This window comes from Orcinus orca, chromosome 3 (assembly GCF_937001465.1).
Source record: "Orcinus orca chromosome 3, mOrcOrc1.1, whole genome shotgun sequence".
Classification (NCBI taxonomy): domain Eukaryota; kingdom Metazoa; phylum Chordata; class Mammalia; order Artiodactyla; family Delphinidae; genus Orcinus; species Orcinus orca.
Window position 1 is genome coordinate 14,570,583 of NC_064561.1, and position 72,089 is coordinate 14,642,671.

The 72,089-nt window shown below is 42.0% G+C and overlaps 2 pseudogenes; both read left to right on the forward strand.

Annotated features, from left to right (window-relative positions):
• Window positions 1-22,149: 22,149 nt before the first annotated feature.
• LOC125964128 (uncharacterized) lies at window positions 22,150-22,255 on the forward strand (annotated as a pseudogene).
• A 48,249-nt stretch (window positions 22,256-70,504) lies between these two features.
• LOC125964102 (UDP-N-acetylglucosamine--peptide N-acetylglucosaminyltransferase 110 kDa subunit-like) overlaps window positions 70,505-72,089 on the forward strand; it is a 3,151-nt pseudogene continuing 1,566 nt past the window's right edge.

The following is a 72,089-nucleotide window of genomic DNA, read 5'->3' on the forward strand; positions in this document are numbered from 1 at the left end:
GTTCCCATCCCCTCTGTATCAGTTCTCAGCTAGTTGACTGAAGACTAGCACCCTGACAATGAGGCAGCTCTAAACTGTGAACGACAAAAATATTTATTGTGTCTCCGAGGGGCACTTGTGTTTGGTATTTAATTTTTTAAATAATTTTTTAAATTAATTTTTAAATTTATTTATTTATTTATTTTTGGCTGCGTTGGGTCTTCGTTGCTGTGCGCAGGCTTTCTCTAGTTGCGGCGAGCGGGGGCTACTCCTCGTTGCGGTGTGCGGGGTTCTCACAGTGGTGGCTTCTCTTGTTGAGGAGCACGGGCTCTAGGTGCATGCACTTCAGTAGTTGTGGCACACGGGCTTCAGTAGCTGTGGCTCGCAGGCTCTAGTTTGCAGGCTCAGTAGTTGTGGTGCACGGGCTTAGTTGTTCCGCGACATGTGGGATCTTCCCGGACCAGGGCTCGAACCCGTGTCCCCTGCATTGGCAGGCGGATTCTTAACCACTGCGCCACCAGGAAAGTCCATGTTTGTTTTTTATTTGTAGTGAAACGCACATAAAATTGTATCATCGTATCACTTATGAGTGTAGAGTTTAGAAACGTTCAGGACATTCACGTTGTACGGCAGCCAATCTCCAGAACTCTTTTCTTCTGGAAAAACTGGAACTCTCTGCCCTCCAGCAACCGCTACCCCCAGCCCCTGGCACCCATCATTCGACATTCTGTCTGTATGAACTTGACCACTCTAGGTGCCTCATACAAGTGGAATTGACAGCATTTGTCTTTCTGTGACTGGTAGGTTAGCATCATGTCCTCAAGATTCATCCATGTTGTAGCCTGTGTCAGAACTTCCTCTTTAAGGCTGAATAATATTCTGTTGTGTATACACCCCGTTTTGCTTATCTATTCATCTGTCAGTGGGCAGTTGGGTTGCTTCCACATTTTAGTTATTGTGAACAATGCTGCTATGAACATAGGTATACAAAGTATCTTGGAAAACCTGCTTTCAGTTATGTTGGGTATATACCCAGAAGTGGAACTGGACCATATGGTAATCCTACTTTTAATTTTGAGGAACCACCATGATATTTTGCACAATGGCTGTACCATTTTACATTCTCACCAGTAGTGCACAGGGCTCCAATTTCCTACATCCTCATTAACCCTTGTTATTTTTTGTTTTCACAGTAGCCACCCTAATGTGTGTAAGGTGGTGTCTCACTGTAGTCTTGACTTGCATTTTCCTAATGATCGCTGATGCTGAGCGTCTTTTGAGGTGTTTATGGGCCATTTATGTATCTTCTTAGCAGAAATGTCTAATCGAGTCCTTTGCCCATTTTTTAGCCAGGTTGTTTGCTTTGTGGTTGAGTTTTAGGAGTTCTCTGTACACTCTAGATATTCATCCCTTATCAGATATGTGATTTCCAAACATCTCCTCTCATTCTGCGATTGCCCTTTTCCTCTGTTGATAGGGTCTGGATGCACAGAGTTTTAAAAATTTTCATGAAGTCCAATTTCTCTATTTTCCTTTTGTTGCCTGTGCCTTCGGTGTCATATTCAAGAAATCATTGCCAAAATCTAATGCCATTAAACTTTGGGGCACTTGTGCTTTTTAAAAGGGCCTTTTAATGACAAGTTCCCCAGTTTGGGGAGTTCAGAGCCCTGAAACCTAACTATAAGTGTTCCCAATGCAGAAAGTACATAAGAACCAGAGTGCTTAATCAACATTTCTGTTGGCAAGCGAGGTCCCAAGGAACGTGTGGAAGCACAGCAGAAGTAACATGGAGGACTTTTAGGAATGTTCTCTGCCACCTTAGTTTCCTCCCTCTTTCTCCATATATCTCTCCCATTTTTCCTTCTTTCCTTCCTTTCAGATAACATGTCTGGGGCAGGATATGGTGAGGAAAATGCTTTTACCTCACTCCCCTATAACAACACTGACCACTCCATGAGCCTTGGAGAAACAATTTGCCTAATTTGGAGAGAAAAACTCCATTCAAGCCCTGCTGGGATGCAAGTTCAAATCTGCGTGACCACAAAACCCACGTTCATGGACCCACTTGCCTCTATTGCTTTTTTAAGCTATAGGAATGCTGGATGAGGAATGTTGTCTGTTATTAACTAGCAAAACACGATCCCCCTTTGAGCCTCATGTCATTATCTATAAGATGAAAATGGACAAGCACAGCACATTTCCAGTGTTACTTTTGAAATTTTCAGTGCTATCTTACATGAAAATAACATGAAGAAAGAGAAGCAAACCTGCCTGATTCCCCCTTATGCCTTGACTTCTTGGCCTGCAGAGAGGCCTCCAACACCCTCCTTGGACGATCCAGGGTTCAGCCCAGCACTGAGCTAGACGACCATGGGCTCCCCTTCCATGAGTGAGTCTTTGCATGTCTGTTTTGGGTTTTTTTCCCTAGACTCCCATTTCTTAAACGTTTAAGAGGAGAGCCAGTCACAGATCTCCATTTCACCCGAGGGCTGGCGTGTCACGAGGTCACCAATATTTGTTTTATGTACTGCTAAGAGATTAAGGGACAGTATAATTTCAGAGAAAATTTAGGTTCCCTGGAAGTCAGGAACCCCAGCATCCTGCCCTTAAACACTCGAATGACCTTGAGCAATGACAGGTCTCCAGACCTTCATTTCTCATCTTCAAATGAGAAGACAAATTGGACAACATCACTGTTTCCTAAAGTGTTGTGTGTACACCGCTGTTGAAAGTAAGCAATAGGTAGAAAAAAGTTAGGTGCTTTTATCTTATGTGTATATCTATAAACACTTAAATAGCCTCTCAGCTCTACAGTATATTAGCTATTATTGCTACAGCAAGGCTGAAGTCGGTGACACACACACAAGCAAGGCCCAATGCTAGCACATGCGGTGAAGGTATCGCACCTTCAGGAATTGTCTTTTCCACCCAAACTGTCCAGAAAGATTGACACCGATGAAATGGATCGCTATTGTGGATCCTCAGATACCAAATTCCCGTGAGCTTTGCTGAGAAGACCTCAGCAGTGCATCAAAGCATCCCTTTGATGCAATGTGAATAAGGTTTAAAACAGTTATTAATGTGGTTAGTAACTGACTGCACTTTGGGAAATCCCACACTTGATTTCTTGGTTTCTTCCACGTCTAGCTGTCTTTGACGTGTGACGTGCTTAGACGAAAGTCAGTGTGCTCTCTTCAGGTCAGTCTTAATCTATAACCTGTGTTATACATGTGCCTCATTAAGGACAAATTGCTAGTTCCAGATGGGGAATTTGGAGCAGGCTCTTTTTTCTCTAAATGAATGGGGCTCTACTCTAAGAACACAGACTTCACATATATGGGTATAAACACATACATACACCAAAGTCAAGTCACTTTCTATCCCTCTATTCACTGTTTAGGCCCTGAAGGTATTGTTTACAGCCCGACACTTGGCTTGCAGGGAAGACTCTCATCCACCTGAGATCTTAGACACAGTGCCTCCAATCCCCTCCTCTCTTTCTGTTAAATTTCTGCAAAGGCAGGAAGTACCAGAGTGATGCAGAGGTTGGCTGGAAGTTTGAGAAGAGACCCCAAAGATGTAAGGCTTAGGATGACCCTGAAGAACAGATGGGGTTTGGACAGTCGGCATGGAAGCTAGAGAAAATTCCAACTGGGCAAGGAAGGAGTGGGCACTATAAATGGGGGACAGGGAAAAGACTGGAACACAGGGTTTGGACTGGGAAGCAAAGAAAATGGTATAAGGCAGGTTCGAGGGGTGGGTTAGAGAGAGCATGATGCCCTGCTAAATCTTTTAAGCTCCACTCTGTGCCACTCACATGCTACAAAAGCATTTATTTCAGTGTGAGGTAAGATGTAAGTGCTACTTTAAGAATTTAACTGAACCAAAATGACCTGGGGACCAGGATGCTAGTCTACTGTTATAGGTACTGTTCTCCTGGGGAAAAAAACCAACATAAAATAGTGCATTTAGTCTGCTTGGGCTGCCATAATAGAATACTAGAGACTGGAGGCTTAAACAACAGAAATTTCCTTTCTCGCAGTTCTGGAATTCTGCAGTCTAAAATCAAGATGCCAGCAGAGTTGCTTTCTTCTGAGGCCTCTCTTCCTGGCTTGCAGACAGCTGCCTTCTCACTGAGTCCTCACATGGTCTTACCTGTGTGTGTGCATGGACAGAGAGAGGCCGCTGATGTCTCTATCTTCTTATAAGGACACTAGTCCAGTTTGATTAGGGCTTCACCATTATGACTTTATTTAACCTTAATTACCTCCTTAAAGACCCTATTTCCTAATACAGTCACATTAGAGGTGAGGGCTTTAACTCAGGAATTGGTGGGGGCGGGGCGTTTCTGCCCTATGTGAGAGGGCTGGGAATGGCACAGAGCCCATCCCGCTGAAGCCTGTGCCTGTGCTGTCCTTCCCACCTTTTCCAGTGGTAAGATATAGGCAGAGAGGGAAGAGCGTTCTAGAACAGGCTTCATGACTTGCTTCAGTTCAAACCTATTCAAACCCAAGGACAAGCATTCACTCTTGTGGACAAGCACAGCTTACCACATTTTCAGGGGTTGGGGGAGGGTTTAAAGCCCAAATAAAGTGTTCATTTCTCATTGGCCGGGGGCACAAGCCGCCGACACAGGGTGGGCAGGTAGCTCCCTCAGCATCCAAACTCCCTCTGTGGGGAAATAAAACCCCCGGGGTCATTTGGAGGAAAGGTGCAGTTTCAATACACCCATACAAAGGGAGTAGAGTCATAAGATTTATTACTTTCAAAAATAGATAACTAATGAGAACATACTGTATAGCACAGGGGACTCTACTCAATGCTCTGTGGTGACCTAAATGAGAAAGAAATCTAAAAAAGAGGGGATATATGTGTATGTGTAACTGATTCACTTTGCTGTACAGCAGAGACCAACACAACATTGTAAAGCAGCTATGCTCCAACAAAAATTAATTTAAAAAATTTAAAAAATGATTTATTACTTACAGATCCCAGAAGCAAGGGGACACAGTGAGCCGGGGGAAGGGCAGTCTTCCACCCCAGGTCACAAGCCAGCAGGAGCTAGAGCGGGGTAGCAAGCACCTAGTCCTTACAAGGTGATTGGAGCAGAGGCTACTAACTTTTCACAGGCTTAACTCTAAGTGGTTATTTTTTTTTAACATCTTTATTGGAGTATAATTACTTTACAATGGTGTGTTACTTTCTGCTTTATAACAAAGTGAATCAGTTACACATATACATATGTTCCCATATCTCTTCTCTCTTGCGTCTCCCTCCCACCCTCCCTATCCCACCCCTCTAGGTGGTCACAAAGCCCCGAGCTGATCTCCCTGTGCTATGCGGCTGCTTCCCACTAGCTATCTATTTTATGTTTGGTAGTGTATATACGTCCATGCCACTCTCTCACTTTGTCACAGCTTACCCTTCCCCCTTCCCATATCCTCAAGTCCATTCTCTAGTAGGTTTGTGTCTTTATTCCCGTCTTACCCCTACGTTCTTCATGACCTTCTTTTTTATTTTTCCTTAGATTCCATATATATGTGTTAGCATACGGTATTTGTTTTTCTCTTTCTGACTTACTTCACTCTGTATGACAGACTCTAGGTCCATCCACCTCACTACAAATAACTCAATTTCGTTTCTTTTTATGGCTGAGTAATATTCCATTGTATATATGTGCCACATCTTCTTTATCCATTCATCTGTTGATGGACACTTTGGTTGCTTCCATGTCCTGGCTATTGCAAATAGAGCTGTGATGAACATTGTGGTACATGACTCTTTTTGAATTATGGTTTTCTCAGGGTATATGCCCAGTAGTGGGATTGCTGGGTCGTATGGTAGTTCTATCTGTAGTTTTTTAAGGAACCTCCATACTGTTCTCCATAGTGGCTGTATCAGTTTACATTAAAAAAATTTTTTTAAAAACCCGCTTAGCTTTACATTTAAAAAAATTTTTATTTATTTATGTTTTTGGCCACACAGTGTGGCATGCAGAACTTCCCTGACCAGGGATCGAACCCATGCCCACTGCAGTGGAAGCTCAGAGTCTTAACCACTGGACCACCAGGGAAGCCCTCTCAGTGGTTATATTAAAAGGTTCCACCGGGGAAGGCAAAGCAGGAACCTGTGGGGATACCCTAAACCTATCTAAAAGTCCAGACTCTGAACTTTTGGTGTTGGTAGTGTCACCATACTGTAAAATGCCTAGGCAGCCACTCAGAAAAACAAAATTGGTTTCCTCAAAGTTGTTTTTCTCATCACACCTTTCTAGTTTTGACCCTCTTGCATTATTATCCTAGCTAGGACAGGAGGTGACATGATGCAGCTGCAGGAAGGGCTTGGGGGAAAAAAGCTCAGTGAGGGCAGCCTGGAGTGGAGTAAGATAGGTCCTGGGTGAAATCCCAGCTTCACCACTAGCTGTGTGACCTTGGGCAAGTGACCTCACTTCTCTGAGCTTCCATTAAAAAAAATTTCCATTATCAAAAATTTTAAACAGAAAAATAGAAAGAGAATACAATGAACACTTATTCATCTGCCCAGATTCAACAAGTCTAAACTCTGCCATATTTGCTTCAACTAAGCCACTTTAAAGTAAATTACAGACGCTAAGGACCATTGTCCCTAAGTACTTTAGCATTTGTGTCCAACAAAACAGAACATTTTCCCCCATAACCACAAAACTATTATGCCTCAAAAAAACAGTTCCCTGGGACTTCTCTGGTGGTCCGGTGGTAAAGAATCCACCTTCCAATGCCGGGGACTTGGGTTCGATCCCTGGTCAGGGAACGAAGATCCCACATGCTGCAGGGCAACTAAACCCGCGTGCCACAACTACTGAGCTCCCACGCCTCAACTAGAGAGCCCGTGTGCCACAAACTACAGAGCCCACACACCCTGGAACCCACGTGCCACAACTTGAGAGAAGCCCGAGCCCTCACGCTGCAACAAAAGATCCCGCATTGCCACAACTAAGACCTGACGCAGCCAAGAAAATAAATAAATAAAATAAATAAATATTAAAAAAAAAATTCCTTTATATATATATATATATATATATATTTTAATATTCTGGCCATATTGAAATTTCCCCAATTGTTCCCAAATTATATTTTACAGATGGTCCATTCACACCAAGATCCAATCAGAGACCTTGCATTGCGTTTGGTCATTATGGATCTTAAATCACTGAGTTTCCATTCTGCTCATCTGTAAAATGGGAAAAGAATAGTACATACCTCACAGGGTACACAAATTAGACATAATACATGTTAAGGGGTTAGGCTAGTGCATCCAAAGAAGTACATTATTATTATTAGCTTCCTTACTGGACTTGCTCTGCTCAAGGCAGCAGTGCATTGGGATGGAGTGTCTTGAGATGTCAGTAGCATGGGCTAGAGATAATGAGGCAACAGGTCCCAGCATCCTCAGGGATGTAGACCCACAAGCTGCATTTTGCCCAGCCCTGGCCTGGGGATGGAGGGAACCAGTCTCACCTTGGCCACCTTCAGCACCCCCGATTCCTGGTCCAGCCCATGCTCCCCCTGGAAGCTCTGCTCCCTCAGGAACTGCTCCACGGTCTGCACAGTCTCCAGCACCTCTTTTTTCCACTTCTGGCTGGGATGCAGGCAGTGAGCCACGAAGGAGTTCAGCCTGGAAGCTGGGGTGACAAAGAGCTCCGGGGGCACTGCCATCTCTGTCTTGAGAGTACCACTGGTGGCTAGATATATACCCACACACCTACCCAGCTCCTGGCACACACACTCTTCTTTAAGGGGACTCCTCCTCAGCTGACCTCCAGCACCCTGTGGAACAAAGGACCAGAGTGGAGAGGAAACAAGGGGTGTCTGGCTGACCAGGGGATCCTCTTCCTGGAGGCCGTTCACTGCAGCTGGGGTACCGAGGGACACTGGGTGAAACCACCTTAACAGGCAGGGCTTTTAGTCACCCTTTCTGCTGTAGGTTTCGTTTCTCACCTCTTAGTTTCCCTTTTACAACTTGGAAACTGAAACTGGCTTGAGGATGGCCCTGGGAAAGGCAACTCCCCCAGGAGATGGGAGTTGGATGGTATCCACCAATCCCATCCCCACAACTTTGTCACCCGAAACAGGCTCAGTAAGAGCAGGCACTCGCTGGAGGTCGGGTTGAACAGTGGGAATTCTAGGGTTCCGCAGAACAAACTCTGGAATTCCAGTCTGCCCTTTGCCAGACTATTAACCTCTCTGACCCTCACAGAAATAATCCTTAAAATGGGTTTAAGAAGAATACCTACCCCATAGGTTGTGTGGATTAAGCGAGAGAACATTTAGCAGAGAAAACATTAAGGAAATGCAAGTATTGTTATTCGTTCACTGCACATCTATTGAGTGCTGGCTGGGTGCCAGACATTGTGCTAAGAAGACAATGTAAGACGTGGTTCCTGCCCCAGGGGCTCCCAGAGCAGTGGGGGAGACAGAGGAGACACAGAGAGTCCAGTGTCCTGTGTACTAGGAGAAAAGAGGGCACAGAAACCTAGTGGAAATTCAGGCAGAAGAGTTTCTTTGGGGTCACCTGTGGTGTCAGTGAACACCTGCTTGAGATGAGTCTTAAAAGACTGGGAATGCGGCCACGAGACAGAGGGCACAAGACAGGATAAGGCTGAGAAGTGTGAATCATCCTGGTATGTGCCAGGACTCGGCTGTCAGATCCACGTTGGCATGGAGGGCAGGGAGGGGAGAGGGGAGAGCTGTGCCTGGACAGGTGGGCAGGGATTGAAACTCGGAATGCCATTCATTCATTCATTCAACAAACATTTGTTGAGTGCCCGCTATGTGCCAGGCAGGTGTCCTGGGGATACAGCAGTGAATAGGCAAAATTCTCGGACTGCAGAGAGCTAACACTCTAATGGTGGAGACAGATAATAAACAGGATAAATAAGTAACATTATAATAATTAAGACGGTGATAAGTGCTAATCAGGAAAATAAAGCAGGGAAAGAGGTTAAAAGGTACTGACTACGTGTGTGTGGGGGGGTGAGAAGTGGCAATGTTCAGGGGTTCAGTCTCAAGAAAGGTGGCTAGGGAAGGTCTGAAAAGGAGACATTTGAGCAAAGACATGAAGGAGGCGAAGAGTGAGCGGTATGTATGTCAGAGGGAAGAATGAGAGAAAGTGGGACTTCCCTAGTGGTCCAGTGGGTAAGACTCCACTCTCCCAATGCAGGGGGCCCAGGTTTGATCCCCGATCAGGGAACTAAATTCCACATGCATGCCGCAGCTAAGAGTCTGTATGCGGCAACTAAGAAGTCCACACGCCCCAACGAAAGATCCCGTGTGCCGCGACTGAGACCCGGCTGAGCCAAAAATTAAAAAAATAATAAAATAAATGAAAAAAATTAAAAAAGAATGGGAGAAGGAACAGCAAGTGCAAAGGCCCTGTGGCGGCAGTATGCCTGGTGGGATTGAGGAATAGCAGTGTGACTGGAATGGAATGATCAAGGGGGAGAGTGGGAGGGGATGAGGTTTGAGTACAAGGGTAGGGGGCAAATTGTGTAGGATCTTGAAGACTACTAAGACTTTGGCTTTTACTCTGATTGAAATGGGGAGCCACTGGGGAGTTCCAAGCAGAAGAGGGACATGGATGGACTTTCATTTTAACGGTATCACACTGGCTGTTCGTGGGAAGATTGGATTAAAAGCAGAGGGTGGGGAGTGGAGGTGAGAGCAGAAGCAGGAATTCAGTTAAGAAGCTACTACAACAGTCCAGGCAAGAGATATGGCGCCTTGGATCAGAATGGTAGCAGTGAAAGGTAGGGAGAAGTGGTATGATTCAATTTTCTTATTATGGAAAATTTCAAACCATGAACAAAAGTAGAATAATACAATGAACCTCCACGCACCATCCCCCATCTTCAACAATTATCAACCTGTAGACAGTTTTTTAAATGTTTATTCAGGTCTTCTGCCCATTTTTATTTTTATTGGCCACCCGGCACGCGGGATCTTAGTTCCCCAACCAGGGATTGAACCCATGCCCCCTGCAGTAGAAGCACAGAGTCCTAACCACTGGACCACCAGGGAAGTCCCAACCTACAGACAATCTTGTTTCAATGATATCTCCATCCACATCTCCCCTCCTGTATTATTTGGAAGTGAATCCCAGACCTCATATCATTTCACTGGCTATATTTTGAGTATAAACAGGTCTTGCTAAAGGATAGAGTGTGATGTGAGAGAAAAATTAGAGTCAAGGACCACTCTAAGGCTTTTGGCCTTAGCACTGGAAGGATAGAATTGTCCTTAACTGAGAAGGGAAAGACTGGGCCAGGGCACAGTGTAGGCATGAAGGTCGGGAGCTCGGCTTTGGAAGCAAACTTGAGTGTCTAGTGAGATCCGAGTTGGCTAGGGAGTTGCATATTTGAGTCTGGATTTCAGGGACAAAGTCTGGGGTTGAGATACAAATGACCAGCATAGATATATTTAAAGCCATGAGGCTGGGTGGGTTCACCAAGGGAGTGAGTATAGAGCAAGGCAAGAAAAGGACCAGTGACTGGGCCCTGAAACACTTAATAGTATTCAGTGATTGGGGAGAGGCAAGCATCCGGCAAACAAGAATGCGAAGGAGTAGCCAGGGAGCTGGAAGAAAAATCCGGAGTGTGTTTTGATAGCCAAGTGGAAACATTGTTCTAGGAAAGAGAAAGTGATCCACTGGGTCACATATCAGGTGAATCTGCGCTGACTTTGTCCTGAGGGCAGTGGCAAATCAGAGGAGCGACCAGAGGTGAAATGACCATTCTGGAAACATTGGTCTGGCTGCTTCTGTGGGGAGGATGGATTGCAGGGGGCAGGGGTAGATATGTAGGGAGACGTGTCAGGACACTGTACAGTGATCCAGGTGAGAGGGAAGGTGACCCGGACTTGGCTGGAGAAGGGATGGGATTCTAGGTCTACCTTGGGGGAAGGGTGAACAGGACTTGGTGACTACAGGTAGGAGGTGAGGGAAAAGACAGGATGGCTATCAGCTCTCTGGCTTGGGTACCTGGGTAATGGATGGAGGGTACTATTAACAAAGGGAGGAAGATACAAGGAGGAGTGGGAAGTGGGGAGGTCTACAAGGGTAGCTGTTTAAGCCAGAGAGCTTAAAAAAGTTGTCCACATTGCCTAATGCTTCCGATAAGTTCAGGAATATAGGTCTGAGAAGCACCCAAGAGGCTACTGGTGATCATTGTGGGTGAAATGTAAGGGAGAGCTGGGAGCAGAAGCCAGATCTTAGGTGCGGGGTTGAAGAGTAAGTTGGGTGAGGAGGATGGAGACCAGGAGTGTAGATAACACTTTCAAGAACTTTGTCGTGAAAGGGAGGAGAAAGACCAGGTGTTAGCTGGAGGAAGTGGTGGGGTGGAGGGTGTTTGTTGTCTTAAATACCATTTTGGGGAAAAAAAAACCCTCAATCATGACACGTTTCAATTTAAACTTTCCAACTGGCTAACCCCAAACGGAAAGAATCACATTTTTAATTACATAGATTCTAAAAGTCTCCATATTTTCAAAGTTTGGTAGTGCCTGGTCCTTAAACAGTCCTATATTATAACTGTTTAAAGAGCAGTGGCAATTTCGCAAACCAAAGTCAACAATAAAGTGAGATTCCAAACAGTTGTCCTATGTTTATAATGACAGATAATGAGCTTCAAGGCAATATAAAAGTTGTTCGAACAAAAGTTATTCAAACATTCAGACCTTACATCTTAGTTTAAAACATTTTTTTGAAATATAATTGATTTACAACACTATATCGGTTTCAGGTGTACAACATGGTTATTCAATATTTTTACAGGTTATACTCCATTTAAAGTTATTATAGGCACTTCCCTGGTGATCCAGTGGTAAAGAATCTGCCTTCCAATTCAGGGGACACAGGTCTGATCCCTGGTCGGGGAACTAAGATCCTACAGGCGGCAGGGCAACTAAGCCCGCACGCCACAACTGCTGAGCCCATGTGTCCTGGAGCATGCAGGCCACAACTGGAGAGAAACCTCCACACCACAACGAAGAGCCCACGTGCTGCAATGAAAGATGCCGCACGCCTCAATGAAGATCCTGCGTCTCGCAACTAAGACCCAATGCAGCCAAAAATAAATTAAATAAATAAATAAATAATAAACCTTTGAAAAACTAAAGTTATTATAATATATTGGCTCTATTCCCTGTGCTGTACAATATGTCCTTGTAGCTTATCTATTTTATACACAGTAGTTTGTACCTCTTAATCCCGCCCTCCTATTTTGCCTCTCCCCACTTCCTTCTCCCCACTGGTAGCCACCACTTTGCTCAATAGACCTTACATATTGGTTTTGATTCATTTCATTATTCATTTTCATGAGATATCTGGGAGTTTAGCAGCTTTCAAGATTTCGAAAGAGGGAATTCCCTGGCAGTCCAGCGGTTGGGACTCTGGGCTTTCACTGCCAGGGACCAGGGTTCAATCCCTGGTCTGGTATTTAGGAACCTGCAGGCCTCGCAGTGTGGCCAAAAAAAGGGAAAAAAAAACCGATTTAAAAAGGGAACATGGGGCTTCCCTGGTGGCGCAGTGGTTGGGAGTCCACCTGCCGATGCAGGGGACACAGGTTAGTGCCCCCGTCCGGGAAGATCTCACACGCCGCGGAGCGGCTAGGCCCGTGAGCCATGGCCGCTGAGACTGCGCATCCGGAGCCTGTGCTCTGCAACAGGAGAGGCCACAACAGTGAGAGGCCCGCGTACCGCAAAAAAAAAAAAAAAAAAAAAAAAGGGAACATGCAGTCTATTGTGTATTGGTTTTATGGTTTGTAGAAATGCCACGCAGTTGGGCACATTTCTATGATGGTGGGGGAAGAGCTAGTGGTTAGGAAGGGTGTGGGCTGGGTTTTAGGAAGGAGGAAGATGCATAAAGACGGGTTTTCTCTTAGCTTGTGTTTCTCCAAATGCATAGCCTGAGACAAGGATTTTCATGAGACTTGTTTTGGGAAATGATCCCAAGGGACAGGTGTGGGGGATTGAGAAGGAGGAAAAAACAGTCCAAGAAATATCATGAAATTGATCACTACTGTGGGCAGCTGAGCTTTGATCCCACTGGGGACCCTCTAAGGAGCAATGCAGAACGTGCCTCAAAATTATTCACCTGAGAGGTGGAGGAGGGGAGTATGCACTCACTGCACTTGCTGGTTCCTGTCTTTCAATGGGCCGAGGCTTAACCCCTGGGGTGTTAACTCCCTGGAACTTCCATATTTGCTCAGAATTACTTGGAAGGCTTGTTAAGACACAGATTGCTGAGTCCCACTACCAGAGAACCTAACTCAGGTAATTCTGGGCTAGCTGCTGAGAATTTTTATTTCAAAGAGGTTCCCAGATGATGTTGATTCTGCTGGTCTGGGGTCCGTACTTTTGAGAATCAATAACTTAGAGGTTTGAGCTTTGAAAAGTGACAACATGGGGGAGAAGGACAGTTGACTCAAAGTCATGGAGTTGTGAGCCAGCATTCAGTGTTCTGGAATTGCAAATGTTTGGCCACGTCTGGTATGTTTTGAGAGTGACGAGGAGAGACTGAGAGGTCAGCAAGAGCTAAATGGTCAAGAACCCTGAATGCCCAGCAAAGGAACTTGAACTTGATTCTGTAGGTAATAGGAGCCATTGGAGAATTTTAAGCAGGGGAGGATTCTGTTTCCATTTATGCTTCAGAAAGAGCACAGTGGTCTGGGTAGAAAGGGGTGAGCTAGGGGGACATGACCATAGAAGTCTACAAAATGAACAGCCTGATCTTGGCACTCGTGGGGATGTGGGACCTCTCTTAACGAGCATGATGGTGTCACAATCCTTGATGTGCAGTCTGAGAAGCTATTGATTCCACAGTTTCTGGCCCCAGAACCTGAGTATCTGATCCTCCATGTAAGGTCCTCCAGCCTCTTCAATCTTCTCTTTCAAGTCATGGATGGAGTCATCAGGGTCAATGGCGTAAGGCTTGCCCTGGCCGCTGGAGTCCTTCATGAAGACCTGGATCTCAGGAGGGAAGGTCTCCAGCACCTGGAGGCTCCTGAAAGGAGAGACAGTGGTGTCCACTGGGGTCACATGTCCTCTTGATTTCATAGTTTTGCCTTTCCCAGAATGTCATATGGTTGGAATCATCCAGTGTGTAGTCTTTTCAGACTGGTTTCTTTCAACTAGCAATATGCATTTAAGCTTCTTCCATGGCTTTTCATACATCACCACTCACAGTAACAAATTATTTTTTTCTTGTGATGAGAGCTTTTAAGATCTACTCTCTTAGCAACTTTCAAATACACAACAATATTGTTAGTTATAGTCACTACACTATACATGACATCCCCAGGACTTATTTATCTTATAACTTGAAGTTTGTACCTTTGGACCACTTTCAGCTATTTCACCCACCTCCCACCTCTGGCAACCAGTCTATTCTATGTATCTGTGAGTTGTTTCTTCTTTGTTTTTAAAGATTCCACATATAAGTGATCTCATACAGTATTTATGTTTCGCCCTCTGACTTAATGCACTTAGCATAATGCCCTCAAGGTCTATCTGTGTTGTCACAAATGGCAGATTTCCTTCTTTTCATGTGGCTGAATAAAATTCCATCATCTATCTATCTATCTATCTATCTATCTATCTATATCTATCTATCTATCTATCTATATCTATCTATCTATCTATATCTATCTATCTATCTATATCTATCTATCTATCTATATCTATCTATCTATATCTATCTATCTATCTATCTATCTATATCTATCTATCTATCTATCTATATCTATCTATCTATATCTATCTATCTATCTATCTATATCTATCTATCTATCTATCTTATCTATCTATCTATCTATATCTATATGTCACATTTTCTTTATCCATTCACCTGTTGGACACTTAGTTGTTTCCTAGTCTTGCTTTGCCTATTTTATTTTATTTTTTTACACACACTGCATGACATGCGGGCCTTAATTCCCTGACCAGGGATCAAACCCATGCCCCCTGCAGTGGAAGTGTGGAGTCTTAACCACTGGACCACCAGGGAAGTCCCCTGCTTTGCCTATTTTAGAATCAGATTATTTGTTTTTGTTTGTTTGTTTGTTTGTTGCTATGGAGTTGTTTGAATTCCTTATAGATTTTGGATATTAACCTCTTATCATACATGTGGTTTGCAAATATTTTTTCCTATTCCTAGTTTGCCTTTTCATTTTGTTGATTGTTTCTTTTGCTCTCCAGGAGCTTTTTAGTTTGATGTAGTCCCATTGGTTGCTTTTTGTTTTTGTTGCTTGTGGTTTTGTTGTCATACCCAAAAAATCATCACCAAGACCAATGTTAAGGAGCTTTCTCTTTATGTTCTCTTCTAGGAGTTTTACAGTTTCAGGTCTTACATTTAAGTCTTTAATCCATTTCAAGTTAATTTTTACAAATGGTGTAAGATAGGGGTCCACTTTCTTTGTTTTGCATGTGGGTATCCAGTTTTGCCAACACCATTTACTGAAGAGACTATCTTTTCCCTGTTGAGTATTCTTGGATCCCTGTCAATTAGTTGCCTGTATGTGTGTGGATTTATTTCTCGGCTCTTGATTCTGTTGCATTGGTGTATGTGTCTGTTTTCATGCCAGTACCATACTATTTTGATTACTCTAGCTTTGTAGTATAATTTGAAATCAGGAAAAGTGTTGCCTCCAGCTTTGTTCTTCTTTCTCAGGATTGCTGTGGCTTTTGAAGTCTATTGCAGTTCCATACAAATTTTAGGATTGTTCTTCCTATTTATGTAAAAAATGTCATTGGAATTTTGATAGGGATTGCACTGGATATGTAGATTGTTTTAGGTTGTATGGACATATACTCTCTGAGTGAGATGTGCATGTAAATGATTTGCCTAAGACTTATTAAAGCAAAACAAAAAAAGTCAAAGAAACTGCTACATTAGAAAATACTAAACGTGTAGAGTATGGGCGGCTGGTGTGTGCTCAGGATGACCCAGCCCCCTCCAGGCCAGAGAGATGGGTGGGAAGCAGCAATTACAACAGACAAGGATGACCCTCCCTGTTTACCCCTCCCTCTGGGCCCATTTTATTCCGGGCTGGGCTGCATCGTTTAAACTCAAAACACACTTTTAATATAGGGCCCTTGTAGCCATCCTGTTGTGCTACTCTTCACAACCCATGAGCAGGGTCACAGGAAACTGTCAACAGGTCTGGCTTTCCATGTTACCACTCATACAAGCCAGTGCTTTTCCACACTTGATCTACAGATCACAGACACGTGAGGATTATGCAAAAGAACAAGAACAAAGCTTTATTATAAATTTCACATCGAAACAGGGTCCACACGAGGCCCAGCCTGGGAGGAGGTGGACACTGATGGCCTCGCCCCAAAATTATTGGCTCAGGCCAACTTCCTCCTCTTAAACCCCAAGGTAATGAATCGCGACCTGGAGGAGAATGACTTGGTCGATGGCCCAGTGGTTTTTTGTCCAGCCAAGCCCTGGGCAGGTGATGAGGGGGCCCTAAGAGCAAGGCTGCACCTTGCTGTACCCACTGCGGAGCTGAGGCTGCTAGGAGTAGAGGCCGGAACCGACACACCCCTAAAGTCAGCCTTGGCTGGGCATGGGCTGCGCCCTCCGCTGGAAGTAGGCGGGCCCTGCCTGGGTGCGCCCCCAGGGATGTGATGTAAGATGGGGGCAGTAGTGCCTCCAAACCTAGGCTTCTTATTAAGGCTGGGTCCCATGGTCACCATGGGGAGGCTCTGGTGAGGCGGGCCCCAGGAGTTCAGGCCCACGCTGCCCCCATTGCTGTGTGTGGTGCTCGGGGGCCCCCTCTTTCTTGCCATAACTCTGAGAGCTGCAAACCTGCAGCTCAGATCTAAGGCAGCCGCTGTGCTCCCCAAAGCCAGCTGTGTGCTGGCATGGGTGCCCACGGTGGAAGTTGTGGATGATGAAATTGAAGATGCTTGTGCGGGGCCGCCCAAAGCTGGGGGGCTTGGAGCAGAGGCAAAGGCTGGAGCTTTCCGTTTCCTGGGGAAGAGCTGGGGAGAGCTGCCCAGGTCCTCGATGGCATAGGTCTCATCCCGCAGCGCACTGTTGATGCGCCGGAACGCTGCTTCCTTCTCCGAGTCTAGGTCTTCGGCGGTGACCCGGAAACCCGGCTCAGGGGCTGGGGGCAGCCTCAGAGGCTCCCCTCGCCTGTGCGGCAGCAGAGGAATCCTGCGTTTTCCGGGCCTGGGACTGTCAGATGTGCGGGAGCCCTTCCTCCAGGGCCCTTTCTGCCCTCTTGCTGCCTCTGCATTTTTGTCAGGCTGGCTTTTCCTCTGGTAAACCACCGGAGCTGCAGATGGCGATGGAGGGCCCTCCTCGCCCCCTGTCTTCGCAGACTTCTGGGGCAGCCCTTGCGGTATGGCGGGACCCCTCCTTCTCTTCACTGGCGGGAAACCTCGGGTGGAGCTCTATGAGCTCGTGATGGCGTTTCTTTGGGGGCAGGAGCTCATACAAGTGGTCTGCTGTTTCCTGGTGGATCTGTTCTCTGCCCACTTGGCGTGGAGGTCTCTCTGCAGAGGTCCAGGCCTGGGCACGAAGAAAGAGCTCCCCAGGGGCCTAAATGCAGATCGTGCGCCCCCGGTGTCATCGGGGCCGCTTCTCTGGTCTTCGTTCCTCCCTGTGACTGTGGAGACTTCCTCCTGCTCGGTCATCCCCTGCCCGCTCTCTCCCAGGGCCCTCAACACCGTCTTCTCTGTGCTGTAGTTGTAGTTCGGGACACAGCTGGGTGTCGTGGCCGGCACTGGCTGCCCCCGCGCCACACTGACAGTGACTGTGTGCACTGCGGACACTGAGCTGCGGGATGTCGTGGAGGTGCGAGCACCCATCTCTGCCTTCTTCCGATGGCCTCGCCTGAAGATGGAGATAAGGATCCCCATAAGGAGTGCAGCGTCTGCGGGATGGTAGAATGGGGTCTCAGAGACTCTGTGGCAAAGTGCAGATGCAGAGTCACTGGACACTTGTGGGCTGGCCTGCGAGTGGATAGCCGGCCATAGACAGCTGGGTGACCCGGGCCGGCCACGGGAAGTCGGTGGGCGCGGGGAGCGGGCTGGGGCAGCCGAGCCCTCCTGGCAGGTGCTGGTCCCCCAGTGCCCGGTGTGAGGGTGAGGGGCGGGGCCTACCTAAGTAACTGCTCCTAGAGAACTTGGGTGAGGTCGGTCCGTGGATAGAGAGCTGGGCTCCGAGCACTCTCCTTCAGCTGCCAAATCGGCCAAAAGCGGAGTGCGCTCTCTTTGGCCTGTTGCCTTTTTATACTCTGAAACCTGTGCGCGAACAATGGGCGTGCGTTGGCGGGGCGCAAAAGTTTAGGGAGGGGTGGCGCATGCGCAGAGTACACGTCAGGCCCTGGGGCGCACAGGTGAGGATGCGCGCCCCTGGACCGTCTAGCGCTTCTGAATCTCCCGGGGGTCTGAGGGCTGGAGGTGTTTGCCTTGAGGGTGATGAGCTTCTTGGCAGGACAGCTGGCCCTTCTCCCCTGGCCGTGCCCCAGTGCTGTCGGGGTAACTAACTGTACTGGACGGGATCCCCGCCCAGCAAAGTGGAGCAAGGTTGCTGGCTGTGCAGCTCCCACAAGAGGCGGCAGCTTTGGCAGCAGCGCCTCTGCGTCCTCCTGCCCTTTCCCCTGGCGGCACTGGAGGGGAGAGCCGCTAAGAACGGAAGTGCCCACACCATCCAAATCCTGCTGGGGTGACACCTGAAGTGGTGGCCAGGGCTGGCTGAGAGGGCCATACTTACCATATGACCCAAAAACCCACTCCTAGGCAATTAACCAAGAGAAAAACTTTTCACAAAACACATGTGAATGTTTTAGCTATCTTGTCCACAATTCCTAAATATAGGACTATTGAGGTTATCCAATTTTCTTGAGTTTGTCATTTTTTAATTGTTCTTGGAAGAACACTATGTATACGTATTGTTTCACAGTCTAGAGTTAATATTTTACCAATTAAATAAAATTCAGCAGGCTTACATCCATATAGATTCTTTTACCTTCCACTCTTTGTTATAGCTGTCATATGTGTCACCTTTATATGACTTCAACGCCACCCTCTGAGACTGTGGTATCCTTTTTTCATACATATACAGGGAATTCCCTGGCGGTCCAGTGGTTAGGACTCAGCACTTTCACTGCTGGGGCCCCGGGTTCAGTCCCTGGTAGGGGAACTAAGATCCCGCAGGCCACGCAGGCGTGGCCAAAAAAAAAAAAAAAGTCATACATATATAAAATAATGTAAGAGGATAATTTTTCCAGATACTTGCCATTTTTGTTGCCCTTCCTTTGTTCCTGAAGTTGCAAGCTTACTTCTTTCTTGTGTCATTTCACTTCAGCCTGAAGAAGTTCCTTTCATGTAATATTGTTATAGCAAATTGTCTGGTGATGAATTCTCTTAGTTTTCTCTCATCTCCATCAGACTTCATTTTGGCTTTTGTTTGGCTTTCAGTCTTTAAGGATATCCTTGCTTTAAGGATATCATATCCTGGTTGGTCTTTTCCTTTAATACTTTAAAGATGTTATTCCATTCTTTTCTGGTCTCTGTTTTCTGATGAGAAATCACAGTCTTTCAAGTTGACATTCTGTGATGTATAACAGGTCGGTTATACAAGATTATTCTTCACCTTGGCTTTTTTATCAGGTTGTGTGTCAGGGTGAGGCTTTCTGAGCTTAGGTCTGTGTCTTGAAATCAGTGACGTTTTCAACTATTCTTTTCCTCATATATTTTCTTCTGCACCTTTCCTTCAGACCCTCCAACGGCACAAAAGTTAGAACTTGCAATATTGTTTCACATGTCTCTGAGACTTAATTTTTGTTCAGTCATTTATCCCCCTTCAGTTGTCACCCCAGCAGGATCTGGTTGGCTTGGGCACTTCTGGGTTTTTTTTTTTTTTTTGCACTTCTGTTCTTAGCGGCTCTCTCCTCCAATGTTACCAGGTGGGAGGGCAGGCGGACGCACAGGCGCTGATGCCAAATCTGCCACCTCGGGCGGCGGCTGCTGAGCCAGGTACCCTGCTCTCCAGCTTTCCTGCTCTGGTGGCCGGGGACCCATCCTGTACAGTTAGAGCCGGCCGGGGGAGAAGGGGCAGCTGCCCTGCCAAGAAGCTCATCACCCTCAAGGCAAACACCTCCAGCCCTGAGACCCCCGGGAGATTCAGAAGCGCTAGACGGTCCAGGGGCGCGCATCCTCACCTGTGCGCCCCAGGGCCTGACATGTACTCTGCGCATGCGCCACCCCTCCCTAAACTTTTGCGCCCCGCCAACGCACGCCCATTGTTCGCTCACAGGTTTCAGAGTTGCATCCCAGCAACAGGCCAAAGAGAGCACACTCCGCGTTTGGCCGAGTTGGCAGCTGAAGGAGAGTGCTCGGAGCCCAGCTCTCTATCCACGGACCGACCTCACCCAAGTTCTCTAGGGGCAGTTACATAGGTAGGCCCTGCCCCTCACCCCCGCCCCGGGCACTGGGGGACCAGCACCTGCCAGGAGGGTTCGGCTGCCCCCAGCCCGCTCCCCGCGCCCACCGACTTCCCGTGGCCGGCCCGGGTCACCCAGCTGTCTATGGCCGGCTATCCACTCGCAGGCCGGCCCACAAGTGTCCAGTGACTCTGCATCTGCGCTTTGCCACAGAGTCTCTGAGACCCCATTCTACCATCCCGCAGACGCTGCACTCCTTTCTGGGGGTCCTTATCTCCATCTGCCGGCGAGGCCATCGGAAGAAGGCGGTGATGGGTGCTCGCAGCTCCACGACGTCCCGCAGCTCAGTGTCCGCAGTGGACACAGTCACTGTCAGTGTGGCGCGGGGGCAGCCAGTGCCGGCCACGACACCCAGCTGTGTCCCGAACTACAGCACAGAGAAGACGGTGTTGAGGGCCCTGGGAGAGAGCGGGCAGGGGATGACCGAGCAGGAGGAAGTCTCCACAGTCACAGGGAGGAACGAAGACCAGAGAAGCGGCCCCGATGACACCGGGGGCGCACGATCTGCATTTAGGCCCCTGGGGAGCTCTTTCTTCGTGCCCAGGCCTGGACCTCTGCAGAGAGACCTCCACGCCAAGTGGGCAGAGGACAGATCCGCCAGGAAACTGTAGACCACTTGTATGAGCTCCTGCCCCCAAAGAAACGCCATCATGAGCTCATAGAGCTCCACCCGAGGTTTCCCGCCAGTGAAGAGAAGGAGGGGTCCCGCCATACCGCAAGGGCTGCCCCAGAAGTCTGCGAAGACAGGGAGCAAGGAGGGCCCTCCGTCGCCCTCTGCAGCTCCGGTGGTTTCCCAGAGGAAAAACCAGCCTGACAAAGATGCAGAGGCAACAAGATGGCAGAAACGGCCCTGGAGGAACGGCTCCCGCACATCTCACAGTCCCAGGCCCCGAAAACGCAGGATTCCTCTGCTGCCGCACCGGCAAGGGGAGCCTCTGAGGCTGCCCCCAGGCCCTGAGCTGGGTTTCCCTGTCGCCGCTGAAGACCTAGACTCCGAGAAGGAAGCAGCGTTCCGGCGCATCAACAGTGAGCTGCAGCATGAGACCTAGGCCATTGGGGGCCTGGGCGCCATGCAGCCTTCCTGTCCCTTTCTGCTGCCTGTTGCAGGAGCTGCTTCTCCGCAGAAAATGTTTCATAGTTATTTCTATTTTAATAGGATCATGGTACATAAAAATGTATTAGTGCTTGCCTGTGAACACTAAGGTCACTTGACTTGTAATTTTCTATATTGTTCTATATTTTTGTGACTAAAGGCATTACTTGGGGGAATTAAAAGAATATCTTGAAGCGATTTTGGCTTTTGATCTGCCACTAATTCCTATTTAACCTTAATTCAGGGGTCGGATTCTTTGACCCAAGGAAACAGAATAGTATAAAAAGAAAGAATGTGAGTGTCAGATGGTGGCAGTGATTAAGTATAGCAAGAGACGCCTTTGCAAAAGTTACTGTTGGTCCCAGAAGACTCTCACTTAGCTGTGTGACCCTGGGCAAGTCACTTCACCTAAATCTCTGAATTATAGGGCTGTGCTGATGATTTAAAAGTGACTGAGCATGGTGGACACTCGGAAATCCTGGGTTCTCAATAAAGCCACTGCCCTGCTCTTTGGTCCTTTGGAATTACTATATTAGTAAAATTTATACTTGACAGTAATTTTAGCTTAAAGTTTATTTTGTCTATTTCATCTCAGCCTTTTGGCTAAGATCAAGTGTAGTATCTGTTCTTGTCAATTTAAATAGCAAGAGAAAAGAAAGGAAAATAACAGGCATGCCCCCACACTCTTCAGACAATAGGAGCCTCTTAACCTGTTCCTTTGTCCAGAGACACAGGCCATTTCTCAGTGAAGGCCTCTGCCATCACTGAGGTTGCAGGGGAGATGTGGTAACTGGGGAGAAAAAGACCAATGGGGATGACCCCCTCACTCCTCAACATCCAAGCCCCCCACTTTCTCACTTGTCTGGCTAGAAATAAAAGGTTGATCCCATGGTTTTAACTTTCAGCTGCTGCTGGACTTTGCGTGCCTTGCGTAAGCTGGGAGACAGAGGCAGGAAAAAAACCCACCATAATCACCCTGTTACGGGCTGTTATTCAACTGTGGACTTCCAGGCCCCATCTGCCTGTTAGCGTTCACTTCTTAGAGTTTCAAGTGCATGCTGTTTGTCCTCTATCTTGCCCCATGCGGCTCTCAAGCCCTCGTAATATGACCACATTTCTCGTGCCACATGTAAAGATTCTAACATTTTGCAGATACTGAATTAAAAATCTATTATTTATATTGACTTCACCATTTTCATTTTCCTGGTGTGTTCATTAGAAAATTCAAAATTACATATGTGCCTGGCATTATGTATTTTTTGGTGAGCAGTGATCCAGAGGATGGAAATGTATGCCTCCTTCGACTCCTTAAACTTAACCCCACTCTGGGGCAATGTCCCAGCCAGGCAGAAACTGCAGTGTGTCTTGGAGAAGGTCTTTTGCATTGAGATAGTAGGATGCTCTTTTAGCTTCAAGAACTTGGATGTTGTGGAGTTTAACCTGGTATAAGTTCAAATTAGAGTGTTTTAATTTTAGGATGTTAAAGGTAATCCCCATGGTAAACACAAAGAAAATAGCTATAGAATATTCCCGAAAGGAAGTGAGAAAGTAATTTAAATATTTTATTGTAAGAAATCAGCTAAACACAACGAAAGATAGGAATGCAGGAAATGAGGGGCAAAAAAGCTTTGGGCAGATGGAAAAGAAACAGCACAATAGCAGAAATGTCTTTTTTTTGTCAGCAATTACTTTAAATGTAAATGCATTAAACTCTCCAATCAAAATACAGAGATTGGCAGAATAGGTAAAAACATATGATCCAACTATATGCTGTCTACAAGAGACTTACTTGAGATCAAAAGACTCAAGCAGGTTGAAAGTTAAAGGATAGACAAGGGAATTCCAAACTCAGTGAGAAAACTCAAATAGTAAACAAGAGAGCAGGAGTGTCTATACCAATATCAGACAAAATAGACTTTGAATTTAAAATGGATCAAAGAGTTAAATATAAGAGCTAAACTATACAAATTTCTGAAGAAAAAAAGGGATAAATCTTCATGGTCTTGGATTTGGCAATGAACTCTTAAATATGATAGCAAAAGCACAGGCAACAAAAGGAAAAAGAAATTGGACTTTATCAAAATTAAAATCCTTTGTGTTTCAAAGAACACCATCAAGAAAGACATAATACAACCTTCAGAATGAAGGAAAATGTTTGCAAGTCATATATCAGATAAAGCCTAGTATTCAGAATATGTAAAGAACACTGGCAACTCAACAATAAAATGTCAAATAACCAAATTTTAAAAATGAGAAAAAGAATCTGCATAGATACTGCTCCAAAGAAGAGACACAAATTGCCAATAAGCACATGAAAACATGTCCAAAATTATTAGTCAAAATTATGCAAACTGAAACCACAGTGAGATACCACTTCATACCCACTATTGTGCCATATAATTTTTTTAAAAACAAGGGTTGGCAATGATGTGGGGAAAGTGGCACTTTCAAGCATTGCTGGTGCAAATATGAAAAAGAAAATAGTTTGGCCGTTCCTCAAAAAGTTCAACACAGAGATACAATATGGCCCAGGAACTCCACTCCCAGGTATATGTCCAGGAGAAATAAACATATGTTCACACAAAACCTTGTACATGAGTGTTATATTGTCGTATCATTATTCATAATAGTCAAAAAGTGGAAACAACCCAACTATTCGCCAACTGAGGAATGGAAAACTAAAATGTGTTATATCCATACAATGAATATTATTCAGCCATTAAAAGGGTGAAGGACAGATACATGCTACAACCTGGATGCACCTTGAATACATTTTGCTTACTGCAAAAGTCAGACACAGAAGTCCGCACATTGTGTGGTTCTATTCATATGAAAGGTCCAGCATAGGAAAATCAATAGAGACAGAAAGACCCAGGGCTGGGGTGAAAGGGGAGGACAGAATGAGAATGACTGATACTAGGTATGAGGTTTCTCTTGGGGATGATGAAAATGTACTGGAATTAGAGATGTTCATTGCAAAACCTGAGTACACTAAAAGCAGCCAAATCACACAGTTAAAAAAAAATGTGAATTGATGGAATGTGAATTATATCTCAATCAAAGATAATATGACAACATTTTTATAGTCATTACTCTTGATCAGTTTCAGGATGGAATTCCCACAGTGACTTCAATGGAGTGGCTTGTATGGGATGATATTTGAGGCTCAACCCTTTGGGACTAGATGTTCATTTTGAGCTGTTGAATGACGGTGAGGGCCAGCCAGTATATTTTCTTCACGGAGGATCAATCCCCATATGTATCCTTGGTTTGAATCCTTGTCTTTTTCTCTTCATATTCCTGAAACAAGTTCCTAGGAAATACATTCACAATAGAGGTGTTGACATCTTCCTGGCAAAAGTCTTAACTTATTCACAGGTGAAACTTCAGATCTCCTTATTACTAGCTGCCCGGGGAGTCCCCTGAATCAAAGTAGGGCTTATGAAGATGGACCTTGCATTTGAGTGTGCACTTAAAATACCCAACAGGCTCATTACATGGGGAAGATAACTTTATTTACATGAGACAGGTACAAAGTCAGCACAACACAATGAAGGATAGTATGGGTGCTGGTGCCTGATGGCCTGAAATCAAATCCTATTTGAACGTCACGTGTACCTGGGAAGGTTAGTAACTTAGCCCTTCTGTTTCTCAGTTCCCTGGCCAGTGATATGGAAATATTAGTGGGACCTGCTTATTTGTATTATGTTCTGAGGCTAAAAATTAGTAAATACAAAGCCTGAAGAAAAATGATGGGTACTTCATAAGTGCTACCTACATAAATGTTCAAGTATTAAATGCCTGGAAGAATAAGTAGGTTGTCTCCAGAAAGGGCACCTAGGAGGCTACAAACAGGAGGATAGAGCCTACTTTTTCACATTGATGACATGAGTAAGACGTTTTAGAGCTCATGGAAAGAATATTATTTCTTGTGATGCACTGTGGGGTGGGCAGAGTAGGGGCTGTGACCCATATTTTATGGTTCAGGGCACTGAAATTTAGACAGATTGAGTAACTTGCCCAGAGTCACAACACTGATGAGTGATGGGTCTGAGGCAGGGGAGGGATAGAGATTCCTGAACACATGGACATGAGATCATGCCCTGGATACACAAACCAAGAGCTCTCCTCGCTCCCTTTCCCACATCCTCCTGCCCCAAGGATGCTGCAGGGAGACAGCTGGCACTCAGAGGAGGTGCCTGGCCCAAGAGAATGGCTCAAATCTGGACCCACCTCCTGGCTCTACGTTTCAATCCCTGACCCCAAATACAATGTCTTTCCCCCAAATGCAGACCCCCTGATGGACCGGGGTATCCAAATATGTGTGCATCTCCCCTCCCTTCCCCCTCAGCACTTGATTCTAGCAGCTGATTTGCAGTGAGATTTCCTGGTGGTCAGGTGACCACCCTGAATGACCAGTAGTCTACTTGACTCCCTAACTGACTCAAAACCCAGGACAGTCCAAACCAACTGCCCACATGACAGTTGCACAGAGAATTAGCATCATCTTCAACTGATCAAACCTGGATGATGAGCAGTTAATATTCATTAGCTGGGAACAGGGTCTACTGGGCTGGTGTTTTGGTGGCTTAACAGATGAAGTTTACAGGCCCCCAGGGTCTCACTGACTAGAAACTGACCAATCGTCTGAGCAGCTTGGACTAAGGCCTGGCTAAGAGCGGGCAGTGGCTGCACGGGCTCTGAGTGGGCACCTTCCCTGCCCAATCCTCCCTCAGCCAGATCCAGGCTCTGCTGTACAAACTACAGCCATTCTCCTGAATCTACTTGCTGGTATTATTTCCACGGTACCTTCAATGGAGTGGTTAGTGGGGGTGCTATTTGTGTCCCTACCCTGTTGTTTGGCCAGATGCTGATTCTGATGTGCCTGAACCACCGCTGCGGATGGCCAGCAGATTATCTTGATCGCAGATGATATTCTTGTGCATCCTGTGTTTGACTCCTTTATAATCTTCCTTTTCTTCTTGGTAGCCGAGTCATGATCCAGGAAAACACAACAAAAACTGAGAGAACTATTGATATGTTGCTGGGAGAAGACCATGCAGAGGTGTCAATTCATTCCCAGGTCACACGTCTCTTCTCTTTGTTCACCAGCCTCCTAGGGGAGTCTAGGGGAGTCAAGTGAATCGAAGCTGGGCTGAGAAGAGGGTGTTGCAATGTGGTGTGCACTTAAAATAGCCAGCAGGCTGACTGCATGGGGACATGACTTTATTTAGTGAGATAATACAGAAAGGGAGCACAGCACAGTGACCGACAGAGTGGGGCTGGTGCCTGATGGTCTGGATTCAAATCATACCAGAAGCCACATGAACCTGGGAAAGTTATGCAGACCCTCTGTCCTCGGTTCCTTGTTCTGTGATAATGGAAATGTCAATAGGGCCCACTTATTAGTATTACATGATGAAGCTTAATACAGCAAATCAGGTAGACCCTGATGAAAAATGATGGTTACTTCATAAGTGCTACCTAAGTGTTCAAATATTAAATGTCTGGAAGAATAAGCAAGAAATGTGGTAGTGCTGCCTCCAGAGAGGGGACCTGGATGCCACAGGGCAGGGGAGTGGGGAAGGTTATGGGTGTGATGCTTTAGAGCTTGTGAAGAGTATCTGTCATCATCTCCTGGGATCCCCACATCAGCCCCGTGGGGAACTCATGGCAGGTGCTGTGAACCATATTTTATGGTACATGGCACTAAAATGTTGAGATTGTAAGTGACTTTCCCGGAGTCGCAAAGCTGATGACAGATGGATGTGGGACAGGAATGTAGTTGGTTCCCTGGGACAGAAATCCCTGAACCCCTGAATCTTCTAGATGGTGCTCTGGACCCCTGAGCCCAGGGCTCCCCTCCCTCCATCCCCCCAATCCTCCTGCCTGCCCCATGGTTGCTCCAAGGACAGGAGGGGTCTGAGCCAACAGGAGGGCCCATGCCTGACCTGCTGCCCCCCTTACATGTTGATCCCTGACCCCACAGCTCTTAAATATCCCTGAAAGAAGGTCCCTTGAAGGATCAGGGGGTCCCATCTACGTCCCTCCTCCCTCAGCGTCTTCACACACTGGGTGAGCCTCCTGGTGGTCTGAGCAGTGGTCGGCTTGTCCCCACGTGGCTCAGAGCCCTGGTCTCTCCAAGCCAGTTGCCCACATGGCACGTCTCTAACAAATTAGCTTGGTCTTCAACAACCAGCCCTGGATGCACAGGTAGTGCTGATTAATGAGGACAGTGGCCTGCTGGGCTGTGCTTAGTGGTTTAGTGGGTGAAGCTGGCGTGCCCCACTGTCGCCTGACTATTGATGTGAGCAACTGTCTGAGTAGCCTGGGCTACGGCCTGGCTGGGGAGGGGCCGTGGCTGCACTGGCTCTGAGGGCGCACCTTCCCTGCTCATCCTTCCTCATCAAAATCCAGCCCCTACAAACTCCTCATCCATCCCTAGACCCTGCAGTGGCACAGGAGAGAGGCCCATGCCCTTCTAGAGGGACCCCTCCATAGCCACAGCCTAGAGACCCCATCCCAGGACTGTCTCTGAGGATGACCCAGGCCCTCCTAATCTCTGTCACCAAATGTTCATTCCACTAACCCGATGCCATTGTCCCTTCTCTCCACGTTCCCAGGCAGCACCCAAACACCCAGTGATCCTGTCCACATCAACCATTGGAAATACCGCCACGAAATCCTAGTTTCCTTCCTTTCTGAAAACCTCTAGATTTAGACTGCTAATATTTGCTTTTGGATTTTGACATCAACGTTCAGAAGTCTTTAGCCTGTAATTTCTCCTGTCCTTTAATATCTGCTGCGGGTATGACATCAGTATTCTCCTGGTCCGATGAAAGCAGTGTGGGTGTGTTCCCTCTGTATCTGTTCTCTGGAAGAGTGTGTAGGAGATGGGCATCGTTTCTGTCTTAAATGTTTGGTAGAAATCAGAGGAAGCCACCGGGCCCTGAAGTTTGTTTTGTGGGGAAATTTTTTTGCCATCTCTTTCTAATTGAAGTTTACTTGGTGTATTGTACAGGGCACAGATCTTAAGTGTAGAGCTTTATGGTTTCTTGTAAATATAAACACATCTGTTACCAACACCCAGTTCAATATACAGGACGTCCCCAGCCCCCTGTAGAAGGGGAGAAGAATAAGTGCTAACTTATTCGGTTATAAGAATGAAATCAGTTACTCCATGTATATTCCAAGTGCAGTGATTTACACACAAATAACTCAAAATGAGTGTGGCAGCACAATCAGAAAGTAGTGGAGGGTGCTGGAGGGCTGGGAGAATCCAGTCCCTTTGGGATTTCCGCTGTGGAGGTCGGGCCAGAGTAAGGAAGCTGAGAGGAGCTTCTCAGAAGCATCTGGGCTTTCACAGAGGGAAAAACTACTGCTCCCCAGAGTGCAGCGCCCATTGTAATTCACTGAGCCCTCCCTTTGCGGAGGGTGCTTTTCTATACTTGTGTGTTATCTTACATAGAAATGTTTAAAAAAAAAACCGAGGAGGAGATCAATTTTGCTTGATGTAACAGCCTTTCACTGTTAAAAGTAAGACATGTATCTAAAATTTATGCTAAATCTGTACAGCTCCGACAGGAAGTAACCGGCACTCACTAGCTGACTCAGGAGCGGAGGGGGAGCAGAGAGGCGGCCCTCCTTCCTTGGCCTCGTGTCTCCTTTAAGCTGCCAGACGCTGCACAAGCTCCATCCCCTCTGAGTCTCAGGCTGAGGCCTCCAGGTCACAGTCCTCACAGGTGTCAGACCAGAACCTGCCACACAAAGGCAGGGACTGGAGTCAGTGGGGAGGTGGGCTCCCTGGGGTCGGTGTGTGGGACCCAGGGGGCTACTCAGACCCTGCAAGTGACTTTGGGCCCTGACATCCCCAGGGCTCACATCCCCAGGGCACTGGGGCCTGTTTGCTGCTCTTTGCCAAGTGTGTTCTGGTAGCAGAGAGACCTGTCCTACAGGGGCGATTTAACCTGGGCATTTGGCCGGGCGGCGTTCAAGTGACTGGTCCCCTGAACAGTGAAAGTGATGCAGAGGAAAGGGGAGGCTCTGGGGCTCCAGGGTGAAAAGTGTGGGTCCCTCCCACCTGGGCGCTGTGAGGAGTGGGAGGTCTGATGACACAGGTGGGAGTAGTGACCCTGTCCCTCCAGCCCACACGCAACACGGCCCATCATGAGACCAGCACAGTGGAAGTGGGCAGAGAACTGCAATGTTCCCTTTTCCCCTAATAATCATTTTTCTTTCTTTAACACCCCAGCCAAACTTGCCTGTGCTTTTTAATTTTAAAATATCCTGATGCTGTGGTCATAGAATCATAAATTCTATAGCTTTGCTGTATCCCAACATGAAAAGTTTGTAGAAGACACTGCTTTTCAGCGTGTAATAAAACCAGATGTATTTGTTATCTAATTTTAAGGTCATAATTAATTTGGAAACCTGGCCCTTTAACTCATCCTAAATTAGCATTGCTTTGAATTGCCTTCATTTTGTGTGTGTGTTGTATTCAATTTTTACACATCTATGGAAAATCTATAGAACCTCAGGTTGAGAAATGGTGCCATGAGGTGACCCAGGCCCTTCAGTGGGGCTCCACAGAGGCTGCGGGGTCCCCAGGGGGTGGGCAAATCCCAGCCAGGTGTGGATCCTGCAGTGTCCCCTACCGGATGCCAGGGCTACCACGTGCCCACAGGGATGCAGCAACGCTGGGCCAGGTGAGCTGTCTGCTTGCGTGAGAAGAAGCCCCGGTGCCTCTGTCCTCCTCACCCTTTCCCCAGGACGCCTGAACTGGGGGGTACCAGGGCCACTCCAGATATCTCACCACACCTGGTGATTTACTGGGGATGTTGCCTGCTGACCTTGGCGGGTTGGGAGGGCAAGGCTGGGTCCTGCAGAGGGAGATGTTGAACCTCACCAGGGACACTCTTTACAAAGAACACAATGTGAACAACACCTCCAGGAGTGATGTATGTGGTGACCCCACAGACGCCTTCAGCCCCCCATCTAAACATAAGAGCCTGGCATCTTCAGGGGTTCTATGGAACGGGGACTCTTCCCTGGTGAGATGCACTCAGGTCATCCTCCAGTTGCCTGCGCAGATTACCACCATTCTCTTCTCTCCACCTTTTTGTTCACATGCAGTGGTGACCACCTCCGTGCTCTTCTCTGGCTTTTGGGTTTTCCTGAAGCGCAAAAAAAAAAAAAAAAAAGTCAGGGATGGCAAGGGAAGCACATACACTTATTTGCCTTCTGCTCTTCTTCCTACCCTCTCCACACTCACATTTCCTCTTCTTGTTCTTCCTCATCCTTTTACTTCATCCCTTCTCTTGAATCCAGGAGAAAAGAATTTCTTTCTTTTTTTTAATTGGATGAGTCAGTCTTCTTTTACTTATTTATTTATTTTTAACGTCCTTATTGGAGTATAATTGCTTTACAATGGTGTGTTAGTTTCTGCTATATAACAAAGTGGATCAGCTATACATATACATACATCTCCATAACCCCTCCCTCTTTTGTCTCCCTCCCACCCTCCCTATCCCACCCATCCCGGTGGTCACAAAGCACCGAGCTGATCTCCCTGTGCTAAGCGGCTGCTTCCCACTAGCTATTTTATGTTTGGTAGTGTATATCTGTCCATGCCACTCTCTCACTTTGTCACAGCTTAACCTTCCCCCTACCCATATCCTCAAACCCATACCGTTTTTATGCTAAGTTATATTCTACATGTAGCTGGAAAAATGTTAAAAAGATTTTTAAAGAACTGCGCATCTATTTTTGAAGCTGATTTGGCTGTTCAAGGCTTGCTAGCACTTTATCCATCTCAGTACTATTTCACTTAGTAAACAGATGCAGTTGCCATAATTGCTGCATATGTGTCTGTGTTCCCTTCTAGGCTATATGTTTTTGAAGTTAGAAACTATATTTATATCACAGCCCCTATGTATAGCACAATATCCATTGTTAATTCAGATTGTGCTTTAAGATATGAGAGAAAATTTAACACTTTTATTATAGTCATAAACATCTAGCAAACCAACCAGAAAATAAAAACTAATTTTCAATTGGTTGGCCGAGAACAAAAAAGAGAGGAATACCTAGTGCAAAACCATATCTCTACTAACTACTGTTGGATTTAGAGCACACACACGCTAAACTTATTTTAAAATATCTTCTCATCAAAGATTTGAGGTTGGACCTGAAAAAATTATATCAGATGTGAAAATAATTATGTGGTCTGACCAGCGTGGATCACACAAAGTAAGTGTATACTATGTATAAAGTAGATAAACTACGAGGTCCTGCTGTATAGCACAGGCAACTATATTCAATACCTTGTAATAACCTATAAAGGAAACGGATCTGAAAAAGAAATATATATATCTGAATCTCTTGGCTGTACACCTGAAACACAACATTGTCAATCAACTATACTTCAAGTAAAACAAAACAAAACAAAACAAAGTAAGTGTAAAGGGAAGTATAGTTTTATAAATTCACCTCTGATATCCAATGGACCAACTGAAAGAAAACAGAAAGTACAACTTTCTAGGAGACAGGACATGGCCAGCAAACAAGGCCATTACCCTCGGTAACGGTCATACCTGCCAAAAAATATACAGACTAGCTTGCATTCATGAATACATAGGAATTCTTCATTTATCTGGCATTGTTAGGCAATGAGGTATTGTATGTTAGGAGAAGCTTTTTTAAATGACAAATTGAAGAGGAGTTATTTTAACCTTCACTCGGTAATTTTTTCTAAAATTAAGAAATGTATCCACTGGTGTATCTAATGTTTCCGTGATAACTCGGGGTCATCAGTTCAATCAACGTTTGCATGAATAATGCAAATGGAAACAAGACAGGCATGCTTACTGAAACTGAAAATGACATGGCACTGGCTGGAATAACTGATGAGAGAGCAAGAAAAAAGCAAAAATGAAAACAAACCGTGATCAAGAAACAATCAGTCAAGTTCTGACTTTCTGTACTTAGTTTCAAAACGAGATACCACAAATCCTAGCGAGAGACTCCAGCATCATTAGCTGTCTTTCTCCTTTGTTTCCTTTCCTTTTCCTTCTATCCTAGACTGTTCCAGGCAGTGCTTATAGCTGCTTGCAAGACAAATTCTAATACTTGCTTTCTCTCACACAAACTTCACAATATGTCCATGTGATAAATAGTGTGGAGGTAAAAGACAATTCATCACAGGGACATCTCCTATGAAAATAAAATTAGAAACTAGCTTCTAAACATGCAGAGAGAAGGGCGTGGTGTCAGGCACTAATTCCCTTGGGAATTCCTCTCCATTTCTAATAGACATTCTTCTTTACCAAGATCCCTTTTTATTGGTGTCCTATTCCAGACTGCTCCACTCCGCCCATCCTCATCCTGTAAAATACATTCACACTCTTTTGTGACCCTACTTATTTGCCCATTAGATAATCAATCATAAAACTGTCGGAATTAAATACAGAGTGAAATTAAAATACTGGAGTCACTTGGAGGGTTTAAGCAGCTCCAGCAGAAAATACTGGGCATGGATTTAAAAGAGGCTGCGTGGGACTTGCTCTTGTCCAAGTTCTTTCTCAAGAAGTATCTGAAATAAGCCTAAATTCAGAGTTAATTAGATTGGCCTGCTTTCTCAGGTGGACTGGAATTCATTGCTCTTTCCCCTCAACTCCCTGATGTCAGTGGCACTTTCCGGAGAGGAGGTGGACTTCTCTGCCTACTGCAGAAGCTCAGTTCTCCCCGGGCCCACTCCCTGTCTGAATCCCACACTTGAGGCCAGATGCCAGCCTTCCCAGAACATTCGTGGCCTCATTTCAGTTTCTGACCTGCTCAGATTGAGTCCCTGTAGACTCTTCCTCAGCTTGAAACCTGATCTTCCACCCCTTCCCTGACCTTGATGGTTACCTTCCTACTTTAGGCCTCAGGTGCTTTAGCTATAAATTGATATAGTTGCCCTTAATTCTAAAGTCTTCTTTCTAAAGCTCTACAATGTGTGGCTCCTTGAAAATGCTTCTCTTTGCTGGTTTTAATTTTGTAGAGAATTAAAACCACAGCTACTCTAAAAGACAGTAAGTTGCATTGGATAAGGAAAGTGTGCTTCTGTAGTTAGATTAACAGGGATGGAAGACGACTTAGTATGTTTTAAGATACTCATGATCCGTTCTCGTGAGAGTCGGGGGAAGAAGGGGAAGAGAGTTAATAAAATACCAAACGATTGTGACAAATTAAGTTCACCAAGATGTGGCTGATTAGTTACTACTTGAATAAGCCACACAAATCCAATTCAAGTTGTCCTTTATTTTTCTAAGAAGGATCCCAGTGAACTGAGTCCCATGTTCAGTGACTCCACCTTCAATGGCTTAGTCTTTAAAAACGGTTATGTTGCTGGAAGAAGAAATATTGCCCATCAGTCCTAATTGATGTTTAGCTATCATGCCCATTTCAAATAAATTTATAACATTGCCTGATCTCAGTGTAATACATTCCAAAGGGGCAAAGAGCACGTGAAAAGTTATGGAGTCTCCATCTTCTACACTGAAGTGTGCAATAAATTACATATTATTTGGCCATGAAATTCACAAGCCATAGAAACCACGCCATTACCATTATACAGTGGTAAACAGCAGGTAATGAGAACGATATAAAACAAAACAGACTGTGTATGGTGGCACTGCTGCCAATAAAACAATCATTAAATGCATTCATACGCATCTACGCTAGGTAACCTCTTTAGGGCAATTGCTATGAGTTCTACATACCTGTCAGGATACTATATATAGCCCACTTTCTATGGCCTTTATTCAAAGACGCTGAGAAAGGGTTACTCTGGGTAAATCCAAACCTTTTCTCAATATAGAATTTGGTCAACATGCGTTCTGAACAGCAAAATTTCACAGTGCTTTCAATTTTCCTACACTAATTGCCACCTCAGCAAATGCAGGATTAAGTATAATGGATTATAAGAAGTTAGAAAGGAAAGATGGAAGAAAAGAACAAAGGTAGAAAAAAGGTGGGCATGGAGTACTTCAACATTTACGTAGAGTGGACCTAAAACTAAACTGAGGTTTCCCTGAACTATTAGCATACGCTATAGAAACTTAAATGAAAAAATAAAAAAAACCAGCAAGGGAAACTCAAAGATTCTTTGTTTCTTCACTTTAATGCATATACACGTCCACCTTTAACAATCTATATGCTTATATCCAATAAGAGAGCATTGTTTTGCAAGGCTATTAGGGTTCTATCAGCATGTAAAGGTCGGACAACTCAACTTTAGCAGAGTCAGCCTTCAGGTGAATAATTGCTTCCTTCAGGTTGTGAGCATTTGATTTTTCCAGAAATGTTTCCCAAAAAATGAAAATTAAAAGAAGGGTCCTAGGACAGCGTCCTTTAGAAGGTTTATAGTATCAAGGTTTTTGGAGGAAGAGTATCCTTGTCGATTACCAACACAATGATTCCAAGCAGGTCAATTTATGCTGAGAATATTATATAACAGAACCCACTTCACCTCCATTATACTGACAATGATCTTCCTTACTTCAACCTTGTGCTTCTTAGTAAAGTTGAAAATACGGAGCCAAGAACAGACAGTGACAATGCCAGAGACTCAGATGTACCTATAGGTGCCTTCAGACAACATCAGCCACCCAGGCCAAAGTCCTGGTTTAAAACATCCCAACATGAATGAATCTCAAAAACCATATGCTGAGCAAGTGAAGCCAGATCAAAAGGGCACCTACTGTATTATTCAACTTACATGAAATTGTAAACTGGGCAAAAGTCATCTCTAAAGATAAAAAACAGATCCGTGGTTGCCTTGGGGTGGGAGATGGGGATACTTTTGCAAAAGCCTGGAGGAAACTTTCTAGGGTTTTAGAATTGTTATCTATGGGGGTGGTAGTTAAACAAATGTATACATTAATTAAAAGTCACTGAACCGTTGACTAAAAATGTCTGCATTTTATTGTATGTAAATGATACCTTAATAAGGTTGATTACAAAATGAACCAAAACCAAAACAAAGCAGAAGAAAAACCTCTCAAGACCTCAAAGAAAATACACTGTTTTCTTCCAGGGTACCAGACTGGAAATGAGGCATTGGTCTGTTCTACCCTCAGATTATCCCTAGGATTATCTAGTCTATTTTAAAGCACTAGAGTCCCCTATCAGGAAAACCCACCCCATGTTTAATTACTTTGATTTCTTCTCTGCCTCTTCTCCCAAGACAGTGAAGCCATTCACGGAAGAAAAGCCAGCTTTTGCCATATTTGCATCATCATATATTCTTTCCAAAGCTATTATTTATGTAATAAAATTTCGCTACACTTTGTAAAAATCTAGACTTTTGGGCCTTACAAATCTTAACAGTTAACCTATTGCCTCCACTGGAATTTGGAAAAAAATTATTTTGAAAATGAATAGCTGAGACTTGACATTTTTTGTGTGTGTGATTTTCTCTTCCCCTAAGAGAGAAGTGAGTAGGAATGAGAAACACATACATAAAGAAAAAAAAATTATCTTGCTGCCTTTGCATGGTTATAATTTATAGGAGGCCCTTTTCAACAATAATCTATTATCAGAATCAATAAAATATAATCTCCATGAAGGCCAGGCCAGGATATTTGTCTCTTTTTCAGCAGATTGCAATACAAACCACATTCATGGATATGCTTCTTGATGATCTTTGTAATACTGTAACAGTTGACCATTTCCTCATGCCTCTTCACCTTAACTTCAACCTGGTTTTTCACTAACGACCTCACATTTCCTTCTCTAGCACTTGGTTGTGGGCCTCTTTTCCAACTCCAACTCCAACTCGCATTTCACTCTGGCACCAAAGGAAGACTCACACCTTCCTGCTTTTTAGTGATACCTCAAGGTCATTACCGTATTGTGATCACCCTGAAGAATAGCCAGATAATTGTCATTTCAGAGCCATCTGACAGTTTGTAGCTCTAAAAATTAACTAAGGACCGCATTTGTCAAAAATATCCTAGTTTAAGATTTTGGTAATACAGCAACAGTAATTCCGAAGTCATTTATGACAATCAGTGTGGGAAGCACCCTCCTTCAGGAAGATCCTTTGCCATACAATACTCTTTCCCTGTCTGGTAATAAGGAAGTACGGCTGTAGAAAGTAACCTTTTGTGGAAAGAAATACTTGGCTTCCAGAAGGCTTGAAGTTCATACATTTTTCTTGAATTAGATTCCCCATTAATTACTTTATCCACAAACAGGTAATTATCAGAGTTATGTAAGCAATTAAGAAGATGCTACTACACATTCTTTCAGCTTGTTGACCTTTCTCACTTTATTTCATGTGGCTATCTGAAACATCAGTGATTTACATGCCTTTTTTTTCTGACAGATTTCTGTGTGTGTGTGTCCCCATGATGAAAACATCATTAAAGTAAAATATCATGAATAGACTCTTAAGAAGCAGAGTCTACTTAAAGTCCTGGAAAATATGAAAGCACTAATATTCATGAACAACTCTACACTCTGAAAGTTACTCCAAATGTTGTTGACCTCTCTTTTGTCTAGTTTTTCAAATTTTCTACCACGATCATTTGTTAGTTTTATAATTACATAATAAAGGCATTACATCATACAATCTTTTGTTATCCATTGCAGTTTTAAAACTATTCCTTTCCTTGTCCTCAGCAGATATGTCATAGATTATGAGTACACAAGCAAAGACTATCAACGTAACAGTACTTTATAGTGAGAAGAACTATACTGAGCTATCTCTATCCTAAGACAATGCACTAGGAAAGCACTAGGAATTCTTAAGCACTAGGAATACAGAGACGATCAAGAGGCAAGTTCCTTGCCTTCGAGTATACATAATCATTATAGCAAATGCTTAAATAGCACTTAGTATGTAACTCACCACAGCAGTCTTATTATCCTCCTTTTTAATAGGTGAGCAGAGGAAGCCACAGGGAAGTCATAGGGTAAAGCCAGAATTTGAACCTAGGTAGACTAGTACACACTCAACGGCTTTAACTACTACATTAAAATATATATATATATATATATATATATATATATATGTATATAACTCCAAGTATTCCAAAGTTACAAAACACTTATCTACCAAAACTCAAAAAGGAGCACACAAACTTGCATAGAAAATAAACATGTGGGCTTCCCTTGTGGCGCAGTGGTTGAGAGTCTGCCTGCCGATGCAGGGGACACGGGTTCGTGCCCCGGCCCGGGAAGATCCCACATGCCGCGGAGTGGCTAGGCCCGTGAGCCATGGCCGCTGAGCCTGCGCGTCCGCAGCCTGTGCTCCTCAACACAGGAGAGGCCGCAACAGTGAGAGGCCCACATACCGCAAAGAAGAAAATAAACATGTAAAAGTTCATAAATAAACCACAATATAACCTGCTCCACATAATATACTGACTGCAGTGTCCTGGGCCTCTCCCATCCTTAGGTAGCCGGAAATTACAACAAAATAATACTTTTCACCTTTGGAAGCCACACCATCTCTCATACCAACCAACCAATTACTTCCTTAGAACTGGAAATTAACCTGAATATCATAAAATATATATATATAGCATTAGTGATGTAGAATCTTTGTTGAAAGACAATAACTTCAATAGCAGAGGGAACTTTACCATTGCAGGCTTCCGATAACCTCTATATTTCTCAGATTTCATGCTAAATCATAAAATGCCATATTGTGTCTGAAGCTATTTTTTCAATAGTCCATTTTCTTAAATGGACTAGCAAAGCCGTAAATACTGAGGAACATTTTGGCTCCCAAATCCTAAAGCCATTCTGATTCTGCCTGGGTGATCATGGGGACGTCATCAGAACTACCAGAGGACTGGCTGAAATACCAGTGTTCTGGCCAGCTTACAAATTAGAAATTATACAGAATCCAATTTTATTTTTTTGTTAAGTAATTCCTATGAGGCTTTTAGGATGTCAGTGTAAAGTCCTTTCATGTGTAATCTTTATCCATTAGATAGGGAACAATGCCAATCCCCGTCATAAATACTTTCACAACCTGACACTGAAAATCCATTGCAGGGCATAGGACCTGCAAATAGGATATGAATCACACACATCCACTCATTCAGACAATCCACAAATATTCATTTTTAAGTCTACTATATGCCAATAATGTACCGGCCTCTCAGATGCTAGACGATGCTAAATGCTGAAACAGACATACTCAGTTCGGGCCCTCCTGGAACTTATTACCTACAGAAGTGCCTTCGTTGTAAATGGTCAGGTCTCAGCCAATGCTATTATCATCAGCAGGTGACCAAAGGATAGAGCTTGCTTCCCTTCAGAGGTACAAAACAGTTCTTACACCTGAATGGGATGCAAAGAATAATCTGACTTCTGTTCACCGGGGGATGAATTGAACTGTCCTTGCAGAAGAGATAACAGATGGTGTGAACCCCACATCCTAGAAACGGGCCAGGCACACGACAAGTGTTCAGCTTTTCAAAAACAAATGAACAATCACTTCCTCTCCTAGATCTTTACACCCTTCCTCTGTTGGCTACTTTCTCTCAGCTTATAAACATCCTCAAATATACTCACTTAAAAAAACTCTCAGACCTATGATTCTTTGGATATTCTTGTGGATAACCTAAGTCTCCACCATGCCTTCAAACACCTGTCCTCCCAAAAGCCCACATCTGTACCTTGGGCCCAGACCTGTCTACCAGGCCCCTCTAAAGCACTGAAGATGAAGTAAGATCCTCTCGCCACCCCCAATCCCTTTCTACTCTTCTCTGTATCTCTCAAAAAGATGCAGCTGTGAACTGTCACCCACGCTTGCTGCCCTCCCTTTTCTAACTGCTCACCAGGCCTCACCCATTCTCTCTCAGATCTGCAAAACCCGGTCCCACCTTTTATAACTTAAGTGGGACCCTTAGATTACAATTCACCCTGCACCCAATCAACTGCCTTCCACATGGAGGTCCAAGTGAGCCTCTAAACCAGAATTCCATGTCACTGTTCTTTGGTGTTTCCCGCAGCCTTCAGGATAAACATCCAAACTTCTGACAGGACAAACAAGGCGCCTTTCTGTTGGGCCCCACTAAGTTTTCAGTATCAACTCTCATTTCTTTCCCAAACCCTGAGTTCCAGTCCTGTACATTAGTTTTGCCATATTTTCCTACATTTCTCAAACTTCAACACACACTGCTTTCTCCTGCCACCCCAGGAGCTTCTACATATCCTTAGAAAGGACGGCCCTTCCTCCAAGAATCCTACCCTGAACTTTCCCTTCCAAGTTTCTGTGCTCTGCAAAGGGGAAAGATGGCGGGGAGGGATACATTAGGAGTTTGGCATTAACATATACACACGACTATATATAAAATAATCAACAAGGACCTACAGCATAGCACAGGGACCTCTACTCCATATCCTGTAACAAACTGTACGCGAAAAGAATCTGAAAAGGAATGGATATATGTATAACTGAATCACTTTACTGTACACCTGAAACTAACACAATATTGTAAATCAACTATCCTCCAATATAGAATAAAAATTAAATCAAAGAAAAAAGAGATTCTGTGCTCTGTAGCAGCAGAACTCACTTCTTCCAGAGCACTGACTCCTGTGCTTGTGTTTACTTGCTGCCCAGTAGAAGGCAAGATTACCTAGGGCAGAAGCATCGTCTCCAGCAGCCCTTGGTTCTGACAACTCATTCAAGTGCCAGGATACTTTACACACATAACCTGCTTAATTAATTCTAAGAACCCACAGAAAGACTGGTTTTTAATGTCATTTTACAAGTGTGGGGATTGTAGTGCAAAAGAAACCTGTCCAGGCCACAGAGAGCATCAGCCCTGGAATTCAAACCCTAAGCTGCCTTGACACCGCTGCTCTTTCCACTATATATGATACACCTATTGAAAAAAAATTTTTTTTTCCTGAGCCCTGTTTGAATGGAAAGGAAATGAAGCTGGGATATATCTATTTCCTAATCGCTTTGGTGTGTACCAGGCAAAGTCACTCAACAGACCAGGTAACATCTGTGCAACAATTAACGATGCTCCAAACTGTGCTAAGTGTTCTACTTTGTAGAGTCTAGAAGCATTAACCCAGTGCATCCTTGTAACCGCCACAGAGGCTGGGTCCTGTGAAGCCCATGCTACAGATGAGAACACTGAGACCTTGAAGCCTTAAGGCACTCGGCCGGGGTCACCGAGCTGGCAGGAGTCCTAGGCCGCACGCCCCGTCTAGTGCACGCACACCCGGGCACCGGGCACCGGTTCTAGTGCCCACCCTCCACCTTTAACCATTTAAAACCCCGCTTCTCAGCACCCACACGAGGGCCCCTGGAAGCGGGAAGTACAAACCTGTCTCGACAAGCCGTGGCTGGAAGAAGCTCTGGTTACAGATCAGGGGCAGAGGGTGCTCAGGAGCGGCGCCCAGTCTACCCCGCGGAGGCAGTCGGCGTTAAGTCCAGCAGGCCCTCCCTCAGGGAAGCCCGCACGGAGGGCAGAGGCACCGAGCCCTGCAGCGCGCACAGGTCCTCAGAGCGCGAGAAGGAGTCGGCCGCGCTGTCCGGGCGCAGCTTCACCGAGTGTTCATGGTCTGAGCGCGGCCTCGGGGACGCTGGCTGCAGACAGGATGCCCACACCCTCCTGTGGGTCCCGGCTCGCCTCCCGGCCCCTCGGGCGCCCACCGCCCGGCGGCTGCGGCCCGAAGACATAGGGCCACGGGCCCAAGCTAGGCCGGGCCCTCCATGCCGCGCTCCGGAGCCCACGCGCGGCCTGGTGTTGGCGCGGGCATCAACGCTCTCCCGAGCCGCGCGGTTGCGGTTTAAGCCTCCAGGAGGGCCCGTGGGGGCGGGGCTCGAGGACTTCCGCGCGCTCGCCGTGCGTCCGCACGCAGACCCGCCTCCCTTGACGACGCGGCTTGAGGAGCAGCACGCAGACCCGCCTCCCCTGACGACGCGGCCTGAGGAGCGGTGTTGGCAGCTTCGAGACTACGGCAGCGCGAAAGGTAGGAGGTGTGGAGAATTGGGGGTTTCCAAAAAGCGTTTGCTGACTGATCCAAACAAAACTGAGACTGGTTGTATCAGCGCATTTTAAAAGTAGTTAAACTCCCGCAAAGTGTCTGTGCTCGCCCCGCCCAGGAGAGAGCGTGAACTCCGTGAGGGACACAGGAAAGGCTGAGTGAACGTCTGCCTGTGGTCCCTTACCTGGTGCACGGGTGTGTGAATTTCTGCGGAGAGCTCTTAATTTCTGTCGTTTCTGCTGACTTGACACGGTGGTTGGCAAACGGTGACGTGTTCCGTGCATTCAGGACATGATCGTGGTTCCTAATAATCACTTTGTTTTGTACTGACACCTCCACAGAGAATTTACTACTGAATATCCACTTTAGAGAAGAGAAAGTGAGGCGTAGGAAGTGAAGTGACTGAGTAAGAGGAAGGACTCAGACAATTGGTGTTAGTAAATTAACCCTGCAAGGAGGCCGTTAGCCTGCGGTGGCTCTAGCGATGCGGCCGCCTACTTAAACCAACCCAAATCGAAGCCTGTCAGCGCCTCAGGGTGACGAACACCGCTGAGGACACCCAGTCACAAACCACCAACTAGGCGTTAAAGCCATAGCAAATCACTCGTTTCCTTGCTTTGCTTCTGCCCTTTTAAAATAAACATCTCTGCAGCTCCTGTGGCTGGAGTGCTCCTCACCTCTTCCGCTTTGTGGTGCGTGAATTGAATCTATTTTTGCGCACATAAAGTGTTAAAATTGTAAATATGCCTCAGTTTGTCTTCTAAGATTGGCCGTAGAAGTTGGATTTGTGTCCAGTTTCTAGAGCAGTGGTCGTCCTCTGGTCAGGCCTTAGGCGTTACGTGTACAACGTTCCTCTTCTACCACCACCTTCTGGATGCCTCCACCCACTACCAGCTCCCACGCATCAGTTCCCCTAGATGTGGTCAACAATGGCTTTTACATGCAGCGTGCTCACATTATAACATCGCAGACACTCCTCCGTCCTCCAGGCAGCGTGTGAAGTGAAACATTACCATTCCTGTTGAAGAGTCTCTGGTGTGACCACTTTCCCAAACACAGCCACTCCCCAGCTGACCCTGGGTAACCACTCTTCTGAACTTGGTCTCCATCAGTGGCATGGATGTCTTTCTATGTACGCTACATGTTTAAGTATTCTTAAACTGCATATCGTATTGTATTTTGTTTTCTCTTGTTACTTGCTTTATTTAGTGTTATCTTTGCTAGGTTCATCCGTGCTGACACGTAAAGATCTGTCTAGTTCATGTACTTTCCTCACTACGTAGGATTCCCATGTAGGGAAATCCAATAATTTATATGTGCATTTTCCTGTTGATGGACATTTAAATTGTTTCGAATTTTAAGTATGATTTCTTTTTTAAAAAAATTTTATATCCTTTTTAAAGGTTACTTTACATTTACAGTTATTACAAAATATTGGCTATATTCCCTGTGTTGTACAATACATCCTTGAGCCTGTCGTACACCCAGTAGTTCACATCTCTCACTTCCCCACCCCTGTATTGCCCCCTCCTCCCCCTCCGCACTGGCAACCATTAGTTTGTTCTCTATATCGGTGACTCTCCTTCTTTTTTGTTATATTCGTTCAATTGTTGTATGTTTTAGATTCCATTTATAGGTGATATCCTACAGTGTTTCAGAGTTCAAAAGACTCTCACGACAGAAGCCAAAAGGTAAGAGCCATTTTACATTGATAAAAAGCATTTTAACTATGTAGAAGCAGAAAATGAAAAGAAAGAACTTTGCATTACATTTAATAAAAGCTTAGGGAGATCTTTGTGGTATATTAGTGAACTTATTTGTGGAAATTTAGCCATGTACATTGTGTTGGAGAGGCACCAAGAGTTCAAGAACTCTCACAATTTGAGTACACAATTACCTTACTTGTAGGCATGGTGGCAGCCATTTACATAACAATGATTTGGAGGATGTTGTGAGTCAGCTCTTGCTGTGATAATGCTTTGGAACAAATCGACCCAAAACTCAGTTCCATAAACAAGAATTTATTTTTCTTGGACCTATTGGCTAGCTGCAGTGGCTCTCTTTTAGACCTCTAGATGGCTGGTTTTGCTCCGTGTTTTGGGTCAGTTTGAGGTCTGTAACACACATCTTCCTCTGGAGCCCAACTGTGAGGCTGCAGGTCCCAGGCCCTGTCTTCTCACAAAGTTCACTGAGACATAAGAGGTGAGCCCAACTGCACAAGCCCATTTAAGGCCTGTGCTGCTCATTGAAGGCCATCATGTCTGCTCACACTTCATTGGCCAAAACATGTCACAGATCTAAGCTGTATTTAGAATATGTGTATTTGTTTAAAGTTGGGTGCCCTCACAGAAGAATATTGCATTTTGGACAGTGTTACCTTAGCATTTTCATTGGCATTTGCAAACGTGATAAACGCCGTGTGCACTTTTTCACCTTTGAGAACTTTCTGAAATTGTGGGACCATTTCTATTGGAAAAGAGGAAGGTACACTTTAGAACTCAACTCTAGTTATGGCATTGTTGGGAGAAGAATTAATGAGATAAGGTCAATACAAGTGAAAGATTTGGGATCACATATTCATCATTAACATTAGCATTCTACAGAACATTCCTGGAGAATTGTGATGCTTGCTTTATGTGATTTCTATCATAAATCATTAGAATTTGACCAAGACACTTCAGTGAAACATACATCATACAGCACATCGCATTTTAGTTTTTCCTACCACTCCACAACTTATCATCAATACTTCACCATAACTCAGAAACAGAAAAAGAAACTGAGTGAGTTCATTGTTAGCAGACGGGCTTCACAAGCAATACTAGTGGAAGTTCTTTAAATGATAGCAGACAGTAACTCAAGCCATAAAAACAAAACAAAGAATGCTGACTAGAGCAGTTGTGTAGGGAATTATCAAAGATACTGTAATTTCAAATTTCTTCTCCTTTCTTCTCTTAACTAATTTAAAAGGTAAGTGCCTAAACAATATGACTATATTTGGATTGTTCTCTATATAACATAAAAAAATATCATATCTTTGATGATATGGCACAATGAAGGCAGTGAGAACAAAGCTGTGTTAGAATAAAAATGACAGTAGATCATAAGCTGAATCCGCAGGAAGAAAGGAAGAGAACCAGAAATGGTAAATAGATTAACCCTACAAACTCAAAAATATTTATTTGCTCAACTTTCTTCTCTAAGCTCTTTGAAAAAATAAGCTTGTGAGAAGTAATTATTATAATAATATGTTGTTAAGTATGTAACATATATAAATGTAATAAAAACAAAAAAGAGGGGAAAGCATACAGCTCTATAACAGTACAGTTTCTGTTTCTATCTGGAATGAACCTAGTAAAAATCTGAAGAGATTCTGAGATGTATTACATAAGCCCTAGTGCAGCCATTACTCAAACAATGTGGTTAAAAATCATTAAAGGAAATACATGTTACAGTAGAAAATATCTACTTACTATAAAAGGAAAATGGAGGAACAATAACAAAAAAGCAAAAACATGAGACATGTAGAAAACCAAAGGTAAAATGATAGACATAAATAAATCCTACCATATCAGTAATAAAAACTAAATGTAAATGAATTAAACAGTACAATCAAAAGGCAGATATTGTCGAACTGGGTATTAAAAAATGTTTTCTATAGGAGACACTGCTTGGATTCAAAAGTCTAATGTGTACAAAGTAAAAGGATGAAAAAATATACATCATGCAAATAGCAACCGTAAGCATTGCTGAAGTGGCTATACTAATACCAGAAAAAATAGACTTTAAAACAAACAAAAAAGTTACTAGATATGAAAAGGGACATTTTATGATAAAGAAAGGGAGGATACAAAAATCTTTACCCTATTTGCCCTGAATAAGGTAAAACCAAAATACACGAAGAAGAAAATACCAAAATCCATGAAGAATTGAAGGAAAAAATAGATAATTGCACAACATTAGGTAGAGGCTTCAGTACTCCACAGTCAAAAATGGATAGAACAGTTAGGCAGAAGATCAACAACGATATAGAAGACTTGGTCAAGACTATGAATTAACAAGACCTAATAAATGTTTACAGAACACTCAACCAAACAGTAAAATACTCATCCTGCTCAACTACATGTGAAACGTTTTCCAGCATAGATGACGTGCTAGGCTGTAAGAGAAGAGATTGAAACCCACATACATTGCTGGTGGGAATGTAAAATGGTGCGGCCATTTTACAAAACAGCTTGAGAGTGCCTGCAAATGTTAAACATAGAGTTACCCTATGACCCAGCAGTTCCACTACTAAATATATACCTAAGAGAAATAAAAACTTATGTCTGCACAAAAGCTTGTACGTGAATGTTCATAGAAGCATATTTCTAAAAACAAAAGGTGGAAATAATTCAAATGACAACTGGATAAATGAATAAACAAAATGTGGAATATCCATACAATAGAATAGCATTCAGCTATAGAAAGGAATGATCTACTACTGATCCATGTTACAACATGGATGAACCATGAAAGCATTATGTAAAGTAAAAGCAGCCACTCACAAAAGATCACATATTGTACGGTCTAATTTATATGAAATGCCCAGAATAGCAAATTTGTAGAGGCAGGAAGTAGATGAGTGGTTGCCTAGGGCTGAGAGGGTTGAGGAGATTGAAAAAAGCTTGTTAATGTGTAATGGGTTTTTTGTGGGGGGACAGAAATCTAAAATTGGATTGTTGTGATGCTTACACAAGTCTTTTAGTGGTTACACTGAGAACCACTGAATTGTATACATTAAAGTGTTGAAATTATGGTATGTAAATTACATCCCAATAAAGCTGTTTAAATTATGATAATTTTATATTTATAAATTTGAAAATTCATCGAAAATGACAAATTCTTTAAAAATGCAAGCTAACAAGACTAACCCAAGAAAGAAAACATATCTCAAAAACCTATATCTACTGCAAAAGTTGTTTGTATAATTAAGTACCTTTACAGAAAATGATTTCCAGGGATAAATGGCTTTCCAAGTAAATTCTTCCAAATATTTAGGGAAGAAATATTGGTAATCTTACATAAAAATCTTCCAGGAAACACAAAAGTATATATAGCTCAAAATATTTATAAGGCCAACGTAAGCTTCAGATCAAAACTAAAAAGAATATTACAAGAATAGAATCATAGGCCAGTTTCTCTTTTGAACATGCATGCAAAATGTGTAAACAGAAGCACAAACTGTATCCATGGTATGTAAAACAATCATATATCACAATCAAAGTAGCTTTATTCTAGTAATGCAAGGTTGGTTCAATGTTCAAACATGAAACTGATCCCAGGAATGAATTAGAGTGGGAAAAAAGTCATTTAAAACAGAAGTCTTGGGACTTCCCTGGTGGTCCAGTGGTTAGAACTTGGCGCTTTCACTGCTGGGGCCCTGGGGTCCAATTCCCGGTCAGGGAACTAAGCTCCTGCAAGCCCTGAGGCGGGGCCCCCCCCCAAAAAAAAGGAAGAAAAGAAGACATAACCAGGAGAAGCACAAGATCGAATAAACATAACAGATAAGACCTTATGAAAAGTAGGTGAAGATTATGGAATATTCTAAAATTTTAAAACAAAAAGAAACATTTAAAGATTCAAGAGGATGTGACAAATATTGTACATAGGCAAAAAATAAAATAAAATAAAATATACGGATGATGGGAGCCCAAAAATCCAGATGCCCATGTCCTGTCTCTGAAGATTCTCATTCAATGGGTTATGGATTTCCTCTATGTTTAAAAACCTACAGGTGTTATAAAGCAGAAACTAACACACCATTGTAAAGCAATTATACTCCAATAAAGATGTTAAAACACAACCAAACAAACCTACAGGTGATTCTGATATGATTCACAGACAATGTAAAGCTTCTGCTTTACAGGAAATAATACCAGATTATTTTGTTATTTTATAGTTATAGTAACAGGTTGTACTATTGACCGGTAAGTCGGATGTCAAAATGCACTCCCCACTAGGGATATAAAAGGAACTAATAGTCTGTACGGCTACTTGGTGGCAGCATGCATGTATTGCAAGGGCAATTATTGTAGGAATCCAAATGAGTGGAACATTTTAGAATTGGAAGACTACATACAGATCATCTAGTCAAGCTTCCAGCTATTATAGTTGTGAAAACTAAGGCCCATATAAAAGAAATGTTTTATCTCCAAAGAGCGTTAGTGAAAGAGTATGAAATTAAAAATATCTCTGAACTTTTAATTTAGTACTGTTTTTATTAATCTCATGTATTAGCTTAAACTTCAGTGTGACAGATTTGGGATTGAATTCTTGCTCAAAGTTACTGATTGCGTGCCTTTTAGTAAGTTACTAAAACACTTTTTAAAAAAAAATAGATTTATTTATTTATTTATTTATTTTTGGCTGCGTTGGCTCTTCCTTGCTATGCGCGGGCTTTGTCTAGTTGCGGTGAGCGGGGGCTACTCTTTGTTACGGTGCGCGGGCTTCTCATTGTGGTGGCTTCTCTTTGTTGCTGAGCGCGGGGTCTAGGTGTGTGGGCTTCAGTAGTTGTGGTTCACGGGCTCTAGAGTGCAGGCTCAGTAGTTGTGGCACATGCTCTTAGTTGCTCCGTGGCATGTGGGAGCTTCCCGGACCAGTGCTCAAACCCGCGTCCCCTGCACTGGCAGGCAGATTCTTAACCACTGCACCACCAGGGAAACCCTACTAAAACACTTTTAACTTCGCTTTTCACATATGTAAAATGGTGAGCCTTGGCTGATATAGAATATGAGATAACCTAGCACTGTTCTTAACACATACACGTAGTTAACATTTTTTGGCTCTCATCCCTCTTAAACAGCCTCTATCCTCTTAACAATGAAAGTGTGTTTCAGCTAGCAAAGCACCCCAGAGCTGACCACATTCTGGCAAGAGATATAGGATTCTTTTTCTTGCTGGTGGTTCTTTATACCTGATATTTGAACTGCACTGAAACATGAACATCTCTTGTTTATACTGTATTAATGGATTGATGAATTTGATAATTTGATAGATGAATTTTAAAAAGTAATATACAGGAAAAAAAAAGTAATATGCAGGAATTGAGCTGCCTTACTCTCAAGAAATATAATTTGATAGTGGTGGCTAAAACGATAAACAGTGTTTGGACAGGGAGTCCGTATTGGATGTGAACTACCTGTACTCCCATTCGTCTATTAAGAATAAATAGAATCCTTTCAAAATCTGTTTTAAAGCGCAGTTATTTCCTTCGGACTCATTTAAGTTACCTGCAAGAAAAAGACAATCTCCTGAATCCTTGCTTAAAAGGCTTTTAATACAAAGCAGATAATTTTTTGCAACATTTCCCAAACTTTTCATTATCAAATTGGCTGAGGCTTCTCAACGATTATCATTTCACAACAGTATCTCCCTTTTCACCTTTTTTAAAAGAGTTGGCCTCGTAGATGTGCCCTTAAAACAGAGCTTCACTCTCAACTTATTTTAAATTTTGTATTCAAACAGTATGAAGAAAACAGGATCAGGGAATTCAGCCCTAGAAGTGAATGGATTACTGATACATGCTACATCACGGATGCAACTAAGTGAAAGAAGTCAGGCGCGAAAGGCTCTATATTGTATGGTTCCATTTATAGGAAATGTCCAGCAGTGGCAAATCCATACACACGGACAATATTATACATTAGTGGTTGCCAGGGGTTTGGAAGAGAGGGAAATAGGGAATGACTCCTCAAAGTGGGTGTATGTTTCCTCTTGGGGTGATGAAAAGGTTTTGTAGTTGGACAGTGGTGATAGTTGCACAACATTGTGACAGTAGTAAATTCCACTGAATGGTACAGTGAATTGTAAAATGATCAAAATGGTGAATTTTGTGTTATGTTCATTTTACTACAATAAAAAGGAGAAAGAATTAGGGAAAGACTTAGAGTTTGGGAAACTAAGGTGAACTGGTCAAGAAAAAGGCAGCTCTACTGTTCAGTGTTCTCTCAGCTCTCCCAGTGCATTAATCCTCAGCAAAAAGTAGCCTGAACTTGTGATGATAGTCATTCAACACAGTCCAGGGAAAAGTAAATAAAATAAAACCCAACTCTTCTTCTTTAGCACATCTATGAAAGGTTAACTTGCTGCTCAGCCACGTGGACATTCATGAAATCGTTTCACTTTAGGTGTCCTCTACTTCAGTACTTTACTCACAGCTCATTCACACATGTAGGCAACAGCATTCCTTAATTGGATGGAATCTGCAGTGCTGGTTGTGATCGGTCTCATGAAAAGAAAAGGGAAGGAGGAAAAAGCCTCCACATTGACTTGGTGGTCTTGACAAAATGGATGCAGAAGACAGCTTGAGTGTCAAACTGGAAACTGTTATTTTCCTTTTCCTTTTCTTTTTATCTTTCCTATCAGGTCTTCTGCCCACTTCCCACCCCCTTCTCTCAAACAGGAAAGACACTAATTAGCTGCTTTTTTGTGTTTTTGGTAAAACACCTGTTGTTTTGCGTTTCTTGTTGTTCGGTGAACATTATTGTTTTTACTGCCAAATGAGCTTCAGTGGTTGATGTAGGGGGTCTCTTGGGAACTTAATGTTTTCCAGTTTAAGTGGAAAAGCTTTTTTGTTTGAATTGGCTTTTACTGGGTGCTTCAAGGTTTGCTCTTGGCTCTTTGAAGGGGGACTGAATAGCACTGTGTTTCCTTTGAGGTTCCAATGAAGAAAGGATCCTAAGTCCTGGGCACTTTTTGTTGATTTTGCTGTGTGTCCTCTCTAATAGCCAGATGCAGATTCCAGGAAAATGACATATAAATGAATATAAGTAATCTAATATTTTTACAATTTGCTTTGGCCATACTGCTGGTCTTATTCTACTTGTAGCAGATGGCTTTAAAGAGCATTAGCTATGTATATATTAAAAATAATATAAATATACCAATATTAAATATTATATTGATGTATAAATGTAATATACTAATATTTATATTAGTGTATAACAATTATGTATTATATTAATATATATTTTTTCCTAGCATATATTATATACAAAATATATGAGTAATGAAATGTATTTCTGTGGTTAATATGTTCATAATATTAATATGATATATCCTGTAATATTGATTATAAAACAATTATATCATAATATATAAATATATAATTATTATCTGATGTAATACACTATAGTTAATATATTCTACATAACAATATATAATGTATTAGTATAATTGTATTATATAATATAAATATAATACATATATAAACTATATATCTTTTAGTTATACATTACACATACGAGTATGTATAGCTATTTATAATTTTATTTACATAGGAATCTGGTCATCATAACAATTGATGTAAAAATATGCAATATTTTCAATCAAATGGGCCTTAACCTCACTACCTACACATAACTACTTGTAAAATCTTGAACCCTGTCTAACTCATGCTTCCATATCTCTCAACCTGCTTTTCTACACATGCACGTAGACACACATTTATACACGATATATATGTATACTACCAGTTTTCAGTTCAATGTATATAAATATATAATATATAATTATATTCCTGTGTATGTATACAAATATAAATCAAAGGTATGTGTATAGGTATGTATTTCATATGTTTATATAAATATATCATACAAATAATGTATGTGTATATAAATACATGACTGTATACATACATACACAGAAATACACTTATTTAAACAAAAGGGACCTAAATACACATAGTTCTCTATGAATAAAAGGTTATGTCTCACTCAATAACAGTTTATAGTTTTCTACTGTATGTGCTTCTATAATTGTTATGAACATTTCCCATTTTTGTTGAATGTTAAGTTTTAATTTTTTGCCTTTTTTTGTTTGTTTGTTTTTTTGGTACGTAGGCCTCTCACTGTTGTGGCCTCTCCCGTTGCGGAGCACAGGCTCCGGACACACAGGCTCAGCGGCCATGGCTCACGGGCCCAGCCGCTCCACGGCATGTGGGACCTTCCCGGACCGGGGCACGAACCCGTGTCCCCTGCATCGGCAGGCGGACTCTCAACCACTGCGCCACCAGGTAAGCCCAGTTTTTTGCCATTATTAATGAAGTTCTGAAGAATACGGTGGGCAAGATTACTTGAAAACTCTCCTAAAAGAAAAGGGTTAGGTATGCTAGGTTAAATGTACACAACTTATTTTTAAGTGCGTGGTTGATTTTGGAAGTGTGCAGTCGAAATGCCCAGGACCCATGAAGGAAGGGTGCTACATGTGTGAGAGTTATAGCTCTATTAAGAATGGATTGAAGATCTTGATAGCTTAGAACAGAAGCTGGAAATCCTGTTTTTATGGAGCCAAATGGCAAATATTTTAGGCTTTGTAGACCAAAGAGGCAAAATTGAGGATATTATTTAGGTACTTAGGTAACCATTTAAAATGCTACCAGTTAAAACGTGAAAATTATTCATAGCTCATAGGCCATAAAAAATAGGCAGCTCTCTGGATTTGGAATACAGGCCGTAGCTGAATGACACACCTGGTATAGAGACTTGTTTTTAAATGGCCATGACCACATGGGAGGCAGGAGGTAAGACTCCATCCCTACTAGATGGGAAGTTAGAACTAAAGCTATCTATTCCTGGCTTCACCTTTAATGAAAGGGTGTGCCAGGAGAAAAAAATATCTGCTGGCAAAGGGAGACTAAGAGCAAATTCTCTTGGCCTCTGCTCTGGGTAGGAAACAGGTAGGAAATCTTGAGAATTCTGAACCGCAGATCTGTGTTCACAGTGTTTGGGTTGCAAATTTATTTGCGGTCTTGCAAACAGAAGCTAAGAAATGAACTTAAAATGCTCCCAAATCGGTGGTATTGCAAACACAAAACTAAACCCTTTCTGGAGAGGTAGACCTTCAACACAGGCCTATAGCGTTCCCACAGATAAAGTTTAGCTAAACGTGAGCTCATGATCTAAATTTACACAATAATGAAGAAATCAGCTACAAGTGGAGAGAATTAGCAAAAACAATCAATAGCAGAATTAAATTCCCAAGGCCATCCATCAGATGTTGGAATAATCAGGTGCCAGGCAGAAAATATACATAAAACTAGAACTGAAACAAGGAGCAAGGATGTTTTAAAAGACTGGGTAGGATCTTTAAAACATTTTTAAAGTACATGTCATTGATAAAGCTAAAAACTCAAAGGTCGTGTAATACAGCAGATTAATCATGGAGAAGAGTGAAATTATGCTGTTTTTAAAAATATGGCAGATCAGATTTCCTGCCTAATTACATAAGTTGATTTATCTTAAAAAATACACAGTATTTTAAAGACTTATTGTCTGTAAAATAAGTCACGGGTATTTCAAAGGGCTTCTCTGCAAAGAGAAGTGAGAAGTAGCAAAACAGAAAGTCGAGGGGAAAAAATGTCAATATATACATGGCTATAGGGTGAACTAAGCCTTAGGCCAGCAACTATGAGGAGGAGCTGACCCTTAGATACGTACAACTAAGCTGGAACCTTCAAAAAGTTCAACTATTTATAAGTCAAAAGATTTATTAAAATTAAAAACCAAGTGTTTTAATTGACATCAGAAGAGTAAAACAATAAACCCTGAGAATATAGAAAAAGAGACCATAAAGATATGAGCAGAACTTAATAAAACAGAAAAAAGTATAAAATTGAGGTGATTTAGTAAGTCAAAAGAATATTCTTTGAAAAGATTTAAAAAAACAAACTTTGATTAAGCAAAACAAAAACGTAAGTAAACAATATACAGAAAGAATCAGGACAATGTTATAGCAGAGAGTACAAACAGAGAATATATGAAATGCCAGTAAATTTGAACATTTCTGTAAAGTGGACAATTTCCTAGCTCCTAAAGTTTACCAAAACTGACACAAGAGGAAATTTGTAGCTGGAGTTCTTGCACCAGTAAAGGAATTAAGTCAATAGTTTACAATCTTTCACCAAGAAAATACCAGACCCGGCCAGATCATTTGGGAGGTGAATTCTATCCAACTTCTGTTAAACAGATAACATCAATATTAACAAAGAAAAACTTCTAGGGAGTAGCAAAGGAAGAATGCTCCTTTATTCATCTTATGAAGTCTATATAATCCTAATACTGAAAATAGATTAGGACTGTAAGGAAAAAGAAATTTACAGGTCAAATTTACTTGTAAATATAAAAGGAAAAATTTTAAACTATGATATTAGCTACCCAAGTTCACTAGAGTAAGAAAAAGCACGAGCAAGTTAGGTCATCCAATGTAGTTTAATGTCAAGAATATATATCAATAGATTGAAATCACCACATTTTATTTCTTTCCTCTGTCTCTTTAAAAAATTGGTAAGTACTTATATTGATCTCTCTTGTACTAGGCACTGTGCCAAGTCACTTACATATTTACTCCTTTAAACCTTCTATCATCCCTGGGGGCAAGTTCTATTTTGCTTCCATTTCTTAGCTAAGACTCTAACCCCCAGGAAAGTAAAGCAACATTTGTAAGTTTTTGTGGATGGTCAGTGACGGGACCAGTACAGGAACATCCAATGTCTGTGCTTGGAAACAGTGCCCCATGTTGACACATTACAGATGAAAGGAAAGGAACCATGCACTTACCATATAGATTAAGTCTCACATTACAAGTTAAAGGAAAGGAACCATGCACTTACATTATAGATTAATACCCACATAACAGGTTAAAGGAAAAAGAAACATGTGCTTCTCTCAAAAGTTGTAAAGAAGGCATATCCATTTCTAAATATATTTCCCAATTTCTTTTGCTTGTTTTCTGACCTTTGTAGTGCATTTTGCCTTGAGGAAAATTTTAATTCTTATATAATTAAATGTATCCTTTTTTCTTTGTATCTTAGAAAGGTATTCCTCATGAGTAATTTATTTCAAGTCTCCCAGGTTTCTGATACTTTTACACTTTCATTATTTTTTAACTTTTAACTAGTTGCTGTATCTAGAATTTAGTAATTCTATGATAGCCATATTTTCCCACTTTCGTTGAATAATTTTTGCTGCTGATCCAAAACGTGAATTTTATTTTAATCTCAATTCCCTTATGCTCTTGCATCTAATTTTAAGATGCTTCCTATTCCACTGGTTGTTTTGTCTATCTAAAACAAAATGCTACCTTAAAAATAATGTAATTATAATATAATAAATGTCATTAGTAAACAGAATACAATATATAATAAATAGCATAATATAAAATAACAAAATATAATTTACCATATAACAAGGTCAAAGGAGAGCAAAAGTATACAATCACTTGAAATATCCCCCAAAAGATATTTTATAAAATTCAATATTCATTTGTAATTTAAAAGAAAGAGTAAAATAGGGATTGATGAATGCTTCCAAAATAAGAAGAAATTATATGTCTAAAAGAGAAAGAGGTAAGTGATAGACTTTAGTAACACTGGCAATAAATGCAGGACAAGATGAGGGTGCCTGATATAATGTTAAAGAAAAAGTATTATGTAACATTGTGTTTGCAGCACTGATGAGTTCAGTGAAAAGAGAATCTCATAGAAAAGAGTATCTCGTTCTTCTTAATGTATGTACACTTGTCCATTGCATGAACATAACAGCTTATTTAACCAATATGTTACTGATCTGCATCTGGATTTCTAGGTTTTCATGGAATTTTATTATGCACAGTTGCTTCAAACACTAGGACTTCCTCTTATGTTTATATCTTTTGAAAGAAACAATATCTCCACAGATGATTTATCTGTGCTGGCTGCTAGCTGACTTTGGTACTTCTCAGTTCTTCTCTTTACCTTCCTAGTCAATATGAAAAGGGAAGGCAAGAAGGTCTCCTGTTTCGAGACTATAAAGATAGGTCTTGGTGATAAAGTCTTGGCGGTAAAGGCTAAAAGTATTAACCCAGAACAAATGTTTTTCCAGCTGTAACTGTGTGTGATTCCCTTGGCTTGATTCCGTAGAGGATGTAAGACAAGACTGTAGAATCTGCCCTCAAAGTGCTTCCAGTAGGATGAGCTAAGTCAAGTATGGTGGCATATCTAATTCAAGACAAAATATCACGTCTCCTTTTCTCTCCTGACAAAACTTGGTGGAGTGAATGTAGAAGTCACTGTATGCTTTAAATTAAAGCAACACAATAAATCGTGTATTGGAAGGTGATTATTCTGGTCTCTTTGTGGAGACGAATTGGAAATTGTCTAGAAGAAGGAAAATTAGGTTAACCGAAGTTAAACTCATAAAAAATTGAGCATTAATTAAATATCTGTGGTCTATGTTTCTCTTTGATCATAATTTCTCCCAATTTATAGACCTCTTTGATACCTGATTAACCCTTGTCAAAGATGCAGTTAACAATGATTATTACTGTGTATTAGGTTTTGCCTGGGCCCTGAAGAAACTATCCTAAATCACCAGCTATGATTGTCACTTGATTTCCTCACAGAGAACAATCAGAACTCCTTGTCTTAAGTGTCTTGGATGTGAAACTAGTTAGTCTCTTAGATACTGTTAGAGAACCCTACAGAGCCCATTGGTGAAAGTTTGGAAAACACTGGGCTTCTTAAAATTGATTCTTGTAGTGCTTCAGGAAAGATCACTGAACCAAAAGGATAACGGTGTTTCTGGTTCTGTTGTTAGTGTTCTCCATGGAAACATTGCTGAAGCTCCTGGACTCAATTTCCTTCCCCATGTGTGAATGTCACTGAAAATATCCAACTCCATTCTATCCCCATATAACTTCAGAAACTAAGCAAAATGAAGACTCAAAATTCATTTCAAATAATGAAAGGAATATATAACGTAGAATGGAACTGGGAAAATACCTGGTTTAAATTCTGGAAAGTACCAACTATACAATTCTGGATAAGTTGCTTCATCTTGCTTAGTCTAATTTAATGCCCATCTCACAGGATGTTATGATGATTAATTTAATATCTTTGTATAATGTACAGTGTTATGTAATTTCTTCTTGTTTTTCTTGAGTAAATTCATATCCTTAAGCAACTCACTGTAAACATAGTTACTTACTTGCTTAAATTACTCTTGTCTTCTATTATCAGCTGAATTGTGTCCTGCTCAAGTTAATATGTGGAAGTCTTAACCCCCAATACCTCGTAATATGACTGTATTTGGAGATAAGGCCCTTAAATGGGTAACTGAGGTCAAATGAGGTCAAATGGGTGGGCTCTAATCCAATATGACTGGTGTCCTTATAAAAAGAAAATAGTAGGACACAGACATGCACAGAGAGAAGACCATGTGAAGACAGAAGGAAAACATGGCATCTACAAACCAAGAAGAGATACTTGAGAAGAAATCAATCCTGCTGACACCTTATGCCAGATTTCTAGCCTCTAGACCTGTAAGTGAGTAAATTTCTGTTGTTTAACCTCCTCAGTCTCTGGTACTTTGTCATGGCAGCTCTAGGAAACTCATACAACTTTTATGGCCTCCTTATCTCAAGTTGAAAGTTCAATATTTGGCATCATAGCTAGGAAACAAAAATATCAGCTACATTCCTTGTTGTAGTCTTTCTTCCCCATTCTCATTGCTAGTAATTTCCATATTTGGGTCTGTTTTCTGTGCCTTGTAAACAGAGCATTACGCTCATTTCTGGTCTTACTGCTAATATACAGTAAATGTGCAGATACTGAATAGATTTTGGAGAAGTGCAGCATATAGTTGGCACATGTGTGTATGTGTGTGTACTCATATAATTTATACCTTTTCTCTATTTTCTTCCTTTGATGTGAGCTAAGATTCTCTGCTTTTGTGACTAGTACTCCTGAATACTAATCCCTGCATTTAATTCACCAAAAATTGCCAAAAATAATAATAATATGGGGAAAGAGAGAGTGATAGAGGGAGAAGAAGAAACAATCAGGCAAGGGCAGTACTGTGTATTATTAGGGTCTTATTAATAAGATTATGTTAGTCTAGAGGAAATGACTGTAAATATCATCAGTGAGCCCAGTTGGTCTTTACTGACTGCTAGACACATCCCTGAGTTCTGTTTTTAGTCTCCAACTGTGTGATTACTACTGTCTGGAAGTATCATTTGAACAACTAAAGTCACTTAATGGAAAAGGAATATGTCTTTAGAGAATCAACAGTAAGTTTTCTATCTGATTACAAAGGAATGTTGACTATCTGGAAACCTCAGTCATATTTGTAAGCAGGAAAGCATTGGCTAATAAAAGTGGATGATGTAAAGAGATGAGCAGAAACTTTGGCGATAGGTATACCTGGATTTAATTCTCACTGCTACCGCTTGGCAGCTGGATAGCCTTAGGCAAGTTTCATACCTCCCTGAAATTCACTTAATTCAGTCTGTAAAATGGCATAATAACTTATTATAGCATCCTTTTAGGAATTTTAAATCAGTTATTGAAATAAAAGTACACAATATATAGACAAGTATGGATTCCTCAATAGGTGTTTGACCTTTCATTTCTCCAGTATCCCACCCGCATCAAATAAAGAAAAATACTTTTTAAAATTTACGAATATTTCATTGTTCTAAAGTTAAAGCCATAAAAATAGAAATAATCAAATGGCCTACTATCATACAATTAAAAGAAAAAAAAATAGGTGTTCATGAGAGTTCCATATTAGAATACAAGTTTTCCTTAGGCACCTGTTTATGTATGCTATTCTGCTCTTTACAATAAATAATTAAATTTAAAAGACTTAATTCCTCACTTTTAAGACCTTATTAGTTTACAAATTACATATTGACCTATGCTAAATTTTATACCGACCCATGCTAATGAATTCAGTACAGAAAACAAAAAACACTGCACTCAAGCAAACTCCATATATATATATATATATATATATATATATATATATATATATATATATAAACTTAAATGCATTTATATCCTACCATGTCTCATAAAGCATTGTGGTAACTCACCGGAATACAGACAATCAAATATAATGGCAAAAGCACTTAATATAAACAGGGCCAAGGAAACATAGACAGAAGATGAAGAAAAGATGAGGGAAATGTGAACAGGAGGAAGTGTAGTTAATCGAGTTGTATGTTTTGACCTTAAGATTCTCTGTGTGGGGACTTCCCTGGTGGCACAGTGGTTGGGAATCCTCCTGCCAGTGCAGGGGACATGGGTTCGGGCCCTGGTCTGGGAAGATCCCACATGCCGCGGAGCAACTAAGCCCATGCGCCACAACTACTGAGCCTGTGCTCTAGGGCCAATGAGCCACAACTACTGAAGCCCACGTGCCACAACTACTGAAACCCCAGCGCCTAGAGCCCGTGCTCTGCAACGAGAGAAGCCACAGCAATGAGGAGCCTGCACACCACAATGTAGAGTAGCCCCCTCTCTCCCCAGCTAGAGAAAGCCCATGTGCAGCAACAAAGACCCAACACAGCCAAAAATAAATAAATTTATTTAAAAAAGAAAAAAGATTCTCTGTGGATAAAACAACATGTAAATAATTGGTTACAAAGCCACATTATGTGAAGGTGCCAGACTGCACATTAGCAGTCTGACACAAAGGGACAGCACAGGAAAACTATTCAAAGATAAAGATTTTTAAATCTTTGCAGTTTGAAACCTTTTAGAGCAAGCGTAATGAGCTCGACACGCATTTCAACACTCCACATGTTAATCACATGTTCAAAGCATGTCTCAAAGTCATTGGAAATAGTTGCTGTCTCTGTCTCTTATATGTAAAACAGACCTGTGATGTGTAAAACTCAGGAGGTATTGATATCCACTTTTTGGCATCTGAACAGGAAACAAAGTTGTTTCGCAGTGATAATAAAGAATGAAGTAAATGCAACAGTCAAATAAAAGACAAAGTACTGAGGGAATGTATTAACAAAACGAATCCAACTAAATTCTGGTGACCTGGGGCCTACGATTGTACACACTGCATGGAAATACCCCAGCCTAAATACTGGCATAGGAGGAAGGGTACTGCTAAGCCCATCACAGTATAATCCTTTTAAATGTCCCTTTCAAGGTTGTCTCCACTCAACACTGAGTATAGGAAATCTTCCCATCAGGCAGAAACACTGGCTGTGCAATGATTGACCAAGAAATTAACACACTAATGAATAAATGATGCTAATTTATTTCTATCCCTGACAACGGGAAACAGCACACACTCTGTGTCAATGGTATGTCCTCTTTCCCACTTTTCTAAATGGTCAAGTATGTTTTTCCCTTCATTGCTTTATATCATGTGTGGCAGGCATGATGGGAAATGGCCACCAATGGTTCTGTTATTGATTTCTACCTTCATTTCACTGTGGCTAAAGAAGATACTTTGTATGATTTCAGTTTCTTAAAAATGTGTTGGTACTTGTATTGTGGCGTAACATATGCTCTTTCCTGGAGAATGTTCCATGTGTACTTGAGAAAAATGTGTATTCTGCTGTTGTTGAGTGGAGTGATCTATATATGGCTGTTAGGTTTAGTTGGTTAAATGTGTTATTCAGTCCCCCTACCTCTCTACTGATCTTCTGTCTAGATGTGTTATCCATTATTGAAAGCAAGGTATTGATCTCCAACTATTATTTTAGAACTATCTATTTCTTCCTTCAATTCTGTCAATGTCTGCTTCACATATTTGGGGGATGTTTGGTACATATATGTTTATTGTTGTTATATCTTCTTGATAGATTGAACTTGTTATCAACATATAGTGGCCTCCTTTTCCTCTTGTGATAGTTTTTGATTTAAAGTTTATTTTGTGTGATATTAACGTAGCCATCCCAGATCTATCTTCCTTCCTTCCTTCCTTCCTTCCTTCCTTCCTTCCTTCCTTTTTCTTTCTCTCTCTTTCTTTTTGTTACTATTTGCATGGGATATTTTATTCTGTGCTTTAACTTTCAACCAACTTGTGTCTCTTGAAATCAAGTGAGTTTTTTGCCGACAGCATGTACTTGGATTATGGATGTTTTTAAGGTCCATTCTTCCAATATTTATCTTTTTATTGGAGAGCTTAATCCACTTTTTCAAAAATTACTGATGAGGAAGAACTTAATTCTGTTTCCTGGCTGTTTTCTGTATGTCTTATGCATTTTTTGCCCCTCATTTACTCCATTACTGACTTCTTCTGTGCTTAGCCGATTTTGTTGTAGTGAACTCTTGATTCCTTTTTCATTTCTTTTTGTATATAGTCTATTGATATTTTCTTTGTGGTTATCAAGAAGATTACATTTACCCTTCTAAAGTTCAACCAATATCATTTGAATTGTAACCAACTTCAATAGCACACAGAAACTCTGTTCCTCTACAGTTCCATTCCTCCTCCTTACATTATTGTTGTCACAAATTACACCTTTATACTTTGTGAGCCCAATAACATGGATTTATGATTATTTTATGCATTTGTTTTTTCAATCATGTAAGAAACAAAAAGTAGAGTTACAAGCCAGTAGCACAATACTGGCTTTACTATCTGCCCATGTATTTATCTTTACTGGAGATTTCTATTTCTTTATACAGCTTCGAGTTGCTGTCTAGTGTCCTTTCATTTCAACCTGAAGGTTCAATTTAGCATTTGTCATAGGGCAGTGTTAGGAAGTTGTAAAACAAACGCCCTCAGCCTTTGTTCATCTGGGAATGTGTTAATTTCTCCCTAAGTTTTGAAACCAGTTTGGCCAAATATAGAATTCTTGGTGGGCAGTTTTTTTCTTTCAGCACTTTAAATATGTCTGGCCTCTTGCTTCCGTGGTTTCAGATAGGAAATTAGCTATGAATCTTTTTGAGGATCTCTGCTTTGTAACAAATTTGTTTTTTCTTTCTCCTTTGGGAGTAAAGATTCTTTCTCTGTCTTTTGGCATCTGAGAGTTTGATTATACTGTTTCTTGTTGTGGGGTTCCTTGAGTTTCTCTTAGTCCTGAAATCAGGCAAAGATTTACAGCAACCAAACACATACTGAACCAGGGAAGAGGCAATTTGAAAATGGCAGGAAAGCTTTGTGGCATTTTTACTTGCCCTTGCCCCATCTACTGTTAGTGTAGTGGTGGTCTTAAAGTGGTGGGGTCTTAATGCAGTGATAGTCTTAAAGTAGCAGCAGACCATTCGTAGTATGGGACCCTCAATCCTGCTTCAGGAGGGAGCAGAAGAGACCATACTCTCAGATTATTATGTGTATCTGTTCTAACCTGTCTGGGAGTTACCTGAAGGACTGACACAAGATGCTTATCTCTGTCTTAGCTAACCTGGAACACAGTCTGGAAAAGCAGAGGTCATTGCTCAAAAAAAGTGCAAGGTGAACTAACAAAGCACAGATGGCTGGGGCAGAAGACTGTGCATTGAAATACAATAGACCACATAAGATTCAGGAGCAAAAGTTGGGGGAGATTCTTTGGGAACTTAGAACATACAAAAAGTACACATGTGTCCAGAGAAATTAAGAAAGCCACATGCATACTCAAGATAAGATGCATGTTCTGAAAACACCAGAGGAGTCTCTAAGCTTTTACCATGGGCTGAGCCCTGAACTCAGTGCAGGTCAGCTAAATGTTGAAGGAGTGATCCAGCAATCTGCACAATGGGGAGAGGTGTGTGGTTTTGAGTGTGCATGTGGATGTGCTTGTGTATATTTGTTTTTGTTTGTCTTAGGTACAGGAATTCAAGGACATCTCTGTCAAAACATTAGGTAAACATGAACTAAAGGAACATAGACTTCAGTGCCTACATACGATAAGGAGTACACTCATTGCAAAACTAGTTTGGAAAGGTCCCTAAACAAACAGACTACTACAGCCTTCAACAATCCAAAGCCCAGAAAACCCTGGGAAAGTGGGAGAATCTGATTTCCATAGACACCACATTATAATATTTGAAAGCCAAATGTTCAACCAAAAAACTCACAAGGTATACAAAGACATGGAAAAGTATGGTCCATTTAAGAAAACAAATTAATTGATGAAACCATCCCTAAGGAAGCCCAGACTTTTCTCCATTGCATATTCTTGCCTCCTTTGTCATAGATTCATTGACCATAAGTGCATGGGTTTCTTTCTGGGCTCTCTATTCTGTTCCAGTGATGGATGTTTTTGTGCCGGTACCATACTGTTTTGATTACTGTAGGTTTGTAGCACAGTCTGAAGCCAGGGAGCGTGATTCCTCCAGTTGTGTTCTTCTTTCTCAAGACTGTTTTAGCTATTCAGGATCTTTTGTGTTTCCATACAAACTTTAAAATTATTTGTTCTAGGTCTGTGGAAAATGCCCTTGATATGTTGATACAGACTGCATTGAATCCGTAGATGTCCTTGGGTATGATGGTCATTTTAACAATATTAATTCTTCCAATCCGTGACCATGGTATATCTTTCCAGCTGTTTGTGTCATCTTTCATTTCTTTTATGAGTGTCATATAGTTTCCTGGGTACAGGTCTTTTACCTCCTTAGGCAGGTTTATTCTTATGTATTTTATTCTTTTTTATGTGATTGTAATTGGGATTGTTTCCTTAATTTCTTTTTCTGATAGTTCACTGTGAGTGTATAGAAATACAAAATTTATATATAGAAATCTATTGTATCCTGCAAATTTACCAAGTTCATGTTTGAGCTCGAATAGTTTTTTGATGGTGTCTTTCAGATTTTCTATGTATCATGCCATCTGCAAACAGTGACAGTTTTACTTTTTCCTTTCCATTTTGGAGTCCTTTTATTGATTTATTTTTTCTTGTCTGATTGCTGTGGCTAGGACTTCCAAAACTCTGTTCAATAAAAGTGGTGAGAGTGGGCATCCTTGTCTTGTTCCTGATCTTAGGGGAAATGCTTTCAGCTTTTCACCATTGAGTATGTTAGCTATGGGCTTGTCATATATGGCCTTTATTATGTTGAGGTATGTTCCCTGTATGCCCACTTTCTGGAGAGTTTTTACCATGAATGGATATTGAATTTTTTCAAAAGCTTTTTCTGCATCTATTGAGATGATTGTATGATTTTTAGTCTTCAATTTGTTACTGTGATGATAAGAGACATAAGACAGCTACAGAGGCTAAGTGTCCTTTCCTTCCCTGAATGGGTAGGTATCCTTCTTCTGCCTTCTAATTGAGTTAGTATCTGAGTAAAGAACTGCCAGGTGTCATTTAGTTCACAATACACTGCTGTGGCAATATAGAAATGAATTTGCCTAAGTCATTTGGCTTTTCTCAATTATAGTAAATGAATATACTGAATGAATACTTCAACGTAAGGAAATGTTCTTAAAAATATATTAATGTAGGCAACTTCAGTGGAGAACTGAAAACAAAATAAACATTCAGGTAAAGGGCTGAAATAAAAGTACACTCAGTTGTATCCAGTTTCTTCTTGTAAATCTCTCTTTTTAATTTGAGTGGACAGTCACTTGAGAATATCTGACTTGGGGCTAAGGAAATCTAAGCCTTCTTGGCCACACTGTATTCTCTTATGTCATTTAATAAAGACCCCAGTTGGGCTGCTGAAAAAAATGGGAAAAATCAATCCCTCACATCCAAAGGGCGGCTCTTGAAAATATGTGTGTTGTTGTAGTTATTTTGCTCTTCTGGCCTCAGAAGTTCTAATCTTAACCTTAGCCCCTCATGGAGAGAGACTTTGTAAACCAATTCCCACATTACTCATTATGTGACTGTTGAAAAAGAGCAACCCAGCTCTTTTCCTGTGCTTTCAACCAGTTATCTTCTGCAAAAATCTGTTTGGATTGTTATACCTTAATCTTGCCTGGCAAGGGACTTATGGGAAGGTTCTTATTGTTTGAAAGTTTGGTGCCAGTATCTGCAAAGAAAGAAGAAAGATGTGTTTATCAAACATCCCAATAGTGAAGGTGTGTGAAAGCAACTTTTGAAAAAGTTAATCTGTCAGAGTTTAGCCGTATGATTACATTTTATTTTATTCATTGAAAATAAATAATTATCAATGAATCCTTCCTAGATTTTCTAGTTTCCCAAAGTTCCCTGTATTCACATTCTAAGAGGAAAAATGGTATTTTAAGTCACTGCTCTCCACCCTATATTATTTATAATCACTCCTCGTGACTTCTTCCTTCCAAGAAACGTGATCCTGAGAAGTGTCCTTTGTTTGTCTTTGTGGAATAAGTGATGAGGATGCATCCTGGAGACCTGTGAGATGTTCAACTTGTGGCATAATGCAACTAGGATGGAGAGTTCTGGAAAGATCTGGAAAGGTGGGTAGTAGAGTGTGGCCAGATGTGGGAGAAGAGAGACGTACAGAGAGAGGGAGAGGAAATTTTCAGAGGGAGAAAATGAAACAAATACTTAAATAAGTTTTGTTGTGTGGTGTGGGATGCAAGCCTTCCTCTCCCCCTTTCCTTCACAATGTCTTTGTTAAAGACTGTGTTTTTCATTAGTTTTACTAAGATAGGATTTGCCGTTTTGTTTGGATACTGAGAATGGACCCATGGGAACAGTTACATTTGGGTTATCTCTGCCTATCTTTAATGAAGAACATAAATATTGGCCACACTATCTATGCACATGCTATCACCATGCCTTTTTTGTTCTCTGTTCATATATCTAAGTCCTCTTCTTTCTTTAAGGTCAATCTCAAATCTCATCTGAAATGTACATTTATTGATAGATTCAACCCATAATGAACTGTCCCTTCTTTGTCCTCCTTAGGCTCTGATTATTTATAAAAACTCATTTTTGAACTTAGAGACTGTCCAATATGATATATTAGTTACTTCACCAGCATATGTTATATCCTCAACACAATTATACGCTTTTGTGGGGCTGGGATCATACATTCTGTAATTTTTCTCAGTACTTACACTTACTTTGATAAAAAGCGCATTCATTCATCTAAACATCATTTATTGGGTGTTAATTAAATATCTCAACTCAGTAAATATTGTTTGAATGAATGCATGCATGAATGAGGGAGTGTGCAATAGGTAGCCTAATGTACCGCCCAATGTGAGAAAACCAAAAACATAAACACAAAAGCAAGCCAAAAAGTGGACCAGGACTTTCTGTAAAATATCCTGCTTTTTGTTGGATGATGCCATGAAAATCAAGATGCTCCTGAAAGGTCTTAATAGCTGACCAAGAATAGTAAACAATTGAAATTCTCTCAGGCTTCTTCAACCCTATCTCTGGACACATTTATACCTCTCAGGCATGTTATTAAAAGAAGAGATTAATAAAGCTTTTATAGATGAGTTGATAAATCTCTAAATATTTAAGTCTTCATTGCCTCCTAGGTTTTCTCTATTTTGGGTTTCCAAAAGATTTCAATAAACCACAGGATAATTAAAAATTAGACATTATCTTTCTTACCTTGATGTTTTTTGATGGTAAACACCTTTTTATTGTCTCCATAGTGCTGCCCAATTTCCACCAGTACAGTACTTAAGTGAATTTTGCTCTGGATGGTGGGATATATAAGATGTAAACGAATTGTTTGTATATGTTTTAGAATTCTTCAGAAGGGCCTGGCCATGGAAATGCATTGAATATTACTTAAATAACTAAAGTAACTTCCTGAGAATTATTATTCTCTTCTGGTTAGGATACTATCTGCTCTGGTTTGTTAAAATTTCCCTTTAGAGTGGTTTTAATTTTATTTCTGATAGGGTCCTAGGATTTATTGCCATGCCCATCCTGCATCTGTTTTTCTTTGAATTACTCTCCTTGCAGTTTCTGATTCATACAGGGCCTTACAGGTTAGTGACAGCCTGGCCATCACAACGCTGGGAAGGAGAGGCTTACTTTTCAGAGGTGTTGATGTTTTCTGTACCTGAAGGTTTTCAAGAGATATCAATCTTCCTCACCACCGCCCTTGGCCCTCTTAATGGACTAAGCAGTTCCTCATGAAATTTCTGTAGGATATCTGTACCAACTTCTCAATATTGTTCCATCCTGAGTCTAAATTCCTGGCCTCAAGGTAATGTTAGATTTCTAGCTCCAGCCCCTATTTACATAAGGCCTATACTAAGGAACGGAACCCACGGACATCAGTCCGCTCTTCTTTCTCTGGATTTAATTTCTCTGTTACTTTCTGAAACATGCAGGTGTTCCTTTCTTTCTTTTAATCTCAGCTATGTGCTTTTAACTTTTTCAAAATTGACCCAGAATGTACATGTGTCTCCAGTAAAAGTACATTAAATTGAGCTTAGTCTGCTATTCTACTGGCATATTTGAGATCCAGATAATTTGCTACTTAACTGGATTCAATGACCTGTATATTTCAGGCATCTAAAACTCACCATGTTCCAAATTTCCCTCCTTATAGTTAGTAATTTTCTTGGGAATCTGGATGAGATTAAATGGAATAAAGTTAGTGAGTGGCCCAGGAATGCCTGAAAGTTTGTTTGTCACAATGGCCAGGGAAAGTTAAGCAAGGAAGAAAAGCAAATGCAAAACAGAATCCCATTATTATGACTGAGTTTACTCCCAGGATTCCATGCAGAGCTCTCTGTAGAGCTGGGTTGGGTTATAACTTATGCCAGAGCTCTACGTGGGGCTGACACCATCTCATGCCAAGCTCTCAGTTCTGGGCTCACGTCATCTCTGGTCCACTCTGTGGAGTGGAAACTTTGGAGGAATGGCCAATGTGTTCCGTGGCGTAGGAAGAGGGAAATTGTGAATGTAACTTTCTAAACTGTGGAGGAACTAACCACTGTAAATGTGCCTTGAACTATGTTGTTTAATTTGACCAGTCAGATCAATGACTTTCCCCTTGAATGAAATGCTGCTACGTATATGAGCAGAAAAAGAAAACTGGTATAAGGAATAGATAGCTAGTGGGAAGCAGCCGCATAGCACAGGGAGATGCGCTCGGTGCTTTGTGACCACCTAGAGGGGTGGGATAGGGAGGGTGGGAGGGAGGGAGATGCAAGAGGGAGGAGGTATGGGGACGTATGTATAACTGATTTACTTTGTTATAAAACAGAAACTAACACACCATTGTAAAGCAATTATACTCCAATAAAGATGTTAAAAAAAAAACTGGTATAAGGAGATGGAGAGACTGGGAGTCTTATTTTCCCACCAATTAACTTTGCCTCTGACCATGACCTTCCCTTTGAGTCTCCTAGGCCTTGGGGATGATCGCAGCCCCTTGGGTTGGGTGACGGCAACCCCATCTTCACTAGAACCTCTATAGTTAACTTTGATTTTTCCCACTCCGTCTATCCATCCCATGTGTGCAGTCAGACATTTGATCTTGGACTTTTCCTGACAAAATATGCTTGAATATAACCATTTCTTTTCACTCCCACTGCTACTGCTATTGTCACTGCCTTAACTAGGGCTTTATCTTTAAGTTCTTTATATAAATATATAAATATCTATATATAAATATAATATACAAATAAATAAAATATAATATTAATTCTGATGATTTTAAAGTCTTTTCTTGATAAAGACTTTTCCTGATAAAGATACACAATATCTTATATAAATATTTTTGTATTATCTGTTCTTTTCTTAGAATTTTAGCCATATGATTCTATCTCTTGGTTTGTCTAGAAGTTTTCGATTGAATGCTGGCTATTTTATTTGGCTTTTTTTGTTTTTCTCAGTGGAAACGTTGTTTTGCTTCAAAATATTTTATTCTACCTGGAAGTAGCAAATCTTCAAATTACAATTTTTTAAATGCTTTCAAATATCAATACTATAGGTGTCACAAAATCTAGAAAAATGACATTTAAAAATGAACTACTCTTTTAGCTATATATTCTTTTAGCTATATATTCTTATAGCTATATATTCTTTAACTGCCTCCTCGTACGACAGTTTATGTATTTTCGAAATCAAATTTTAAGAAATAAACTTTGTAGTTTTTAGACATAGATTTCTTGTACCATGGTTGATTAGAATTTGCTTCTAGTTATTAATAGTTTAGAAAAGTTTATTTCAGCTTCACAATTTATTATTGATAATGTCACATTAATTTTCATTGTTAACTTTGAGAAAACCTCTATGGATTACTTCCTCATAAATATTTACTATTATAAATGCATTACTGATTTCAGTACTGCTATAGGTTTGTGCATTACAGGGACTCTGATAAAATACTCATTCACACCATTCCATTACACACATTGTGGATGGAGTATATTCATTCATTCATTTATTTAGTTAGTTAGTTAGTTATTTAGTTATTTATTTTTGGCTGTGTTGGGTCTTCATTGCTGTGCGCAGGCAGGCTTTCTCTACTTGCAGGGAGTGGGGGCTACTCTTCGTTGCGGTGCACAGGCTTCTCATTGCGGTGGCTTCTCTTGTTGCAGAGCACGGGCGCTAGGCACGGAGGCTTCAGTAGTTGTGGCTCGCAGGCTCAATAGTCGTGGCTCACGGGCTCTAGAGCGCAGGTTCCGTAGTTGTGGCACACCGGCTTAGTTGCTCCGTGGCATGTGGGATCTTCCCGGACCAGGGCTCGAACCCTTGTCCCCTGCATTGGCAGGTGGCTTCTTAACCACTGCGCCATCAGGGAAGCCCCTGGAGTATATTCTTGACAGAAGAAAATTTCCGTTTTGACTAAGCATTGATGAGAAGTGAATCTTTGACTTATCTTTCACATGCCTGATGATTGAAATAATTTTCCACAGAATAGCTTCTGGTTTTGTACTTTTCAGTTCTTTTTTTCTTCTTCAAACGCACATGCTTTGAGAGCTGTGAAGTGCAAGACATGGCTATATTGTAAGGTGGTTTTTGTCCTTATGCTTCTGTGTCTTGTGCTAGTTAAGTCAGTAGAGTAGTCAGTATGAGTACTGGAAGTTATTCCTGTAATGGGATAGTATATAGTCAATTACATATGGTGATGTCTGAAAATCACATAATAGCCTCACTTAAAACATCTCCTTAGGGCTTCCCTGGTGGCGCAGTGGTTGAGAGTCCACCTGCCGATGCAGGGGACACGGGTTCGTGCCCCGGTCCGGGAAGATCCCACATGCCGCGGAGCGACTAGGCCCGTGAGCCATGGCCGCTGAGCCTGTGCGTCCAGAGCCTGTGCTCCACAACGGGAGAGGCCACAACAGTGAGAGGTCCGCGTACCACAGAACAAAAGAAAATCTCCTTAGCCAGATTTCAAAACAGCCTGTGGCCATTCCAATATGATCCAACATAGCGGAATATGATAGAAGGAAAATTGGCAAAGAAAGAGACGCTGGTCTTACCTGATGGAAGTTAAAATATCTCACTTTTGACAATTTTGCAAAAACCTATAATTACATGAATTAATTTCTAGGGTTCTTCATAGGACCTAAAAAGGAACCCATAGAGTTGTGGAACAACAATAGAAGCTTCTGTGATGAGAAGCCCGGGCACCACAACAAAGAGTAGCCCCCGCTCGCCGCAACTGGAGAAAGTCTACATGCAGCATTGAAGACCCAATGCAGCCAAAATAAAAATAAATAAATAAAGATAAATAAATTTATTTTAAAAAAGTAATACTCAGGTTTGAGGCATGAGAAATATGATGAGGAGAAATTAGCTAATCCTTTCAGAACTTTCAAAATATCAAACTCAGTCTCTAAGATTTTAGCATTATATACAACATCGGTTACTTATTAGTGGTTTGGGAAGGCCAATTTAAAATTTTCTGAACTTACTGTATTGAAATTCACGGCCCTAATGTTTTCCACATTGACTATATGAATGATGAAGTAAAGTCAATCATGTATTTCCTTTCCGACTGGACAGAAAACAAAATTTTAAAGTGTTTGGACTACTGACTTTTGATTTCTTCTAAGGCAAGTGTATAGGTAATTTTTATTCCCTGATTAGGAGAAAAATGGTGGAAGAGGGCAGGGTTAAGAATGAAGATTTCAAGAGCGTGAGAGTTAGACGACCAACCAGAGTTCCTAAGGTTCGGTGCCTGTAACTGTCGCCGCCGCTTAAGCCTGCCAAAGCAGTGGTACGGCTGCTGCCCTCGTATTTGCTACCTCTAGAAACATTCTTGCCAGTAGTGGCGGCAGCGGGACTCAATTACCCCCTTTTCTCACTCTCTGCAGACCCTCCAGATGGCGTCTTCTGTGGGCAACGTGGCCGACAGCACAGAACCAACGAAACGTATGCTTTCCTTCCAAGGGTTAGCTGAGTTGGCACATCGAGAATATCAGGCAGGAGATTTTGAGGCAGCTGAGAGACACTGCATGCAGCTGTGGAGACAAGAGCCAGACAATACTGGAGTACTTTTATTACTTTCATCTCTACACTTCCAGTGTCGAAGGCTGGACAGATCTGCCCACTTTAGTACTCTGGCAATTAAACAGAACCCTCTTCTGGCAGAAGCCTATTCGAATTTGGGGAATGTGTACAAGGAAAGAGGGCAGTTGCAGGAAGCAATTGAGCATTACCGGCATGCATTGCATCTCAAGCCAGATTTCATCGATGGTTATATTAACCTGGCAGCGGCTTTGGTAGCAGCAGGCGACATGGAAGGGGCAGTACAAGCTTACGTCTCTGCTCTTCAGTGCAATCCTGATTTGTACTGTGTTCGCAGTGACCTGGGGAACCTGCTGAAAGCCCTGGGTCGCTTGGAAGGAGCCAAGGCATGTTATTTGAAAGCAATGGAGACGCAACCGAACTTTGCAGTAGCTTGGAGTAATCGTGGCTGTGTTTTCAATGCACAAGGGGAGATTTGGCTTGCAATTCATCACTTTGAAAAGGCTGTCACCCTTGACCCCAATTTTCTGGATGCTTATATCAATTTAGGAAATGTCTTGCAAGAGGCACGGATTTTTGACAGAGCTGTGGCAGCTTACCTTTGTGCCCTAAGCTTGAGCCCAAATCATGCAGTGGTGCATGCCAACCTGGCTTGTGTATACTATGAGCAAGGCCTGATAGATCTGGCAATAGACACCTACAGGCGAGCTATTGAATTGCAACCACATTTCCCTGATGCTTAAGTGCAACCTAGCCAACGCTCTGGAAGAGAAGGGCAGTGTTGCCGAAGCAGAAGATTGTTATAATACAGCTCTGCGGCTGTGTCCCACCCATGCAGACTCTCTGAATAACCTAGCCAATATCAAAGGAGACCAGGGAAACATTGAAGAGGCAGTTCGCTTGTATTGTAAAGCATTAGAGGTCTTCCCAGAGTTTGCTGTTGCCCATTCAAATTTAGCAAGTGTATTGCAGCAGCAGGGAAAACTGCAGGAAGCTCTGATGCATTATAAGGAGGCTGTTCGAATCAGTCCTACCTTTGCTGATGCCTACTGTAACATGGGAGACACTCTAAAGGAGATGCAGGATGTTCAGGGAGCCTTGCAGTGTTACACTCGTGCCATTCAGATTAACCCTGCACTTGCGGATGCCCACAGCAATCTGGCTTCCATTCACAAGTATTCAGGGAATATTCCAGAAGCAATTGCTTCTTATCGCACTGCTCTGAAGCTTGAACCTGATTTTCCTGACGCTTATTGTGATTTGGCTCATTGCCTGCAGATTGTCTGTGATTGGACAGACTATGATGAGCGAATGAAGAAGTTGGTCAGCATTGTGGCTGACCAGCTGGAGAAGAATAGGTTGCCTTCTGTGCAGCCTCATCATAGTATGCTCTATCCTCTTTCTCATGGCTTCAGGAAGGCTATTGCTGAGAGCCATGGG